Below are 72,089 nucleotides of genomic sequence, written 5' to 3'. Positions count from 1 at the left end.
GAGCAAGGGTTGCTACGAGTGGATATGGTATGGCGCCATTCCTAGGGTTTCTTGGGTCCCACATGGCTCGTGGCATGTTGTGGGGACCAAAGTGGCGTAATTTGGGCCACAACTGGAAATTAGGGTTTTGGTTAATGCGTACGAAGCAAAGTCGTGCTTCTGACTAGAAAACCCTAATTTAAGCACATCACGGCGTTGGCCACGAACAAGAGGTAGGTTGGCACGTAGGCGCGCTATTTACGACACGTTTGGCATGCTACTGCGGCAAAGTGGCACGTTTGGCATGTTTGGCTTGCCGATTAGTGCATTGACGCGACGGGGCAAGTTTGGCATCCATTAGCATTTGGCATGCACGTTTGGCATTTTGGCACGGTTTTTGGAAAACCAATTTGGCGTTGTGACCATCTGGCACAATTTTGTCTCTTTTAACACTATGGAAAGTTTAGAGCAACCTGATTGGTTAATATAAAATAAGCGGCCTAGCATGGGCGTGGACATACTTCTAGTGTGCGTGTGGCGGATTTAAAGCGACCTGATTGGTCGATGGGAAATATGGCCGGCAAGTATGGGCCCAGCCATAACTCATGTGCGTGTGGCGGGTTTAAGGCGACCTGATTGGTCGATGGGAAACAGGGACCGGTCGGGCAACATGGCGTGTGGCCACTTGCAAGTGGCGCCGGTTGGCCTATGGCATGGCCACAAATCCCTTTGTTGCTGCTCCTATTCCGCGGCTCCTTTATTCTTTGTTTTCTGATTTTGGATAGGATTTTGCACCTACTAATCCATGGAGGATTAATTGCCTAGTTCGCCTAAGCTTAATTTCGACCGGCGGGGTCTAATATACTGCGCAGGGCGCAAAAACCCTAGTTTTTGCAAATTAGTCAGGGTAATATCTGAATCTTGTGAATTATCACAAAATTGATTGAATTATATGTGTTGACACAGTGTTCTTTAAGTTTATTTCCAGAGAGTAGTATGCTTTCCGACTGAGTACTTTTATATAAGGACTTAACCTTGATACTTGGAAATTCGTGCTACTCTGCTGCGAGTGAACACAAATTGTCATGTCATATCAATATTAAGTGTTCAGCCGGGAAACATAGCACAAGATGAATATTCGGCAGGCTCCGGCATTAGTGAGTAATGCAGCTAGGATCTAAATACTCATTAGGCTCTATACTAGTGAACAATTAATTTAGGAGCTTGAGTTTCAATATAATATGAAGAGAGACATAGGCACTCATTAGATTCTGATATATTCTCCAAATTCCCTACGGAATATAGATATATCAAGGTCTACTACTTCTGATGCCGGGTCAGGTAGACAGACTTTTACGGTTTTCGCCCTAAGCTAAAAACCACCACTAAAAAAAAGGTGTTTAATATTTTGCTTGACAGAAAAAAACCCTATGAAGGTGCAAAATATTAATTTGCATAATATGTTAGGTTATTTGAAATGATGCGGAATGCTGATCTGCTAATAATGATATGATGATGAAGATCGTGTCGACGATAATTTTATGATGATGATGGTGATGATGATGGCAAAAAAAAACTAAAGATGTTGTTGATTTATGATAATGATGATGGTGATAAATAATTAAACGTGTTGCACATTTTGAAGATGGTCGTTATGAAGATATTTTGAATTACGGAAGGATGTTGGAAATAATTCAAAATACGCTAGTCAATTATGTTAAATATATTTTTGTTTAGATTTGTTTATTCATGAATTTTGTCAATAGGAAAATTAAGAGTTAATCCTAATAATTAGGAGCTAGTAGACGTGCTATATTTTGGGCGTGTGAAAGTGGTTAGTCTGGTCCAACTATTTAGGAGTAATTAGACGTGTTTTAATGTGGAGAATAATGGCTAAAAATTAGGAATTTATTGTTAGTGGATTAGTGAATGGGTTAGTTTTCTGTTTTATGTAAATCCTATTTAAGGATGATTTTTTATAAGACAGACGTTCCTGTGGAGATGGCAATTAATGGTACGCTTCTTGTTGCTGCCAAGAATTTGCAATGAGTGGAGTGGACCTTAATTAGATTGACCAAACCCTCTTGTTCCAAATTTCTCTATAATAGTAATTTGGTACCATTGTTTCTTTGTTATGCCCGCAAACTTTAATTTGGTATCAGAGCTTCTTTGCCCCTGCTCAAACAAAATGGTTAAAGTTAGGATTTTATGCATTCTGTTGTTTTGTTATTAGGGTTTATGTTGTACGTAATTCTGTCACTTCCTCTATTGAGTAAAATTTAATGTGTTTTTATGCTAAAAAAAATAAAAATGAAAAATAAATATCATGTGAGAATTCCCAACATAGCACAGAGAGGAATGAGAGATAGATTGGACACTAAAAAAGATCAGAACTACATTGCTAAAAAATTTCTGTACATATTTTCATTCATAAAAAAAATCATCGTTAAATAGGATTTACATAAAACAGAAACACTAACCCATTCACTAATCCCCTAACAATAAATTCCTAATAATAATATAACATAATACATAAAATAGAGTAACAAAAGGGTGAACTAACATCATATATAACCTAGCAAACAACATAATCGAGATCATACCCACAATGAGTACAATAACCGAAGCAATTAACAGAAGATAGAGGGGAAATACATTTTTGTTGCTGATTAGCACGCCGACACACCACAAAGGAAGTTTGAATATGAACAAAACCATATATATATGCCCTCCGTAGAATTTCTTCTCTTGGATCGTTACAACTTTGCGACACCAATCTACAATGCTTTTACAGGTGACTGCCATTTTTGCTCTGAGATGAACAAGGAGGAAGAGCAGAGAAGATATGAGTTTTCTCTGTGAGCAAGGATAGAGAGCAAGAAGATCTATATGGGTTTATATTACATGTTTTAGCATTTGTCCTCTTATATGGTTCATTGAGTTTGAGCAGCTAGTGATTCTAAATGTCAGTGGGAATGGAAATAATAATCAGGAAGTGGTTATAAATTTTGGCGAGCATGGAAATAATGATCAGGAAATGGCTGGAAATGGTGGGGGTGGGCAAGGAAATGAGGATGAGGAAGGGGTTGGAAATGGTGGTGGCTATGTGGTTGGAAATAATGCTGACTGAGAAGGGGCGTAAATGGTAGTGAAGAACAATTTAAGGTTGTTTTGAAAGTTAGGGTTTCTGTGTTGGTTTTATGTATCATGTTTTTTTTATTATTAGGGTTTAGGTTGTACGTGATTCTGTCACTTCGTCTATTGAGTAAAATTTAATGTGTTTTTATGCTAAAAAAAATGTGGGAATTTCCCAACATAGCACGGAGAGGAGTGAGAGAGAGATTGAACACTAAAAAAATCAGAACTACATCGCTAAAAATCTTCTGTATATTTTCATTCATAAAAAAATCATCCTTCAATAGGATTTACATAAAACAGAAACACTAACACATTCACTGATCCACCAACAATAAGTTCCTAATTTTTAACCATTATTCTTCACATTAAAACACGTCTAATTACTCCTAAATAGTTGGATCAGACTAACCACTTTCACACGTCCAAAATATAGCACGTCTACTAGCTCCTAATTATTAGGAATAACTCTTAATATTCCTATTGACAAAATTCATGAATAAACAAATCTAACCAAAAATATATTTAACATAATTGACTAGCGTATTTTGAATTATTTCCAACATCCTTCCATAATTGAAAATATCTTCATAACGACCATCTTGAAAATCTGCAACACGTTTAATTATTTATCACCATCATCATTATCATAAATCAGCAACATCTTTGGTTTGTTGTTGCCATCATCATCGTCATCATAAAATCATCGTCGTCACGATCTTCATCATCATATCATTATTAGCAGATTAGTATTCCCCATCATTTCAACTAACCTAACATATTATATAAATTAAATATTTTGCACGTCCATAGGTTTTTTTCTGTCAAGCAAAATATTAAACACCCTTTTTTTCTTTTTTGGTAAATCCAAATTGTATTAATAAATAGCTTATATACAAAGAGTCATGAGTATGTAAGAAAAGAGGTCAGAAAACCCCAAAAAACTTACAACTCATTTAAACCGAAAATAATAACATTTGGATACTCAACAAAAATTAAAAATTTCGGTCTTCCAACATAGTGTCTCCCCTCCTCATTTGGAAGATCACACCCTTTTTTAGCCATCTTGTCAGCTGCAAAGTTTGTCTCTCTATAAGCCATATTTTTTAAACACATGCTAGACAAAAAATATCAAAGCCATATTTTTTGAACAAAATTTCAGAAACCTTCTACATATCTTAAACAAAAAATCTTCATAATAATCTTCCATAATCAAAATCATATTTATTTTTTTCATTCATTTTTTTTTCTCATAAAAAATTTCCTTCCTCACTCATAAACAAAACAAACATCAAATAAATTAAAACATTTTTTTTAAAACTTTTTTCTTGGTAACTCTCGCAAATCACCTCTCTGTCCCAGCTCTGATAGCATGCGAAAATTTCCCAACATAGTACAGAGAAGAGTGAGAGAGAGATTGCACACTAAAAACATTAGAACTACATTGCTAAAAATCTTATGTATATTTCCATTCATAAAAAAAATCATCCTTAAATAGGATTTACATAAAACAGAAACACTAACCCATTCACTAATCCACTAACAATAAATTCCTAATTTTTACCCATTATTCTTCACATTAAAACACGTCTAATTACTCTTAAATAGTTTGATCAGACTAACCACTTTCACACGTCCAAAATATAGCACGTTTACTAGCTCCTGATTAACTCCTAATTTTCCTATTGACAAAATTCATGAATAAACAAATGAAACCAAAAATATATTTCCATAATTGACTAGCGTATTTGAATTATTTCCACATTCCATAAACATGTTTAACTCCTCCTTCATATTAGGATCAGATCCATATACCACCAGTTCCACTTTTCGCACGTCCTTTGTGGAGCACGTCCAACATTACCTAAATACTAGATTAGTTCCAGTATTTTCCAAAAACCAAATCAATGAACAGTTTTAACACAAAATATTTTGAATTAATATTTCCAAGATCCTCCCAAATTCTTTTTTTTTTTGCCTCAGTTTTTTTTTAAACCAATCGACTGTGAATTGAGAGGCCCTAACATTAACCAAGTTGATTTGACGGTAGCTGATAGCCCATATAGGGCTATGTGTTTTGCTTGCACTAGCAGCAATCACACAAGCGTCTCAACCATTCATTATTTTTTTGGTTGCTGATAGTCCTTGTGGGACTATGAGTATGAGCATTCAATTCACAGCCGATTGGCCACATTGTTAGAGCATAACTCGGTTGAACCCACCAAGCGTGGGTATGTCAAGTTTGGTTGTCATATTTTAGTGAATCAAAACTCATTTTTAAAGAGTCGCTTGATTATGTACTAGAGTCAACTTCGTATAGATTAGCTTGAAAGTATTAGGATATGAGACATTACAAGTATTACATGAAGACTCGAAGAAGTGAATAAGTAAGGAGCTACAACGACAACATCATCATTCCACTTGAGGTTAGAAATATTTGACTTGAACTGTTTCATTCCCTAATGTATCTTTCAAGTCGTGCATATTGAAAACATAACTACGAAGCATGAATGATTATACTCTAGTTAGACGTAGTATTAAGGAATACAATACGGAGTATAACGCTTATCTTTTGAACTTCGTATATAAGACATCGACATAATCGTTTGAATGCTATTGCGATTATGTATGGGTATGAGGTGAAGGTTTAATCCTAGGAAACTATGTTTTACATTCGTTTAAATGAAGTAAATTCATGAACTTGTTTCGTGAATCGAAAGGGAAATCGCTAGGCTTATTGGTATTGTTATTCATTGCATATCTTTTTAACTACCAATATGTGTGATTAGTATAACCGCTCATGACTTGTTTATGTTCTTGGTAAAACTATTCACAAGGCCTGAATTTTGTATTGGTATGACTTTTATTAGTGAAACCGATCTTAAGTAATCACCCGAGATGGTATGATCGATTTGTTGTAATTGGTATGACCAACTCTAGGCAAAGGGGAACCGATCCTCGTAAGAGGTGCAACCGATCACAAAGGGGAATCGATCCTTGTATGAGGTGCAACAAGTTTCTAAATATTGGGAACCGATCCTATGAACATGTGCAACATGTTTTTAGATATTGGGAATCGATCCTATGCACATGTGCAAAAAATACAAGTTAGATACCATATATATGTGGGAACCGATCCTAGTACCTAGTCAACCGAATTTTGGAAAGCTAGTGTGACTAATTCCAATACCCACATGGAGGTAGAACCGAAACTTGTTTTGGTAGAACTGTGAAACCCATGTTTGGTGATTGAGTGTTCTTAATCAATCACATAGTTCTTGGAAGTCAGATGAACCAAATCTAAACTTGTTTGGAAGTGTGGCAAATCGATTCCAAGATTGTATGTATGAAAGAGGACTTACAAAGTAAAGATGTCGACATACTTTGAACATGTGCAGTAAAGCTTATCATTTATTGTTCAAAGATATTCCTTAATAGCTAAAGGAAAATCCCGGATCGAAAATAAATTGTGAATCTTTTAATTAAGGTTTTTAATTTTATTTTTGGAAAATAAAAATTAGTAATGTGCATTTACTAGTTGGAGATTTTCTAAGAGATTTTCGGTCAATATTTGGACAAAGCATTTCCAGGAATTATGGAAACTGAATTTGGAAATATATTGCATATCTTGAGAATATTTTCGGTTTTGGAAATTCCTTGGTATCGAAACTTTCCTGGTCTATAAATACCAAAGTTTGCATTTCGAGCAAACTAATCCTCGGAGCCAACAAAACTACCTAGTTGTGTTGTTACTAGTGGAGTCGCCTATTCGGAGAGGAAAGTAACCTAATCAGGCGAAATCTCTTACGGCCGCTTGGTTTAAATACTTTTTTGGGCTTGAGAAGCTCTATTAGTACCGTTGGTGGAAAAATAAATAATTGCGGTTCATTATTAGTTTTCGATTGATTTGATGGACTAACAGTTGTTGAACTTTGATTGCACCTAGTTTGTTTATTCTTGACAATCTTGTCTTCTGATATAAGATTCACTCAAACTAGATCGAAGTTTCGACAATGATCTTTAGGTTGTTTGTAGATCTAAAGACGTCTTGTGATAATCCATTGTTAACAGACTCCGTTCTGTGTGTGATTGATCACAAGAGATTCAAGTTGATTGTGTGCATGTATTTATTGAAGATCTAAGAAGATTTGAAGACAAAGAAGACTTTGAAGATTTCTGATTTGGATTCATAAACTTTGGTGTGCACAATACTTGTTTCGGTGAAAGAGGATCCAACTATAATCGGTTTATCCTTGTGGTAGATTGGATTGATTAGTTGAGTAGATCGGTATCAATACAATTCTTTTTGATTCAAAGTATTGATTGCAAAATCTTGACAATTACTTTAGTAGTTGTTATTAGATAGATCTAAGGACCTGACAAAGGAGTTTATTGGGATAAACGGAAGAGCCTTTTGTCAAACTCACATCACTTGGTTGAAAAAAGTTGCTACCAAACAGATTTTTTGTTCCTTTACTGTTTGAAATACGAACCAAAGGAATTGTTCCAAGTACGTGACTTATTACAAGTTGGAGGCTTGGGAATACAAAAGGAACTAGGTGAACTATAGGTTTAGTTGCTTGGTCTCAACTACAGGAAGTTGCTTTGATTTTGTATAGCGGCTTAATCCTGAGAGTATTCAATTCTGGACAAGGTCCTGGGGTTTTTATGCATTTGCGGTTTCCTCGTTAACAAAATATTGTTGTGTCATTTACTTTTATTTTCCGTAATTATAATTGTTGCTATTATAATTTAAATCAAATTACACAAACGTTAATTCCTATTTACTTGATAGTAATCCTATTGTGTGTTGGCTAAGTCCGAACCCTTTATCAAGTAAACATACTTCGTTGTTGTATTATCTCAATCTTGTATCCATAGTCAATCATGCAAGTTATCTTGTTATCATACAGTCTCGATCTTGTATCCATATACACGAAGTGTGAACCGGATAGTTGTATTGTCTCGACTCAGTCCATAGACAATCACTTTCGGAGAAAGGACTTATAGGTGGAAAAGTTTTAGATTGAGGTATATTTGGTACCCTTGTCTTTTCAATTGGTATCAGAGCAGAAAAACACGAAAATATCTAACAATCTGTATTTGATGCGATCCAACCTATAAGAATTGAATCTATGTGTGATTCCGTTAATGTAACAGCAGGATTTGACTACTTCAAAAGATCGTGGTGGAAGACACGAATGAAGTATGTAATACTCTTATTCCTAAATGTTCTAGGAATTGGAATTATGTCTATGTATGTCTTGAGTGACTTACATAATCCTTTGGATCCGATAGAGTTGTATATCATTGTGTTTGTTACTAATGATACAATTCTATATGAGACAGGATGTATCTTGAAAATGCATAAGATTCCACTCAAAAAATTTCATTACTATATGAAGCATGTCTTTTGTGTTCTTGAAAAATTTGGAATCTTAAGTATGTTTTGGAAGGACTACCAAAGTATATATATGTACATTTTCAGAACAAAGACTGTCAATGTGGCTATCTAGGATACGATTTTGGAAACCGTGTAACATTACAAGGAATGTTTTTTCAGTTAATAACTCTATTAACAATGGATTGCTTCGTACACCTCACAACTGTTTTAATAAAGCAAGTGATTTTTTGAAATATTACAGGGTTTATGATTCCATTGGTATTTTTAACAAATATCATATTTTGTTCAAACTTATTTCTGCATACTCTAGTAGAAATTATTTGAGTGAATTTCAAGTGATGTTATCAATTTTTGATAATAAAAGAGTAAACAGATTTTTGGACAAAAACATGGAATCAATCCAAGATAAAGATCCAGACCATGAAAAACCGATTTTCCAAAAGAAATACCTAGATAAAAAATCGGAATTGTTTCCCCACAAGCCTTGGTTTCCGATTTTGGCAGATTTTCCTAAAGCTAGTTATTTCCGGTTTTTTATATCTATTCTTCCTATAAAAGATAATCTCTTGCTATGTTTTCAAACATATTGGGGAATATTGATCGAAACTGTAACTAGGGTTTTTCATATTTTTGAAAATATGAGAAAAAGGAAATCACGGGAAGAAAACTTTGAAACAGATAAACTGGTTTTAAACCCTTTTATTCCGCTTGGAGATATTGAGAAAATCAAGTATCCTCACTTGATCAAAGACAAACATGATCGTACAATCTTCGTGGATAGTACATGTTTTGAAAGATATCAAGCTTTGAAGGGAGCAAAATTCACTACTGAGAAAAGGTTTGATCCAGATGTTTCAGAAACTAATTATGTGAAGTTTGTTCAAGACCGAATCTGGGGAAATATGTTCGGGTTTGAAAAATATTCACCTGATATAGTAAGAATTTTTAATGTTAATATTCACAATATTAATCATGAAAAACTTACTTTTAGTACATTGCTTGGAAGTATTGTTCATCATGTCGACAGGAAGGTGATATCTAAAATCATCAATTACAATGTGAAAGGGAATCATATGACTATCGGTTCTTGAAAATGCGAGGGGTACAACAACCTCACCCAATATTTCTATTAGAAATTTGTATGGACTAACTCCAATATACTTTCTAGAGAATCAACTAGACAGTCGGACTCAATAGAGAAAAGTATATCGAGGAGTTAATATCTCAATCTCTTGATTTGATCTTTACTCAAAGAAATAGAAATCTGCAAGTCTTTATCAAATACAAGGATAAAAACATGGATGGTACCAAAGACCAATATCCAAGGATCAATCAATTTTCAATCAATAACCAAAGGTTGGATTTCACAATTGATCGATACAATGCATAACCTGTGATATTTCAATTTTATAACAAAATATAATGCGGAATAGAAATAACATAGACACCGGAAGTTTTGTTAATGAGGAAACCGCAAATGCATAAAAACCCCGAGACCTAGTCCAGATTGAACACCACACTGTATTAAGCCGCTACAGACACTATGCTACTACAAACTAACTTCGGTCTGGACTGTAGTTGAACCCTAATCAATCTCACACTGATTCAAGGTACAGTTGCGCTCCTTACATCTCTGATCCCAGCAGGATACTACGCACTTGATTCCCTTATTTGATCTCACCCACAACTAAGAGTTGCTACGACCCAAAGTCGAAGACTTGATAAACAAATCTGTCTCACACGGAAAAGTCTATAGAATTGAATAAACCTGTCTCCCACAGAAATACCCAAGAGTTTTTGTTCCGTCTTTTGATAAATAAAGGTGAACAGGAACTAATTGATAAACCAGACTTATATTCCCGAAGAACGGCCTAGTATTAACAATCACCTTACAATAATCTAAATCGTATGGTAGCGAAACTATATATTGTGGAATCACAAACGATGATACAAAGATGTTTGTAATTTATTTTTATCTTGCCCTAACGGAAATATAATCTCAAGCCAATTATTCAATTGAACTCGTACGATAGAAAATGGCAAGATCAGATCGCTCAACTACAAGAAAAGTAGTTTCGTCTGGCTTCACAATCCCAATGAAGTCTTTCAGTCGTTAACCTACAGGGTCTCGAGAAGAAACCTAAGGTTAAAGGAGAATCGACTCTAGCAAACCAACTAGTATCACACAGGAGGTGTGGGGATTAGTTTTTCCAGATGCTAGATGTCTCCTTTATATAGTTTTCAAATCGGGGTTTGCAATCTAAGTTACCTTGGTAACAAAGCATTCAATATTCTTTGTTAGATGAAAAACCTGATTCAACCAAGCTAATATCTTTCAACTGTTAGATCGAAACTTAGCTTGTCACACATACAAATGAAATGTATTCATTTAGGTTTGAGTAATCATCCTTAAACGTGTACACTTAGTTGGTTCACAAATAGTTAACCAATGGTTAGCCATATGAGCACTTTCATATTAACCGTATTCATTTTTATCATAACTAGTTCAAATGACTCATAAAAACTAGTTCCAGAGTTGTTCAATTACTTAGGTCTTTATTCTTAGACACAATTGAAACAAATCGGTTTGATTCACTTGAATTAATTCATGAAAAATATAGCCTGGATTTGCAAAGATTGCATTCCTTATAATTTATTGTTTTAAGTTCATGAACTACCGATTTGAGATATCACCAGCTTGAGTACGCGTACCTTAGCTACCGGATTTGAGTTTACAAACTCAGCAGAACTTTTCGGTTCGAAAACTTCTGTGAGTACGCGTACCTAAGGTGACCGGTTTACTAATTTGCAAACTTACAAACTCCATATGAAATTTTCGGTATGAAAACTTCCGTGAGTACGCGTACTCAACCTGTCTCCTTCACCAATACCGCATGCACACATATGCACGCACTTGGCTTCCGGCACATGGATTTATACACAAATGTGCGAACACACTATATATGCTTATATACATAGATAGTAATCTCAACTCTACATTTCAATCATTGAAACATTCTTCTATAATGTTATAACAATCGTTATTCACGACTATCATTATCAAAGCTATTTTCAAGATTGAAACGTCATCATGACTTTCATCATGGGAAAAGATGAAAATGGTTAAAGTGAAAGCTTACCGACACATATTTCGAAAAAAGATAGGCGAGTAAACTCGGCTCGAAATAACAAATGTGTATGTATGAAAACTTTCATACTTATACGACTTTGTCTCAAGAGTAGGATATAGAATAGACTTTTGAGTGATAGATAAGTTCAAGTCTCCACATACCTTTTAGTCGAATGAAGTTTCACCGGTTCCTTGAGTAGTTTTTCGTCTTCGTAAGATGATTACCATGGAGTCTGGAGCTTCAACTACATTTGACTATCCTAGACCGAGACTTAGTCATAAGTAAACTAGAAATCAAGACATATAGTTTTGATCACTAATATTGACAAACATGCTTGAGATAGCAACACATGCGAGTTCGACCGAGCAATGCTCTAACAATCTCCCCCTTTGTCAATTTTAGTGGAAAAACTATCAATACATACAGATTACAAAAAAGATAAAACTTTGTAACTTCTCTTCCACATGCTTGATCTCCTTGGTGCTTCAACATTACTCGAAATCTTCGTCACTTCCATGTATTCCAATGATTCCAAAGGTTGTAAGTTTAGCATCATCGTTGTTGAAGTTTCGTAGCCATAACAATGAGAAAACAAAAGCTCTCGATCATTGTTATACAATGTCATAGTTTTATTACACAACATCAAAGTTCTCATATCACAACTTCGACAACAATACTATGGTAATATGTATCGCTCCCCCTTAGTCAATACTTCGTCTCAACAAGAAAACTACTCCCCCTTACATAATGATCTGAAAACCATATGTATTTGTAGCGTGACCTACATATTAATTCTCCCCCTTTTTGTCAATAAAATTGGCAAAGGTACGAAAACGGGATCCTAATGAAATTCTCATGGAGACACTTCAAGACCAAAGAAAAGTACATATCAACTTTGTTTTGATGCAATCATAAAGCCGGATCTAAATGCATTCATCACGGAGTTTATAAAGATACAAGATAACTCCTCAAATATTCCACAGCCGCACTCCCCACAAAGATATGGAAATTAAGCGCAAGTTCAAAAGAACTCTCCCCAATTTGATGCCATTCTCGAAAGAACTACAAGAGCGACCTTACTTTTACAAGAAAAGAAGGATTTCTTTGGACACCAACAACCAAAAAATGATTTTGTTATCCAAAAATTCGCAATCAAATTAACCACAAGAGAACCCATGATTAATCTAATCGGAATACACAACCAAATTAATCACAAACGAGTCTATGATTAGTTTAGTTGGAAATGCTCACACAAGAAGACTTATGGAGCCACACAGTATATACATAAAATATGGATCAGGGAAGATCAATGCTGCGGAATATACAAGGATTCATTATATTTCCCATCACTATTTGCATAACGACATATAATAGACATAATCCTTGTAAACAAAAGATTTTAACTTATCTTTCATCAAAGAATTGACATAATAGGCTTAACTTTTGCTTGTCAAAAGTTCATTCATTCTTGTATCAATACATGCATATCGACATATAAACGAGATAACTTTTGACATCGTATGGGACAATAATAGTTCACGGACGCAAACACACATATCCCATAGCATATTCCAATATATAAAACCATAAAGATTAATACTGCAATCATTATCTTCCAAAATAATTTTTTAGAATATAAACAAATAAACCTAAAAACATGAAGATGAAATCGTTGGACATAGCTATGTGTACTCACAATAATGGCTATTGCAAACTCTAGTTATTCTTCTAAACAAAACAAGAATAAAATTCTCATAAGAAGATTTACTAGACATTATGGAGCTTTCTCAGAGCATCCACAGAGAATTCCTTATTATTATTGAAGAATCTATTGATAATGAGATCATTTAATACCTCTAGATCTTCAGAAATGTCAGTTAACTCACTAAGTTCTCTTTTCAGTTCACACAAGGTGTTCTTGGTTAGAGACAACATTTGTTCATAGTGAGTTATCTTTTCTAAAGAGGAAATGATTTGAGATTTTAAATCATTTCTCTTGTTGATGAAATCTTTCACCAACAGAGAAGAGACAGTTAGAGGAAGAACCTTCTTCATTGATTGTCGACTTCACTTTCTTTACTCTTGAGGAAGAGATTACTTAACAAAGATACACATTAACTGCTTCGATTGCATCTCGTCTTGTGATCCCTCTACAGGAGCCATGGGAATGTATCTTTTCATAAGGAAGGAGAAAAGAAGGACACAGAATTACATATACGGATTTGTAAACTCAAAACCCTAAAAAGACATTGAATGAGTCTTTCAGAATTTATTATCCGCCTTCCATCTTCTTAGGAGAATATTTTCTTAACAGTTATAAGAAAAATATTTACAAACACAAGGACTTAAGCCACTGTTTAGTGCAAACCTCATTTTTCCCAAGCTAAAAATGAGGATGCGGACGTCACCAGCATTAGTTGGTGACCGAGTGAGCCATATGCGCACACCTCTTATTTTTTTGTGGCTTTTCACTGTTTGTTGTGTAGATAGATTTCTTACCTCGTCTAGATCTGGAATTTTTTAAAATAGCTTGGTTATCTAGACCCAGATTCATTTTCTGCATGTTCTAATGAAGTTTGGTGATTCTCTTATTGCTCTTTCTGAATCTCCAACAGGTGCTTTGTTCATGCTTCTAATGTCCACAAAAAGAAGAAATCAATGAGGATTTCTCGTCTTTATGTGATTTTTCCTGTTTAACACAACAATCAACAAACGTTGTTCCTTGATTAGCTGGAACGCACAGCTTTGAGCTTTGAGTTTTTCTTTTGAATCCTAAACCATTAGTGTTTCCAAAGGATCTCTGAACAAATAACATTGCTGCAATTTTGTCAGAGCTTCCAGATAACCTTTTTGCAGGTCATACTTGAGAGTGTTAATCTCTTCTTCCTTTAGACACATGGTTGTGACGAACTTGTCATTAAGATGTTGTATCTCAATGTTTTTCTCCTGGAGTGATGATTCAACTCTCTTCAAGGAGGCCATCAAGTAAAGGTTTTCTTGAAGAATCTCTTTATTCAAGAGTTCAAGAAACTCTGTGTCATATTCAAGTTCTGAACCAGAAGTTGAAGAGGATAGAGACTTTGTAGTAGACTCATCTGAGACATCCAGAGTAGTTTTGTCTTCTATTGAATCACAGAAGCATTAACTAAAGACGGATATTCATCACATATGTTTTTCCTCTTTATCAAATCCTCGACCTTTCTGATTAATAGTGAATTATCACATTCATCAGCCCAAGACAAGTGAGAGGATACACCTGTTTTGGTTACAACATTAAGCGTGAACGTTCTGCTTGTGTCAAGAATTTTTAACTTTCCTATTAGAGTGTTTCTGGAAGGTGTACCAAGGTTATTTCCCTCAACGTTGGCATGCTTTTTAGAGTCATATCTAGATGGCAGAGATCTGAGAATTTTCATCACAATGTCCTTTTCAGGAATATTTTTACCCAATGCAAAAGATGCATTAACAATTTCAGACACTTTGTGGTTAAACTCATCAAATGAATCTTCATATGCCATACGAAGGTTTTCCCAATCAGAATTAAGGTTTTGAATCCTAACTTCCTTTTCACTGGTATTACCTTCGAATACGGTTTCTAAGATATTCCACGCATATTTAGACCTAGTGCAGTTTGACACATGGTGCTGAAGATTTTGGATAATGGCATGTATGATGGCATTCAAACCGTCGTAGTTTTGCTTTGCAGCAAGTATCTCAGCAGCATCGTATTCGCCAATATTTTTTGGAACATTAACATTACCTACTGCAACAACGGGAGCATCATAACTATTAATAACATATACCCATGATTGAAAATCACGCACTTGAAGAAAAGCTCGCATAGAAATTTTCCACCATAAGTAATTAGAGCCATCTAAGACTGGTGGTACGTTAATAGAGATAGCACCTCTGTCCATAGAGTCAGATCGTTACAAACACATACTTTTGAGGTCTTGAACATGTTTGCTTGCTCTGATACCAATTGAAAATGCGGGGGTACAACAACCTCACCCAATATTTCGATTAGCAATATGTATGGACTAACTCCAATATACTTTCTAGAGAATCAACTAGACAGTCAGACTCAATATAGAGAAAAGTATATCGAGGAGTTAATATCTCAATCTCTTGATTTGATCTTTACTCAAGCAAATAGAAATCTGCAATTCTTTATCAAATACAAGGATAAAAACTTGGAAGGTACCAAAGACCAATATCCAAGGATCAATCAATTTCCAATCAACAACCAAAGGTTGGATTTCACAATTGATCGATACAACGCACAACCTGTGATATTTCAATTATATAACACAATATAATGCGGAATAGAAATAACACAGACACCAGAAGTTTTGTTAACGAGGAAACCGCAAGTGCAGAAAAACCCCGAGACCTAGTCCAGATTGAACACCACACTGTATTAAGCCGCTACAGACACTAGCCTACTACAAACTAACTTCGGTCTGAACTTTAGTTGAACCCTAATCAATCTCACACTGATTCAAGGCACAGTTGCGCTCCTTACGTCTCTGATCCCAGCAGAATACTACGCACTTGATTCCCTTAGATGATCTCACCAACAACTAAGAGTTGTTACGACCCAAAGTCGAAGACTTGATAAACAAATCTGTCTCACTCAGAAAAGTCTGTAGAATTGAATAAATCTGTCTCCTACAGAAATACCCAAGATTTTTTGTTCCGTCTTTTGATAAATCAAGGTGAACAGGAACTAATTGATAAACCAGACTTATATTCTCGAAGAACAGCCTAGTATTATCAATCACCTCACAATAATCTAAATCGTATGGTAGTGAAACTAGATATTGTGGAATCACAAACGATGAGACGAAGATGTTTGTGATTCTTTTTATCTTGCCCTGTCGGAGATATAATCTCAAGCCAATTACTAAATTGAACTCGTACGATAGAAAATGGCAATATCAACTACAAGAAAAGTAGTTTCGTCTGGCTTCACAATCCTAATAAAGTCTTTCAGTCGTTAACCTACAGGGTCTCGAGAAGAAACCTAAGGTTAAAGGAGAATCGACTCTAGCAAACCAACCCGTATCACACAGGAGGTGTGGGGATTAGTTTTTCCAGATGCTATATGTCTCCTTTATATATTTTTCAAATCAGGGTTTGCAATTCTAAGTTACCTTGGTAACAAAGCATTCAATATTCACCGTCAGATGAAAAACCTGATTCAACCAAGATAATATATTTCAACTGTTTGATCGAAATTTAGCTTGTCACACACACAAATGAAATGTATTCATTTAGGTTTGAGTAACCGTACCTAAAGGTGTACACTTAGTTGGTTCACAAATAGTTAACCAATGGTTAGCCATAAGAGCACTTTCATATTAACCATATTCATCTTTCTCATAACTAGTTCAAATGACTCATAAGAACTAGTTCAAGAGTTTTTCAATTGCTTAGGTCTTTATTCATAGACACAATTGAAACAAAATCGGTTTGATTCACTTGAATTAATTCATGAACAATATAGCCACGATTTGCAAAGATTGCATTCCTTATAATTTATTGTTTTAAGTTTATGAACTACCGATTCGAGATATCACCAGCTTGAGTACGCGTACCTTAGCTACCGGATTAGAGTTTACAAACTCAGCAGAATTTTCGGTTCAAAAACTTCCGTGAGTACGCGTACCTAAGGTGACTGGTTTACTAGTTTGCAAACTTACAAACTCCGGCAAAAAATTTCGGTATGAAAACTTCCGTGGGTACGCGTAATCAAACTGTCTCCTTCACCAATACCTCATGCACACATATGCACGCACTTGGATTCCGACACATGAATTTATACACTAATGTAGGAACACACTATATATGCTTATATCCATAGATGGTAATCTCAACTCTACATTTCAATCATTGAAACATTCTTCTATAATGTTATAATAATCGTTATTCATGACTATCATCGTCATCAAAGCTATTTTTAAGATTGAAACGTCATCATGACTTTCGTCACGGGTAAAGATGAAAATGGTTAAAGCGAAAGCTTACCAACACATATTTCGAGAAAAAAATAGGCGAGTAAACTCGGCTCGAAATAGCAAATGTGTATGTATGAAAACTATCATACTTATACGACTTTGTCTCAAGAGTAGGAGATAGAATATACTTTTGAGTGATAGATAAGTTCAAGTCTCCACATACCTTTTAGTCGGATGAAGTTACACCGGTTCCTCGAGTAGTTCTTCGTCTTCGTAAGATGATCGCCATGGAGTCTGGAGCTTCAACTACACTTGACTATCCTAGACCGAGACTTCGTCATAAGTAAACTATAAATTAAGACATATAGTTTTGATCACTAATATTGACAAACATTCTTGAGATATCAACGCATGCGAGTTCGACGGAGCAATGCTCTAACACTTCTGAAATTGAGCACGATAACATTTCAAAACTTATCACTGGTAAAACTGTCGAATGGAAAAAGGGAAAGATGATAACCAAAGATGTACCTTTCTACTTAAGGATTTTTGGTCAACTTGTCGTAGAAACTCTTTTTGCGTGTACAAGAGATTCTTCACAATGGAGTAGAGAATTTGCTGAATTTATATACTACCTTCTAGAAGGAAAAAAAGCAAATTGATATTTGTGGAATAATTATCAATCAAATGACTAAAATCATTGAATCTCTCAATACCACAGGATTTCATAGAAATCTTGGATATCCATGTCTCATCACCAAGCTGTATGAAAAAGCAACGGGGAACAACTTTGGAGATGAAAAAGATACTAAAATTGTGTCACATGTAATTATCAATCGGATGAGTGGAACTCAAAAGGGATCTAGCATCTCATATGATCAAATCTATAACAATGGAGATCTCATGTTCCATATTTTATGTCTTGGGAGACAATTGGACTGTATTCAGAAACAGTTGGCATTTGCCTATAGAAATGATCCGGAAACCCTTGAAGGAATCCTAACGATCAATAACGAGTTTCTAAAAGGAGAACAAGAAGAAGACTCTGAAGAAGATTCTGATGAGAAAATAAATGAAGATTGATTTGTCTTCAAGAAAATAAACTAGACAATAGTTTTTGATTTCCTTCAATAAAATCTATTATGAATAAAACTATCTTATTTATGAATAAAATTATTGGTTTATAATTTTTCTTGTGATAGTTTTTGGTTTACGTAGCCTGTACTTGAATGCTTTATCTCATTGCCATGTATGTTTATGGGATGTTTGATTTCGGTTTTCTAACCTTAATATTCGATCTCATATGTTGTGAACCCTTATGGTTTGGGTGACTTTTTGGTTTAGCAGGATTAAGTTTTAGCCCATGTTGGTAGGCTGATAGACACATTTTTGTGTCTAATTTGTCCTCAATGTCCGTATTGTTGGCACTCGATTTTGTACTAATTTTGTTATTTTATGTATTTGTAGGTATTTTTTGGAAATAAATATTTTAAGAAAATTCGGCTCGAAAAGTTGATTTTGGCACCCGGAGGACAAGTGTTATTCGGACTCTCGCTTTTGGATAAGGGGCGACCACTGGATAAGGGGCGACCTTCTTTCAAAATTCAAAATTTGTTTTGGCGGGAAAATTCTTTCCTTTACTAGCAGATTTTCAATTCGACATTTGAAGGTGTTTTAACGAGATTAAAGAGCTGAGACTTAATGGGTATATGTGATATGAGTATATGAAGATATTATGGTGGTTGGGATCGATCAAATTTGTCCAGAAAATCAATTCCCAATCAAAACAGAGAAAAGAATATCGTCTCATTTTTGGAAAGAAAATCACGTAAAAGATGTTGCATGTTTGTGTAGTTAAGCCCAGATATTCTCCTAGGATGCGTATCAATCAGTTTATGAAGATTTCCAAGACAATTAACGTACACAGAGGAAGAAATAAGAAATTATTCTCAAAAATATTTTTCTTCATTGTGAAGATTTTTGAGGAGTTATGGCGAGATTCAATGAGGCTTAGGTGTATAAATAGGTTGCTACTATCACAGGGAAGGGCTGTCGAGAGTTGGGAGTCGAAAGGAGGGCCAGAGGAGCAGAAATCAGAGTTTTCAGAACTCTGTTGCTGCTGCTGCTGCTGCCCGTGAAGAACAAGGAATCGGCCACGGTTCCTTCATCCATTTGCAACTGTTTCTTCAACTGCTCTGCAACGTTTATCTTCATCGCAACAGTTTCTTCATCATATTTTGCAACAGAGAAGTAAACCACAGCATTTAATTTTCCGTCACCTTTTGTTTCTCTGTAACAGTCCAACATCGTCTTCGCAACAGGAACTGCTGTTGCGATTTCTCTGTTGCATTGTTTACTCAATTGTAATCAACTTTGGAGCAATAATAAAACATTTTGAGATTATGATTAATATGAGGAGCTAAACCCAACATTGGGACGACGGAGGGAGTCTATTTTCTTCATTGTGGTAAATTTAATTTATTCTTTTTATGACTTTTGCACTGATTAAAAATTGAAAAATGATTTTAATTAATTAGTTATCATTTTATTTGATGCGGCATGCTTGCTTAAATGTTTGATGTCCCATGCTTACGATTTATAACTAATATTCTGAGAATCTATTTTGGCAAAATAAGAGTCCATATATTTATGTTTTGAGCAGTAATTGTTAAGAATAAATAAAATATACCACATGCATGAAGAATTGGCCAAGTCCTTAGTCCCAATACCTCTCGAACATCTTGTGACAAATTTGTACATATATTTTCGTTTTAAAATCTATTCAAGTCCGAGCAACGAACTTTTACTTACCACTTTCAAACCTATAACATAGGCTTTATCAAAGGATCATGAGGGGTTCTGATTGAAACAATATGTGAAAAAATCACAATATGTTGAATCGTTTGGTTTAGCATAAAAGCATATGTGTTTCGGGGTTTTCAGCTTTTGCTTGCAATAGTTAAAAACCGGTTTTCAACTTTTCTCTGGTAAAGGTTGGTTGTTGTTATTCTTTTTGTTTTGCATAAGGATGACAACGTAACGATATTTCGATATCAATTCTCCCTGGAAAGAAGATGCAAACATATTGGAGAAGAGGATGCAAAATTTGAAGTAACGACTTTGTTAGTTAATCGTTTTCTTGTTTAAGAAAAGCATGATTTTATTGCATATTTTTATTGCTTTTTCTTAACAAAATTTTGGTACAATTGATGTTTTATTCCATTATTTGTGTAAGGATGTGTGTGTGATTCAATTGTTTCCGGTTAAGAAAAACTATTGTTATCTTGATTTATTGTTTGGTATCAATCGTTTAGGCTTACAAAATTCTGGTGCAATTGTCGTGCTTTAATGTCTATGTTGTTTCAATTGCTTCCGGTCGAGGTAAATAATTATGCAAGTTGATTTATTTGGTTTGTATGAATGTTTTATGGATTAACAAAAGAAAAGGTTTTCGGGATGAACCTTTAGTCCATTTCGATTCCGGATAAGAGAAACTAAGTTAATTCTGATCTTAGTTAGACTTATCAAAGTGGAGGTTTCGGTTATTCAAGTCTAATCGAATGCCTTAACAAGAAATGCTAGTTAACTAACCTAGTACTTGTCTTGTTTAAAAGTGAAAGGTCTAAGTTATATGGATAATTAGAACCTGATGAGAAAAATAGAGTTATCTTTATTTTGGTCTTATCCAATAAGCAATTATATTTGTACAGTCGGTTTAGCAAAGGAACTGAGGTGCTTAGTCGATTTTTGGTTTGCTAAACTATTAGGAAAAATTGCTTCGGGAAATTGTTTCCTTGGTAACATATCAAAACAAAATTACTTTGTAGTTTCAATTTTGATATTGGTTATCAAAAATGGTGTGTGGAACCCTCGTGCTTAACTCTATAGGTTGCAAGTCTTGTGAGATCCTTTCGGTTTGTCTTTTATTTGCACGTACTTTTGTCATTTTGTGACAAAAAGGGGGAGAAATATATGGAGTAAACAAGTGATACTGGTATTCATTTATATTGATTGGTATCACTAAGGGAAAGGACATTGGAGCTTAAACGTTTTATCTAACGAAAGAGTAAAACATAGACTAAGGGGGAGTAGCATATCATATTGATACTTGTAGTTATATGGACTACAAAGGAATAACAAAGACGTGCAGATTGAAAATCTACATATCTTACCTTTACGGGGAGTATTAGCTTTGTTATTATAATGTCAACATAGGCATTTATGGATTGAATGTATACAGGTTATTGTGCTGTTGAATTTGGGAATCAAGCGTATGTGTAATGAATTCTTGTAATTTGTTTATCCATATGATGTAAGAGTTTTGTCACTAAAATTGACAAAGGGGTAGATTGTTAGAGCATAACTAGGTTGAACCCACCAAGCGTTGGTATGTCAAGTTTGGTTGTCATATTTTAGTGAACCAAAACTCATTTAAAGAGTCGCTTGATTATGTACTAGAATAACAATTTAGTGTGAGAATAAAGAGAAAATACTTTGAGAGTTCTAATAACTATCAAAATCACAAATTCATACGGATAGACAACAACAACAATTTAAAGCTCCACCAAGGATGTCAACTTCGTATAGGTTATCTTGAAAGTATTAGGATATGAGACATTACAAGTATTACGCGAAGACTTGAAGAAGTAAAGAAGTAAGGAGCTACAACGACAACATCATCCTTCCATTTGAGGTTAGTAATATTTGACTTGAACTGTTTCATTCCCTAACGTATCTTTCAAGTCGTGCATATTGTAAAAATATCCGCGAAGTATGAATGATTATACTCTAGTTAGACGTAGTATTAAGGAATACAATACGAAGTATAACACTTATATTTTGAACTTCGTATATAAGACATCGACAAAATCGTTTGAATGCTATTGTGATTATGTATGGGTATGAGGTGAAGATTTCATCCTAGGAAACAATGTTTTACATTCGTTTAAAGGAAGTAAATTCATGAACTTGTTTCGTGAATCGAAAGGGAAATCGCTAGGCTTATTGGTATTTTTTATTCATTGCTTATCTTTTGAACTACCAATATGTGTGATTCGTATAACCACTCATGACTTGTTTATGTTCTTGGTAAAACTATTCACAAGGCCTGACTTTTGTATTGGTATGACTTTTATTAGTGAAACCGATCTTAAGTAATCACCCGAGATGGTATGATCGATTTGTTGTAATTGGTATGACCAACTCTAGGCAAAGGGGAACCGATCCTCGTAAGAGGTGCAACCGATCACAAAGGGGAATCGATCCTTGTATGAGGTGCAAAAAGTTTCTAAATATTGGGAACCGATCCTATAAACATGTGCAACATGTTTTTAGATATTGGGAATCGATCCTATGCACATGTGCAACAAATACAAGTTAGATACCATATATATGTGGGAACCGATCCTAGTACCTAGTCAACCGGATTTTGGAAAGCTAGTGTGACTAATTCCCATACCCACAAGGAGGTAGAACCGAAACTTCTTTTGGTAGAATCGTGAAACCCATGTTTGGTGATTGAGTGTTCTTAATCAATTACATAGTTCTTGGAAGTCAGATGAACCAATTATAAACTTGTCTGGAAGTGTGGCAAATCGATTCCAAGATTGTAAGTATTAAAGAAGACTTACAAAGTAAAGATGTCGACATACTTTGAACACGTGCAGTAACACTTATCTTTTATTTTTCAAAGATATTCCTTAATAGTTAAAGGAAAATCCCGGATCGAAAATAAATTGAGAATCTTTTAATTAAGGTTTTTAATTTAATTTTTGTAAAATGAAAATTAGTAATGTGCATTTACTAGTTGGATATTTTCTAAGAGATTTTCGGTCAATATTTGGAGAAAGCATTTCCAGGAATTATGGAAACCGAATTTGGAAATATATTGCATATCTTGAGAATATTTTCGGTTTTGGAAATTCCTTGGTGTCAGAACTTCCTTGGTCTATAAATATCAAAGTTTGCATTTCGATCAAACTAATCCCCATAGCCAACAAAAATACCTAGTTATGTTGTTACTGGTGGAGCCGCCTATTCGGAGAGGAAAGTAACCTAATTAGGAGAAATGCCTTACGGTCGCTCGGTTTAAAGACTTCTTTGGGATTGAGAAGCTCTATTAGTACCATTGGTGGAAAACTAGATAATTGCGGTGTATTATTAGTTTTCGATTGATTTGATGGACTAATGGTTGTTGAACTTTGATTGCACCTAGTTTGTTTATGCTTGAGAATCTTCTCTTCTGATATAAGATTCACTCAAACTAGATCGAAGTTTCGACGAGGATCTTTAGACTGTTTGTAGATCTAAAGACGTCTTGTGATAATCCATTGTTCACGGACTCCGTTTTGTGTGTGATTTATCACAAGAGATTCAAGTTAATTGTGTGCAGGTATTTATTGAAGATCTAAGAATATTTGAACACAAAGAAGATTTTAAAGATTTCTGATTTGGGTTCAGAATCTTTGGTGTGCACAATACTTTTTTCGGTTACAGAGGATCCAACTATAATCGATTTATCCTTGTGGTAGATTGGATTTATTAGTTGAGTAGATCGGCATCAATACAATTATTTGTGATTCAAAGTATTGATTGCAAAATCTTGACAATTACTTTGGCAGTTGTTATTAGATAGATCTAAGGACCTGACAAAGGAGTTTATTGGGATAAACTGAAGAGCCTTTTGTCGAACTCGCACCACTTGGTTGAAAAGAGTTGTTACCAAACAGATTTGTTGTTCTTTTACTGTTTGGAATACGAACTAAAGGAATTATTCCAAGTACGTGACTTATTACAAGTTGGAGGCACGGAATACAAACGGAACTAGGTGAACTATAGGTTTAGTTGCTTGGTCTCATACCGGATTAAATATAACATTTCGCCAATAAAACACTTTAAAAACCAGAATCACAAAAAAGATACATGTGGTAGCATACGTTAATCCCTAATACTGTACTTGCAAGTATTTTGGTACTACGGTAATAAAATTACTCGGTGATGATACGAACGAGCAACTTGCAGTCGATACTCATCAGCATAATTTTAGGGGGAAAAAATGGTTCAGTCCATAACCGCCCCCAAAAATACAGATTAGTCCACCCCGATCCAACTAGGAACAGATTAGTCCAAAAAATGTATAAAGATGTTGCTGACCTACACACGTGTTTCATAAAGCACACATGCAGCGAATGGAATCAGTTTTGTAACTGACACAATGAACATGGTTGCGACACGTTTGCTCAAAAAAGAAACTAAATTAAAAATTCAAAACTGCGGCGTAACGGACAAAACATTAAATCCATTTTAGTTGTTTTGCAGACTAAAAGCAGAAGAATAAAATCTTGAAGAAATTTTACAGACAAACCCTAGAAATTCCTTCAAATTATTGAAAACATTTAATCAAAAACCCTAAAATCTTACTAATCAAAACACTTAGATGAGTGCAGTATCAGTAACATCATGTTGAAAGGAAAAGAACCAGTTTCAAAGACAAACACACCAATAATGGAAGATTCAACATCAACTGAAGAAGAAAATCCATCAGTTGCTGTAGAAGAAATTCAAAAATCAACACCACCAAGAACGAGATCAAAGTGAGCATTAAAAGATTCAATATCAATTTCATCCCCAACTCCATCAGTTTCAGTAGAAGAAATTCAAAAATCAACAGTTGCAAGGACGAGATCGAAGAGAGAATTACAAGATTCAACATCAATTTCGGTACCAGAAACTTCAAAAACATCACCACCTAAGAAGAAATCAAAGACTTCAAATCCTTCAAAGACTTGAAAGCCTTCAAAGACTTCAACATCTGTTAAAAGAAGAAAAAAAGGTAATAATTCAAGTTCAGTTCTGTCTATTTTTGAGCAATTTTTATTCAATTTCATGTATATGTGTACAGATCTGTACACCTCCATGCTGTTGCAGTGATTCATGTCTAGTTCTAGCTGTTTTTGAGCAATTTTTTGTGTGAATTGTTGTTGGTGTGTACATACTAGTACACCGCCATGATGTTGCAGTGATTCATGTCTAGCTCTATCTGTTTTTGAGAAATTTTTTGTGTGAATTGTTGTTAGTGTGTACATACTAGTACACCTCCATGCTGTTGCAGTGATTCATGTCTAGTTTTATCTGTTTTTGAGCAGTTTTTATGTGAATTGTTGTTGGTGTGTACATACTAATGCACCGCCATGCTATTGTAGTGATTCATATTTAGTTCTATCTATTTTTTAGCAGTTTTTGTGGGAATTTTTGCTGGTGTGTTTATACTAGTACACCGCCATGTTGTTGCAGTGATTCATGTCCAGTTCTATCTGTTTTTTAGCAATTTTTATGGGAATTGTTGCTGGTGTGTTCATACTAGTACACCAACATGTCCTGTTATGTGAGTTTGTGAGTGGTTTTATGGTTAATGGCATGTTATATGTGATTCATAGCATGTTATATGTGTTATGGAGTTGTTTCATTTTAGTTGTGTATACAGATTTTTACATAAGCATTCTATTGCAGTAATTCATGGTTGTGTGTGTTTTAAAGATGTTTCTGTAGGAGTGTACAGATTTTTACACCATCATGGCGTTATAGTGATATATGGCGTGTTGTATAGGAATTATTGTTGCTCTTGTTATATTTCTGTAGCAGTGTACTGGTTTGTATGCCAGCATTCTTGTATGAGTATTATGTGTTGTGCTTCTCTTTTCTTATTCCCATTTGTTTATTTTCGTAGATACAACTACAAACAAACCTTATAGGTCAGGTTTTTATGCAATCAATGAGTTTGTGAACAAGAACCTTGAGGAGGATGGATAAGTAAGGAAGAAGGATCCTAAAAAAGTCGGGATCACTGACTTTCAGTTAGAGAAGCAAAAGGAGAGCCCTTTTTGTCCTTTAGTAGACGTATTTGTTCACAAGAAAGCTGAAAAGAAAGAGAATAAAAAGTCAGAAAAGAAAAAGGAGAACAAGATAGATGTGTGGTTCAAGAATCCAGAATCGATCTTGAAGATTGTGAACCAGTTCCGCCATGATAATTTAGGGGGAAATGTTTTCGTTTTAAATACTGCCGAGGAGAAAAATTTTGTGGAGGTAGAAAGTATGCCAGAAGACTTGTTTTTAATTTTTGGATTACATATGTTGGCTGAAAAAGAGGGGTTCTAACAACACCACCCAATATTTCGCTTAGCAATTTGTATGGACAAACTCGAATATACTTTTAAGAGAATCAACAAGACTCAATCAATTAAAAGTATATCAACGAGTTTATATCTCTCTCTTGATTTGATTTGCTCAATAAGGAACTGCGAGTTCTAATCAAATACAAGGAATAACTTGGATGGTACCAAAGACCAATATCCAAGGATCAATCAATGACAATCAACAACCAAAGGTTGGATTATTCTAATTGATGATCTAAATGCACAACCTGTATTATTTCAATTATAAAGATAAAAATATATAATGCGGAAATTGAAATAACACAGACACCAGAAATTTTGTTAACGAAGAAACCGCAAATGCAGAAAAACCCCGGGACCTAGTCCAGATTGAACACACACTGTATTAAGCCGCTACAGACATTAGCCTACTCCAAGCTAACTTCGGACTGGACTGTAGTTGAACCCCAATCAGTCTCACACTGATCCAAGGTACAGTTGTACTCCCTACACCTCTGATCCCAGCAGGATACTACGCACTTGATTCCCTTAGATGATCTCACCCACAACTAAGAGTTGCTACGACCCAAAGTCGAAGACTTAACAATAAACAAATCTGTCTCACACAGACAAGTCTATCAAAGGATCAATCTGTCTCCCACATATAAAATCTAAAAGGTTTTGTTCCGTCTTTTGATAATAATCAAGGTGAACAGGAACCAATTCATAATCCGGTCTTATATTCCCGAAGAACATCTTAGAGTTATCAATCACCTCACAACAATCTTAATCGTATGGTAACGAAACAAGATGTTGCGAAATCACAAACAATGAGACCAAGATGTTTGTGATTACTTTTTATATCTTGCCTATCAGAGATATCAATCTCAAGCCAATCAATCTGATTGTACTTGTACTATAGAAGATGCAATATCAGATCACACAACTATGATAAAAGTAGTATCGGTCTGGCTTCACAATCCTAATGAATTCTTTAAGTCGTTAACCTGGTTTTAGAAGAAGAAAACCAAAGGTTAAAGGATAACCGACTCTAGTATGCAAACTAGTATCACACGTGAGGTGTGGGGATTAGTTTTTCACAGATACTAGAGTTCCCCTTATATAGTCTTTCAAATCAGGGTTTGCAATTAAGTTACCTTGGTAACAACGCAATCAATATCCATCGTTAGATGAAAACCTGATTTAGATTCAAGCTAATATTTCTCAACTGTTAGATCGAAAGCTTAGCTTGTTACACACACTTGACAATGCACGCTTCTTGGTTTGTTAACCGTACCCAAACGTATGCACTTGCTGGTTCAACAATAGTTAACCAAAAGGTTATCCATATGAGCATTCCATATCAACCACGTTCTTCTTCACCATAACTAGTTCAAATGATTTCAAATGAACTAGTTAGAGAGTTGTTCAATTGCAAGGAAATCTCATGTACTACACAAGACACAATTGAAGAAAAGATGATTTGATTCACTCGAATCGGTTCATGAACTTTTATGGCCACGGTTTTCAAATTGCATTCCTTAGTCTTTTTAAGTTTAAGTTCATAAATCATCTTCAGATATATAACCGTCTCAAGTTCGCAGACTTAAGTTACTGGGCAGAGTTTACAAACTCCAGCAAAAATTCTCGGGTATGAGAACTTCGTCGGTTCGCGGACTTAGCTTCTCACAAGTAGTTTGTCAACTCCAGCATAAATTCTCGGTTTTGAGAACTTCGGCAGTTCACGTACTGAGTTCGCGGACTTGGCTCACGCCAGTCTTCCGGTTCTCTTGATCAACAAAGTTCGCAAACTTAGGTTCACGGAATATGACTTATACGTAAATGTGTTTCCACAACAATGCTTATGTCCATCATTGGTTATGCAATCTAAACTCTCATTTCAATCATTGAAACATTCTTAGAGGACGTTATATAGTTGTTACACTATTTCTCGTCAAAGCAATTTTCAAGATGATTGAAACATATCATGACTTTCGTCACATGGTAAAGATAAACTTGGTTAAAGCGAAAAGCTTACCAACTCATATTTCGAGATATAGATAGGTAAGGTATACTCGGCTCGAAATACCAAATGTGTATAATCAAAGTCTATATATATAGCATACGACTTCTTGTCTCAAAGAGTATGATATAGAGTATATAGACTTTTGAGTGATAGATAAGTTCAAGTCTTCACATACCTTTTTGTCGAGAAGTTCCATCGGTTCCTTGAGTAGTTCTTCTACTTGTATGATGAATCGCCATGAAGTCCTTGAGCTCAATTACACTTTCTATCCTAGTCCAAGACTTAGCTATAATAGGCTATAAATCAAGACTTATAGTTTTGATCACTAACATTGACAAACATGCTTGAGATAGCAACGCATGCGAGTTCGACCCAGCAATGCTCTAACAATCTCCCTCTATGTCAATTTTAGTGACAAAACTATCAATACACATGGAATACAAAAAAGATAAAGAAACTTTAGTAGCTCCTATTCCACATGTATAATCTTCAACATTCCTAGAAATCTTCGTCACTTCCAAGTACTCCAATGATCCCAAAGGTTGTAAGTTTAGTATCACCGCTGTTGAAGATCCGTAGCTATAACAATGAGAAAACATAGTTCTCGATCGTTACAGTGTCATGGTATTATTACACAGCGTCAAATTTCAATTGTATCATAACTTCAACAATAATACTATGGTGATATGTATCACTCCCCCTTAGTCAATACTCCATCTCACATGGAAACCACTCCCCCTTACACAATGATCCAAAAACCATATGTATCTGTAGTGTGAACTACATATTAATTCTCCCCTTTTTTGTTAATAAAATTGGCAAAGGTACAAGAACGGGATCATAATGAAATTTCCGAGAGAGATATTTCATGACAAAGGGAAAAAATACATACCAACTAATTTAGATGCAATCATGAAGACGAAGCTAAATGCATTCATCAAGGAGTTTAAAGATACTAGATAACCCCTCTAAAATCCCACAGCCGCACACCTCTCAAAATATGACCATTAAGCGCAAGTTCAAAAGAACTCTCCCACATTTGATGTCATTCCCGAAGGAACAACAATAGCGACCTTAATTTCGAAAGAAAAGAAGGATTTTTATTGGACACAAAAAATCATGAGAATGATTTTCTATATCCAAAAACTCAATCAAATTAATCACAAGTAAACCCATGATTAATTTAACCGGAATACGCAATCAAATTAAACACAAAAAGTGAACAATTCAATTGATTATGCTCAACATAAGAGAACTTATGGAGACAAGAAAATACTCAACTAGATTAATTACAAAAGAACCCATAATTAATCTAATCGGATTACACAACCAAACTAATCACAAAAGTAATCAATTTAATTTTCATCTGTTTTGCTCGACATAAGAAAACTTATGGAGCAATAACTAAATAACCAAACAAGATGGTTAATTTAGTTCAATATGCTCGACATAACATATCTCACGGAACAACAACTAAGCTAAAAAATCAACTTGGTTGTATATTGCTCAACATAAGATACATTACAGAGCCTCACAGTAATATGGATTAGGCATGATCAATACTGCGGAATACAAAAGGATTCATTCTATTTTCCATCACTATTTGCATAACGATATTTAATAGACATAATCCTTGAAAAACAAAAGATTTTAACCTATCTTCCATCAAATATTTGACAATATAGGCTTAATTTGTATTTGTCAAAAGTCCATTCATTCTTTTATCAATACGTGAATACCAATCACGAACGACTTTACTTTTGACAGAGTATGGGAAAAACATAGTTCACGGTCGTAAACCCCAATATCCCATAACAAATTGCAATATAACAAATCATAAAGATTAATACTGCAACAACATCATCCTCCAAAAAGTTTTTAGAGTTTAAACCAATAAACCTAAAAAAGAACAAGAAGATGAAAAATAATAGCTATGTGTAGTCACAATTATTGCTATTCAAAGCACTAGTTTCCAACTACATCAAAAAGAAGACATACTAGGAAAATAAACAAAACTCAGTTTTCCTTGATGATTTCATACCTCTGGAATGGTCAATCGAAATAAGAATCACTGATATCCTTGATCTTGTTGACCGTAGAGACCCCATGTCCAAGAGTGAGAACATTAGTTTTTCGATCAATAATGCGAGCAAAATGTCGAGCCTTAGTGCAGTCAAGGATAACTCTCTTTTGACTCCTAATCAAGATGTTCTGAGTACCAAGGATTTTTGCTTGTCCATCAATAAGATGGTTCATCAGCAGTTGAAGGTTAGCAAGTTCGTTTTTTACTTCATTCTGAACGAGAATTAAATCCTTGACAAATTCTCCAATACAAGAGTTATACTCTTTACTTTCAAGCATCTTCTTCAGAATAAACTCTTGAGCAGGATCACTTCCTTTGAGATCATCCTTTACAGTAGGGTTAACTTCTTCTTTGGGAACAGTTTCCATCGAGTTCTTTTTTGAAGATTAATGAACGCATATATGAGATATATATATGTTCAAGTGTACACCCTAGATAGAAACTCGGGAGCTCCTTGAGGAGATATGGACGTTTGTGGACTAAGCCATACGCAAAAAAATAATGGACCCAACCAGGAAAACTGCATACTGTGTCACTTTCAAAATTTCTCCAGCCCTAAAAAGAAAGGTCACGGGGATGAAAGAAAGAAATACTAAAAACTCATATCATAAGATATCAAAAATACAAACCGATGAAAATCATCTAATTACTTGAGAATCTCTCAAACATCATCCTTGTATCTCTAAAGTCAGATACAAGAACGGAACATTCTGCTACTAGGTAGCAGAGGGAGACACAGTATAACCATAGGTTTTGAGAAAGTAGTTGTGATTTCCACCAGGATATATGACCTCAGCATTTCTTGTTTTCCCTTAGAAGTTTCCAAATATAGGAAAATTTCTCACAACCCTTCCCGAAGGTTCAAGAAAAGAGGCTTTCTGATTACTGAGTCTAGGACCTCTAGGGATCGGTTTTAGAGGATTTTCCGAAATGGGTCTCCATACTCTAGACTTAGATTTAACAGAGTTGTTCTTATAAGCACATGACATGCTTTCATTAGCAACACACGGATTTATGCCACTAGGATGCACAAGCGTCCTGTAATGATTTCTAGGGAAGAGATCATTTTTATAAGATGTCTGGTTTTCTGTGTACATAAGGTTCACTGCTGTAGTCGACTGACTGTTTATTCCATTGACAGTGAAAACAAAGCAAATTGTGAAGTTTAGCTATTTTTTTCCTCCTGGAAAAACAACCGATAGCATAGTGATTCCTTTTTCCACAGAAAGTACAGGTTCGTGGAGGAGAAGCAAAACATAGCATCTGTTTTAACTTCACAGCCCTGTAAGAAGATGGTAAGTTATGAAAGATTTTCTCGACACACAATCTTCTCCTGGAGAGTATTTATTCATGTATTGTATGTCAGGAACAGTTTGAACAGAAGAATTTCTCCTTAGGACAGAGTTATCCTTTTCCAAGGAATTGCACTGTTCATGGGCTAGTGAAAGGGATGCTTCTAGTTTCTCTTTTTCAACATGAAGTCTGTCAAGATCAGATGAATGCGTCTTGATCAAACGTTTCTCTCTGATTGAGTTTTCTTTGACCATCTTTTCGAGAACACTAATTTTTTCACGCTGTAAAATAGTTTCTTGAAGGAGTTTTTCAATATCCTTAGAGAAGGACTCAATAATGTTATAGAGTACACGTTCTCGATCAATTGACTTTTCAAATTCATCGATGAGTTGATCATGGTTCTGAAGATCAACAAACTCAGTAGAATTTCTTGCAATTCTGGTGAGCTCCATTTCAGCTTTTTCCTTGTGTCCAATGTCTCATTGGAGGAAGAGTGGTCAACACCAGATGAAACAATCTTCCTACCTCGGGATTCAGAAGAATCAACTAAGGAGCAATATTTTGAGGTATTCCCAAGACAATTGTCATAGTTGAAAGATTTAGGAGGCATCTTGGTATGCGTAGGAGATTCTGTCCTCGGACTCAGATTGCTACAAACACAGACTTGTAAGGTATTGAACGTGCTTTCCTGATCTGATACCAATTAAAAAGGCGGGGGTCTAACAACACCACCCAATATTTTGCTTAGCAATCTGTATGGACAAACTCGAATATACTTTTAAGAGAATCAACAAGACTCAATCAATTAAAAGTATATCAACGAGTTTATATCTCTCCCTTGATTTGATTTACTTAAGCAGGAACTGCGAGTTCTAATAAAATACTAGGAATAACTTGGATGGTACCAAAGACCAATATCCAAGGATCAATCAATGACAATCAACAACCAAAGGTTGGATTATTCTAATTGATGATCTAAACGCACGACCTGTATTATTTCAATTGTAAAGATAAAACAATATAATGCGGAAATTGAAATAACACAGACACCATAAATTTTGTTAACGAGGAAACCGCAAATGCAGAAAAACCTCGGGACCTAGTCCAGATTGAACGCACACTGTATTAAGCCGCTACAGACACTAGCCTATTCCAAGCTAACTTCGGACTGGACTTTAGTTGAACCCCAATCGGTCTCCCACTGATCCAAGGTACAGTTGTACTCCTTACGCCTCTGATACCAGCAGGATACTGCGCACTTGTTCCCTTAGCTGATCTCACCCACAACTAAGAGTTGCTAGGACCCAAAGTCGAAGACTTAACAATAAACAAATCTGTCTCACACAGACAAGTCTATGAAAGGATCAATCTGTCTCCCACAGATAAACCTTAAAAGGTTTTGTTCCGTCTTTTGATAATAATCAAGGTGAAAAGGAACCAATTGATAATCCGGTCTTATATTCTCGAAGAACAGCCTAGAGTTATCAATCACCTCACAACAATCTTAATCGTATGGTAGCGAAACAAGATGTTGCGGAATCACAAACAATGAGACAAAGATGTTTGTGATTAATTTTTATATCTTGCCTATCGGAGATATCAATCTCAAGCCAATCAATATGATTGTACTCGTACGATAGAAGATGCAAGATCAGATCACACAACTACGATAAAAGTAGTATCGGTCTGGCTTCACAATCTCAATGATGTCTTTAAGTCGTTAACCTAGTTTTAGAAGAAGAAAACCAAAGGTTAAAGGAGAACCGACTCTAGTATGCAAACTAGTATCACACGTGAGGTGTGGGGATTAGTTTTGCACAGATACTAGAGTTCCATTTATATAGTCTTTCAAATCAGGGTTTGCAATTAAGTTACCTTAGTAACAACGCAATCAATATCCATCTTTAGATGAAAACCTGATTTAGATTCAAGCTAATATTTCTCAACCGTTAGATCGAAAACTTAGCTTGTTACACACACTTGACAACACACGCTTCTAGGTTTGTTAACCGTACCCAAACGTATGCACTTATTGGTTCAATAATAGTTAACCAAAAGGTTAGCCATATGAGCATTCCATATCAACCACGTTCTTCTTCACCATAACTAGTTCAAATGATTTCAAATGAACTAGTTAGAGAGTTGTTCAATTGCAAAGAAATCTCATGTACTACACAAGACACAATTGAAGCAAAGATGATTTGATTCACTCGAATCGGTTCATGAACTTTTATAGCCACGGTTTACCAACTGCATTCCTTAGTCTTTTTAAGTTTAAGTTCAGAAATCATCTTCAGATATATAACCTTCTCAAGTTCGCAGACTAGGTTCGCGGACTTAAGTTACTGGGCAGAGTTCACAAACTCCAGCAGAAATTCTCGGGTATGAGAACTTTGCCGGTTCGCGGACTGAGTTCGCGGACTTAGCTTCACGCAAGTAGTTTGTCTACTCCAGCAGAAATTCTCGGGTTTGAGAACTTCGGCAGTTCGCGGACTTAGCTCACGCCATTCTTCTTGTTCTCTTGATCAACAAAGTTCGCAAACTTTGTTTCAAGGAATAGGAATTACACATAAATGTGTTTCCACAACAATGCTTATGTACATCATTAGTTATGTAATCTAAACTCTCATTTCAATCATTGAAACATTCTTAGAGGATGTTATATAGTTGTTACACCATTTCTCGTCAAAGAAATTTTCAAGATGATTGAAACATATCATGACTTTCGTCACATGGTAAAGATAAACTTGGTTAAAGCGAAAATCTTACAAACTCATATTTCGAGATATAGATAGGCGAGGTATACTCGGCTCGAAATACCAAATGTGTATAATCAAAGTTTATATATATAGCATACGACTTCTTGTCTCAAAGAGTAGGAGATATAGTAGATAGACTTTTGAGTGATAGATAAGCTCAAGTCTTCACATACATTTTTGTCGAGAAGTTCCACCGGTTCCTTGAGTAGTTCGTCTACCTGTATGATGAATCGCCATGAAGTCCTTGAGCTCAACTACAGTTTCTATCCTAGTCCGAGACTTAGCTATAATATACTAGAAATCAAGACTTATAATTTTGATCACTAACATTGACAAACATGCTTGAGATAGCAACGCATGCGAGTACGACCAAGCAATGCTCTAACAGTGGCATCAGAACCTATAGAAGGAGAATGTACCAAAACTAGAGCTGAGATGAGATATTTTTCACTGATAACCCGAATGAAACCGAAGGATCCAACTATGTTGGGGTAACTAGATGCGAAGAATGAAATCTTGCGTATAATGAAGTTAAAACCAAAGTTGGATAGAGAGATTGAAAGAAATGCTGAGGACTTGGTAGTGTTTTTTGGGATGTACCTGTGCATCACTGTTTTTTTTACCACAGCAAATAGAAGCGCGTTTACCAAGAGCCAATTTCTCACTACTTTGAATAATTGGATTGAATGAAAAAACCAACTGGCCAGTTCATATACATAAATATCTAATGGATAGCATTAGGAAACATATCGACTTACCACTTAAATTTAATGGTTGTATCGTACACCTGTGGGTGAGTTTACATGTGTATATTGTTTTACACCAGTTTTAAGTTGTACCAATTTACATGTTTTGGTTCTTTGTATTTGTTGGGTCCTAACATTTCTAACTCTTCACCTGTTTGTTAATGCAGTATTGGTTTGCTGAACACAACAACAACATGACGGCAAGCAATGAACAAGGTTTCCCAAGGTTTCTAAGGTGGGTAATAAGTGACATCAGTATAACAATCAAGAAAGACATTAATGAAACTATGAAAAAGGTAACTCGATAACTTTCTTACGATAGTGATTTCTTCCTACATGTGTACATTAATATACACCTTGATAAGGTGTACAAAATGGTGAATTTTTTTTGAATTTTGTCATGTGTACAACAGTATACACCTATAACACATGTGTAAAAAGATGTACACCTGTGATCCATATTGATATTTTGGCATGTTTTCAGATGCAACCCGGATGGGTAAAAGCTTGCAGTGATGAAAAACAACAGATTTTGGATGAGTACAGAAAAAATAGGCAAGAAAATAACATTGATGCACTGAAAGAAAATTTGTACAAAGCAGTACAGCAAAGAGATGAAGTAATGGAAGAGCTTTCTGACTTGCAGGTTAAACATGAAAAGCTTGTTAGCTTCATTGAAGAAAAAAGCAAAAAAATTCATGCAGCTGATCTGAGTAATGTGCAAAATGATAAGGATCTTGTTGATTTAGTTGTTGACACCTTTCAAGAAATCATTTCATTTAACAAAGCATTAAAAAGTGAGGATGAACGTGATGATGATGAGCAGGAGGAGGAGGAAAGTGAGAAAGGTGAGAAAAGTGGCAAAGGTGAGGAAAGTGAGAAAGGTGGTGATGTGGATGATAGTGATGATGATGATAGTAATGATGATGATGAGGAGGAAGAAGGTGAGAAAGGTAAGAAAGGTGGGAAATGTGGTGATCTGGATGATTATGATGATAATAGTGATGATTATGAGGAGGAGGAGGAGGAGGAGGAAGGTGAGAAAGGTAAGAAAGGTGGTGATCTACATGATGATAGAGATGATGATGATGATGATGAGGAGAATAATGATGATGATGATGAGGAGGAGGAGGAGGGTGGAAAAGGTAGTGATCTGCATGATGATGACAGTGACAAAGAGGGTAGCAAAGGTGGTGATGAAGAGGATAGAACTGAATCCCAATAGAATGAAGTTCCATCTGAAACTCCTAAAAAGCCGAGGTATAACATCACTTTTATTAAATCTGGCAGTCATTTATTTTTATATTCTTTATGTGTGTACATAGTTGTACACCAGTGTGCTAAAACTCATACCTTTTTATCAAAACTTGTATCTTTTAGCTCTCATTCATTAAAGACCAATGAGGGAAATGAAGAAAAGGATATGGAGGATGGAAGTGAATATGACAAAGGAGTTGAGTCTGAAACTGCTAACAAGCTGAGGTATGATGATCTAAGCTCGCATTTCTTTTTCATTTTTTTTGTATATGTAGATACTTGTACACCACTGATAAAAATCAAATAAAATTGTATTTCTCAGCAGGCCTCTGTCAAAGTCCAATGAAGAAGAGGATGGCAAGGATGGAACAAGCCTAGGAGTTGAGTCTGAAACTGCTAACAAGCCGAGGTATAAAGAAAATGATCTCAGCTCGCATTTCATTTCATTTTTTGTATATGTGTACCAAGATGTACACCTTAGTGATTTCTTATGTGTGTGTACAATAGTGTACAACTTTGTACAACCTAACAAAATTGCATTTTTTTTGAGCAGTTCTCTGCCAAAGACAAATGACGATCAACAAGACGAGATGGACCTTGATAACCAGGATGTGAGGAATACCACTCAAACTGCTGAAATTGATGAAGCTACGACAAGCTATATCTCAGCTGGACCTTAAAGGCATGTTATCGGTTGAAGAAGATGTCTTTTTACTCACACAAGGAGAAGAGATAGAGAATGATACTTATACATCAATTGAGGACCTTCTAGATAACTTGTCTAAAACTGTGTTCGTAAAGCTTGAAAAAGGTTGTTACAGAACAAAAACATATGAAGTGAAGGAAAAGATGGCAACCCTGATCCGCCACGATTGTCCAAGCTTTCAATTGTTGAGCCAAGAAGATCCAAAGAAGAATTGTCAAAAAAATTATTATCCAATGAAGATGTACGAGAAAGGATCGTTGCTGAAGCAGTGCAGTTCATCCAACAACATGAAGATGAATTTTTTAGCATTCAAGAGCAGAAGACACCACCAACAAAGACAAGAGCATGGAAGATGAAGGAAGCAGAGATGTTGAAGACAAAGGCGGCTAGCAAGTTGTCTAAGAAACCACAAAAGAGAGTTGCAAAGCAAAAATTAGATCCTGATTTCACTACCGAGGGTAAAACCAGACAAGTTAGGATGAAAGTGGATCACAAAGGCAAGGGTTTAAAGAGGGAGAAGAACCAGGCTAAACTGCACCAATAAAGAGAAAGGAAAATGAGTACCATCCTTGTCGCCCACTGCCATATATTCGTCAATCACCACTATACCATGCCATGGAACCAGGACAGGACAAAAGAAGGGTACATAAATTCTTCGACTATGCAAAACTGATGTAAGTTCACAAAACAATACCTCGCACTATATGAATGATTGAATCTTATTGAAAAATAGGTATGTGTACCACTATGTACACCATGCTAACATTTCCTTTATGATTCTGCAGCTCTGTAGCTTGGGAACTAACAAAACTCGAAGATCCAACAGTCATGGAACAAATTCTGATTGTGGGAAAAGTACTTCGTGAACTGATGTTCAACAAGTATCTGGACCAAGAGGTACTGGAGTTCTACGTCCATCGACGTTGCACAAAAATGCTCAGAGATAGCTTTCGTCATCCAGATGATCAAAAGTACATGAGATGTGAAATATGAGTCCTACTGCATGTGTAAGTTTCTCAAAAACAAATCAAAAATGTCATATATAAATACTTTAATGATGTGTACATATTAGTACACCTGATTGACATGGCGTGTTTTATGGGTTTGTAGATTTCTTTAGGAGTGGACATAGATATACACCAGCATGCCATATGATTGACACATGCTATGTTAAGTGTTTGCATGAATGCTTGATTGTTAGATTTTATATAGGTGTGTACATAGTTGTACACCTGTATAATACATCATGAATACATCTATATCATACATATGTTTGATATATAGTAGTGTACATGCTTGTTAGTTTTCTGGTCTGATTTAGGTGTACCTAATTCATTTTATTTTCCAAAAAATTATTGATTGTAGTACTATGTGAAGAACAATATCATCAGCGAGGTACAAAAGCTTGTGGATGATTTCATACAGGACATGCCTGGAAATCTGGAAGTTCTTATAGTCCACATCAATCACTCTACAGTACAATTGGCAGTAGGAGTTCACTGGTCGCTTTTAAAGTTTGATTTTGAAGCTGAAGAGTGGAAGTGGTACAACTCGTTGCACTCAAATGAGGACTATAAAGATGATGCACAACATTTGGCAAATGTGGTGCAATTGGAACTCAACAAGAAGAGAGCGTTAAAGGGTGATGCACCTATAGAACCGCATGAAATAAACATCATGCAATGCCCTGCACAAGGAATCAATCCAGACCGCCTCCTGTACACTTGTTATTTTATGAAACGAAGTATGAAGAAGAGAAAGAGTATCGAAAGAGATCAGCAGAGGGCCGAAGACATTTGTCAGGAAATGAGAGCAAAATTGGTGGCCAATATGCTGAAAAAAGTCGGTATGTATGAATAGGTGTGGGATATAGCAAAGGATGAACAACACAAGGAGTGACGCCCGAGTATGGAAAATAAACCATCGAAGAGGAAGAAGAGTTTTTAAGCTCATTATACAAGATCACTTTCTGAATTGCTTCTAAACGTTTTTTATCTTCAGATAATCAATCTTTTTATTAGTATACTTTTCAAATTTCAGTTTTCAATACCATAAATACCTTAAACTAATCTTTTTATTAGTTTCAATTTAAGACTTATGACTACTAAAAATACCTTGAATTAATCTTTTTATTAGTTTCAATATGGACGTGTTGAAAGTATACTTGTGTCAGTACTAAGGTGTATATTACTGGTTAGTAGTGTACATGATTGTGCACATTTACTGACAGAGCAGAGATTTATAATTGTACAGTAAGGTATAATGGTACACATGTATTGACAGATTTCTATAATTATTCAAGCCTGCAGAACTGAAAACATAGAACTGAAACACTAAACATATAATTGAACAGGCATTAGCAAAATAAAACATAGAATATTATACATCACTAAAACATAGAATATTACTAAAGAAAATAAACAAGTAGCATCCATTGTACATCAAGGTGTACATAATGGTGCACATGTAAAAAAGACAAGTAAGAAAACTAAAGTGCACAGGAAGGTGTACATAATGGTACACATGTCCTGGCACTAATTATCCATGCCAAATAAAAATGAAAAGACATTACCAAAAGTAAAAACCAAACATAGAAAAAAGCATCAAATCGTGGGACATGTAGCTCTGTTGTGGTGACCAAAGTTGAAGCACTTTGTGCACATCATAGGCCTCTTTTTCTTCTCCCAAAGTATTCTTGAAATGTTGTGCTCTTCGTCTACCAGGTAGAGGAACAGGAATAGGAACAATAACCCTATCACTAGGATCATAATACTGCGGCTTGTCATAATTGGGGATTGGCAAGATGATCTCCTGGTATGTATTGTTGTACCATTCAGTGTTGAAGTATGGATCAACAAATGAATAAATATCCTCCCTCGTAGCTTGAATGGCAGCACAAGCATGTGCACAAGGAAAACCATTTACTCGCCACCTGTGACACGTACAAGTTCTCTCCAATAGATCTACAGAATGAGACCGAGGAGACTTGACTTCATACAATCTTTCCATGGATTCAACAACAGTCCAAGTACGACCTATGTCGATGTTTTCCTTTAGTATAGCCTCGTATACGGGAGTGAGCCTAGTGTTGAAATTTTCAAGACCTTCTACCATTCTCTCAGAATTCTTCTTCATAACATTTAAACTAAGATAATAAAAACACAAAACATAAAATCAAAACATGATATAGAAGAAAAGCAGATAAAACATGTGTACAAAAATGTACACATTAAGGAAATCCATGTGTACAACAATTTCCTTATATCAGAATCACAAATATAACATGTGTACAAGTATGTACACATCAAGCAAATCCATGTGTGCGACAATAAAAAATAAAACTCACCGTATCGCATCGAGAAGAGCAAAAGTAGACAACTTTTTGAACTCAAAAATCCAGTTATTGAATGACTCGGAAAGAGTTGAAGAGTGAGCAACATATCTGCATATAGGGAAAAATGCATTTTCCCATTTCTCGTTTGGAATAGTCCTGAGATACTTATCTAATTGCATGCATTCCCCGCAAATCTTCTTCAAAGTTAGCTGCCGTGTAAGAGTAACCAACTTTGTAAAACAAATCAATTACGACCTTGAAATTCGCATCACCTGATCCAATAGGGAGATTGTACTTGATGTGGTAAAAGCAATAGCTGTGATATGAATCAGGAAATGATTTTGGAATGCCCTGCGAAAGTCCTTCGTGACGATCTCTAAGGAAAAAAATCGGACGACGATCGACCACTTGTTTAAGATTATCCAGAAACCAAAACCAATTATCTTTGTTTTCAGCAGACACAAGAGCAAAGGCAAATGGGTAAAGACCATCATTTCCATTGATACATGTTGCAACCATCAAAGTACCCCTGAATCTACCAGTAAGGAAAGTAGCGTCCAAGTAAATCATGGGCCTGAGATACCTATATCCATGCTTGCAAGCACCGAAAAAAATGAAAATCCGCTGAAATCTTCTGGTTTCTTGGTCAACTTCAAATTTCACCAAGCTATCATGATTAGTTTGCTCAATGGTTTTGACATACCAAGTTAAATTGAGATACGACTTCTCGTCATCACCAAATTGTTTTTCAAATACGGCTTCTTTCCCTCTACGGGCATGGTGATACTTAATATTGGACCCATAAGTCTTCTTAAAAGGTGACATGATCTGTCTGGGTTTTAAAGTGGGATCACCCTGTATATTGTCGGTGATCAAATGCTTAACTAACTTGGTTGTCACTGCAGGACTCTTCAGCCTCAAACCAACACCACAACTAAAAAAAAAAAAAACTGGAATAAGTAATATGCACCACAATGTACACCTAATAAGATCTCAAAATCAACAACACATATGCAAAAGAAAGCACAGACCAAGCAAGAATATGTAATATACACCACAATGTGCCACCTAAAAAGCCTACAACAAGTAATGTGCACCACAAAGTAAACCTAAAACAATCCCACATATTAAAACCTAAAAATAAATAACGTGGATCACAAAAACAAGAATCAGTAATGTGGACTAATATGAGCACTACTAACCTGTGAATAACATTAGAATCTTTCAGCACAAACCGAGAAATGTCACCATTCACAGGCCCAAAGTGAATCCTCCAACCATAATCATCTTCTTCGAACTTTGCAGTAAAACGAGTCTTGTCGTTTTTAAGAAATAACAATCTTGTGACCAGTAGCCATCTTGTACTTATCAACAGCAAGCGTAACAGTTTTAACACCACCCATAAATTCTCTACCAATCTTGTCAAAAATATAAACTCATTCATCGATAATCAGAGGCTTGGCCTTGTCCGCATCATGATCGACCACTCTTAGAAGCTTAGGACTTTCACTTACACAAGAATTTGCAGTACTAGAACCAGAACTAGTACTACACCCAGAATTAGAACGAGAAGTATTCTTCGGAATCACATCGACATTCAAATAGATATCTTCATTGTTCATAAGAATAACAAAACCAATTAAACTTTGCAGTTGTATATCGCCTTGTACAACAACTACTTGATTAGTATCCATATAGCTCAAACATATACTCCCGGGAGAAAAAGTCTTCCATTGCTTACATGCAAAATGCTTCACTTCATCTACTGTGCTCGAAGTATTAACACGAAAAGCAGCATAATGCTCACCACGATACAAAACAACATGAATAAACTTCTCAGACATATTTGATACCCCTACATATTACAAAAGAAATAATAATAAACATTTGAATCTTAAAATCAAAATTTCAGATTTGAATAACCTAAAACTTAAACAGTGCACAAGAAAGTACACATTTAATCGAAGCCAAAAAATCAAATAACCGAAAACCTAAATCAAAAATACTCCATCGATTAATCGAAGATATAAGCTTCAAAATCTTACTAGAACACATAATTGAATAAACCGGAAGCCTACAATCTAATATTAGTTTGATTTCATATCATGCATCGTAACACCAAAATCAAAAAACAGTAATCAAAATCATTTAATGAAAATCAAAAGCTAAAATATAACAAAAATCAAATCAAGAACATACAAACAACAGATCGAATTCATATCAACAACTCATAAAATAAAAAAAAAGTAAATATCAGAAATAAAATTCAACGATGAAGAAAAAAGAAAACTAACCTGAATTCATGTTCTGCTGCAGAAACGATCAAATCCAACCTAACCTTTATGAATCTGTTAAATCACCTCTGAAACTTATATCTGGATCGATCTATCTCTGAATCTATCGTAAATTCAAATCTGAGATAAAAAAAATCAATTTCAAAACACTTCAATAGTAACCTAAAGTCGAATTATGTTGAAGAAACGATTAATTAGAACAAATTCTCTCTGAAACTGCTGTTAAATCGCCTCCAAAATTCTTCTCTGACCGGATCCCTGTCTTGAATTCATGTTTGAGATCCAAAAAAATCGATTTCAAATCCTAATTATATATATGGAATCGGCTCAAGGGTAGTTAGGGGATATTGGAAGTACAGAAAATCGGAATCGTTTCTGCTTTTGGACTAACTCGTCCATATTTGGACTAAAATGTTGGACGCGGGGCTTTTCTGGACTAGAGAGTACTAGGCCTGAGATGAGCGGACTGTAGCGTCCCAAGCCCGGTAACTTTGGGACTAAACGTCAATTTCTACTAATTTTAGTGGGTGATGATTAGGGGTGAGCATGGACCGGTATGGACCAGTTTTCACCTCATCCGCGTCCAATTCAATATACTACGGATTTAAAATTTGGCATCCGCATCCAATCCATCATCCAATGGATGCGCGGATGAACGGATTGGGTGCGGATAATCCAATGGATTTGTGTTAGTTAAAATTATAATGAAAAAATAAAGCCTATATAGATGACTTCTTATAGAACCTACACATTTTATATATGTATATAAATATAGGAGTGTCATAAAACTATCCATATATTTTCTAGAAATTATATAAATGCCCTTAATCTAAAGGGTATGAATGTCCAACGTATTTTCAAGGTTACATCCGAGTCCATTCCGTAACCTGTTGGATTTCGAAAATTTCATCCGCGTCTACCCCATTACCTATAGATCCTATTATAGTGCTCTTAGTTGGTGGCAGGTCCACCCACTAAAGCCCAATAACCAGAGGTCCATAATTAAAAAAAAGAAGAAAAATGGACCCAATTTTTTATCACTTGGTCATGTACACGTGCGAAACTAGGAAAATATTTTCGATAAATGTCTGGATTACCCTTCATACATAATAACGATAAGACTAAATCAGTCACAGAGATTTTCATTTTTATTTTCATTTTCTCTTTCCACGACTCCAGCTCTGCGTTGAAGATCGAAGAAACTCCATTTGAAAGCATCACCGACGAGTTTTATTGAATGAATCATCAATAAAATCCAACAAACAAGATAAGTTTCATCTATTTTGATTGTTTAATTCGGTCGTAATCCTTGATTTATCAGTTTGGATAAGAATGTACAGAAAAATCTATGGTTTCAAAAACCCTAATAGCACTAAATTCACTTTGAATTCCTAACTCGATTCACAATTAGTTTTTAGATCTGTAATCTCATTTCCTTTCTCGGTGATTTTAGCTAAAGATTGGTTGTATAAATCTGAGTTGTTGATGTTCGATTGTAGATCCGTGGTTGCAGGATCCGGTAGTACATATATGTCGTACTGATGGTATTATAATTGTTGTATATGTTTAAGATGTGTAAAATCCATCTCTTTGTTTTGAATTTTTCTTGTTTATGAATCTGTTTTTGTAATTGATATTATTTTGATTGGGTGGATTGTCAATTTGAGATAATTTTCCGTTTTTGGTAGATTATTTTTTTTCCCAGTTAAAATCATACTTTTTCTTGTTGTTTTAATTTCATAATCAGGAGTACATATGTGATGTACTGAATATAATACGGTCGTTGTATGTCTATAAAATGTGTAACATCTAAATTTTGTGTATACGTGTGTGCTTTGTGTAAAAAAAAAGTATCAGTTTGATAATATAATGAATCAGCATTGGTATATGTCTTTCTTTTAATTTGGTGCAGGCCTTTGTGGTTGGATTCATGCTCTGTTCTTATTCGGATCTAGAGACTAACATAATTCAGGTAGGTAGCTCTTAAGTTTTTTATTATGATTATTCTTTTATAGTTGATTCTATTTTCAGTTGATTTTGGGTGTGATCCAGCAGTGCATATATGATGTACTGTTTATATCAGTATGTTATATATGTAGTGCTGCAAAAGAATCCAGCAGTGCATATATGGCGTACTGAAAAAGAATTGTTTTGCTTTTGTTATATTCATTACTTGTTTTGATATGCAATTGATTTTTAGTTTTTGAATCCGCCTAGTGGATATAGGTCGAAGAAGAACGATTTGTCTGTTGGTAGTTTAGTTCGGGTTAGGCGTAGGAATGGATCGTGGTGGCCGTGGCATATAATGGGATTTCCTGAATTTCCTGATGGTTGCGTCCTTTTTCTGAAGGATCAAACTCCGGTGAAGTTCTTGGGACGATATAATGCAAACATGTAAGTGTTTCGATATTCTTGTTTATGTAATCTTGTTTAGTATGAAGTGTGTTTTAATGGGTGTGCATAATGTATGTACTGCATTCTCATGTATTTTTAGTGTGTTTTGATGAGAGTGTGTAATGCATGTATTGCATTCTCATGCATTTTTAGTGAGTTTGATGGAGTCCATAATGAATGTACTGTATTATTCCCAGATAAGTATTGTAGAAGGTTTTTGCAGCTTCATTTGGTATAATTTGGCAGTGCATATATGCTGCACTGCTGAAAATTCAGTTTATATACGCTATACTGACGAGAAATCAGTGTATAAATGTTGCACTCTGTAAAAATCACAGTCTACACTTCATAGAACATTATAGATTTACAGTAGCTGCTGGTTTTTTGCTCCATAAATATTATTCTGTGCTAAGCATAACCAAGTAATCCGCTTGGAGTTTTTATACATTTTTTGATCATCTCAGTTGGTCACTTAGCAGGGGGCTCAACAAGACGTGCTAGTTGATATGGTTGCATAAAGTCATTCTTACAAGCAGAGATTGGTACACCTTATCAACACAACTACGTAAGACTCTTGCTTAAGTTTCTTTTTTCGCATAGAGGAATACCAAAAAAAAAACTAATAAACAGTTTATCTCCTTGCTATACCTTTTTCTCTTAGTATACCAGCACAGTCGTCTATCCGCTGGACAACCCATAACGATTTTAGTTTCAATTTTTAAGTATATTCACTCTATAATTACCCAAGTTGGACTAAGTGAAGTATTGTTCATTATGGGGACATTGATAGGATCCTGTACATATTTTTCTTAACATTAAATCCGTGTTATTATGTTTAAAATCCACTGAAAATATGAGTGCATCCAATATGTACTGATAGTTGTGAAACGAAGACTTGCCTTTCCTAGCATTACACATATGTTTAGATAGAATTAGTTGTTTTTTGTAACGCGATCACTGTCATGGTGTGAACGGAAGAATTTTGTTTCTTAACATTATCCATTGGTTATATGATCTTTTTGGGTTGGTAATGGAATTGGCTTATTAAGCAGTTTATGTGTCGGTTCGAGAACGATTTTTTTTTTTTTGGATTATACAGTATGAATTGAGTTTATTCAAGGATGATTTTTGTAGATGTAAAACATGAACTGAGTGTAGGTATACTGTCAATAAATTGGGTGTATAAGTACTGTCAAGAAATAGTTATTTGTTGCCTTTGAAAAAGAAAGGACCGAATAAATTGAGTGCAGATGTACTGTCAAGAAATTGAGTACATCATTTATAGACTGGAAAACATTTTGCAGGATTATTACTCTTCGTTAGTTGGTATGGTTTGCTAAACGCCTACACGTCTTAAGAGTTTTCATTGGTAATGGGTGATAAGTGCCTTAAATAAATCTTTTGAATGTCAATTTTTTATGCTTTTCTTAGTTATTTCTCTTGTATTTTTGTATATTACGTTTGTTTTATTTTGCAGGCATTTTGGAGTCATGTTACATGAAAGAAGAGGAGAAGAGGCATAATTCATCATTTTGGCTACGCTAGGTGCTAATGGATTTGAAGCCAAGGCAGTCACACTTATTAATCGGGGTATCCACCTGCTGTGATAAGGGCCAGTCTTATACGCAGCAACAACAAAGCTAGGTCCTAATACACTCGACCAGTTCCGCTCATTTCATCTCAGTCTACAACCAAAATACGAAGAGTTGCTGCCAAGAGTTCACCGTTGTCCAACAATGTCGACCAGCAGCTAGTCACGGTTCTTGTGGTCATGTTTGAGGAGGAAAGGCGTGATCCAGAAGCTCAGAACAACACGACAGAGTGAGAGATTAATACCGAGAAACCAGTTGGGAAAGAGTTGTTGTCTGTCATTGATTGGAATGAAGATCAAGGGAGATCAGGACTGGGATCTCGAAGCTGAGAAGGAAATAAAGATTGGGTATTCAATTTTGGAGAGTTTGGTTTGATTTTGAAGTCGTTTTGCTGCCAAGAGAAGGCAGTGAAGAGAAGACAAGTTGCTTCCGTTATGATGATAAGTGATGATAAGTGTTTCTGATTTTTGAATGAATTAGAAATGTCGATGCTTGTGTAATTTAATTATTATCGCAGGGAAGGAGATTGAAAGAGCTTAGGATTCAACATCAAGCTCAGAACTGTATATAAGCAAACTGCACACAGGTTGTTTGTAGAAAGGCCGGAAAGAGCATTTCTTCACAGTTTCAAGATCAGCTGCGACCAGCTTAGTATGTCAGATGTAGGAGATGTTAAAAATGCAGACAAGGGATTGTGCAACCAGTATTCACAAATCCAAGTAAGTCTTTTGCAGTTATCAGCCATGGTTACATTGGTTGTACAAGGGTTCGACCAGACTTTCGACAAGAGTTTGAGGCGAGTAATCAGTGAAGAGGGCAACAGTTCTGCCCAAGTATTGTGTAGCTGCTAGTCTTGGCTCGAGGCTGTGCACAAGGGCTGTCTGGCAAAGGCAAAAGCTTGATTTAGAACTTGAGATAAACATGGAAACATTGGTCGAATATTCAAAGATTGGGTTTGTAAAACTTGGACGAAAAACCAGTTAAGAGAGTGAAGCTTCTTGCCGTTGATTTTGATAGTTAACAGTGCAGAAGATATGTACTCGAATTTATAAGTATATAAGCTGTGTACTTAAATTTATAAGCAGCGCAGCGGATATGTACTCAATATAATAAGGGTGTAGACACGCACACGTTTGGTAGTAGAGGGTATTATGGTCATTTCAATGTTTTCAATTAATTTTGGATTTCCAGATAAAAAAAATTCCGGTTAGACCCTACTATAAATAATTATATGGGCCCAGGACCAACCAACAAATTTTCCTTCGCACAAATACCGTTGGTCTCTGTTAAATCAACGGATTACGGATAGAATGTTCACCCTATATTGACGAGGTCGTGAACCAAAACTCGTCAGCATACTGATGGGATTCAAAAAAAAAAAACAAAAAATACCTATGGCCCCACAACCACGCCAACGCGTGCCGCATTTCAACAAGGAACCTTGAAACTTCAAAATTCTTATTCGAGTAAACCTGTAAACGGCTAGAGGAGAGAGAAAAAGGAGGAGAGAAAAAATGCCGCTGCAACCAATGGGTCCCTGAGAAAGGTCAAAGAAGTAGCAGAAGAAAGAAGAGAGAAGGGGAAGAATCAGAAGAAGTTCAGAGAGGTAAAATTACAGAAGAAGTCCAAGGTACCGTTTGTTAGTTCTTTTCTGGTATTTGCGTTTCTCTTTTAATTTCACCATGTTTACGGAGAAGGATCTCTCATCAAATGGTTTTATTCATGGAACTGAAAGTTCAAGAAGCAAAATTAATAATAACCATGTATCTGTGAAAAGTAACGGAAACCCAGATTCAAAACATGATTTAAGTGAAAAGAGTACTAGTTTATTGAGAGAATCAGAGATGAGTCATGATGGGTTTCACCTGAAACCCTTGAAAATCGGAAATTTAGGTTCTCAAGAACTCACTTTAAGTTATCTCTGTGATAATTCTAAAATGGGTTTCCATGATAAGGAGATACCTGGGAATAGTTTTTTGAGTTCACTCGAGAAAATTAGGTATAAGGGTAAAGAGATTGCTTTGGATTCTATAAATGCACATGTAGAAGAAAAATTGGTAGAGAGGGATTTCTTGCAATTAAATGGAATTAGTGAACGTGCTTCTTCGAAAAGAGAGGTCATTGATGAGGAACAAATTGAAAGAGAGAATGGAGAAAAGAAACCAAAACTGGAAACCCTTAATCTCACTTTATCTCTAACTGATCAGGCTCCTGTGATTCCAAGGCCTAGTAGGAGCACCCATTCTATGATGCCTTCAAACAATAATACCCGAACTGGGAGTTCTGATGATTTTACAGCAGCATCACTTTCTTATTCATATTCACACCAATTCTCGCACAACCCTAGCTGCTCTCTCACCCGAAATTCAACAGAGAACTACGAGTACTCTGGGAGCCACAGGAGAGAGAATGACCAGATTTGGTATGGTGGTGAGGGGACTAACGGGTCAGTTCATAGTCGGTTTAAACCAGTCGGAGATGGGGTTAGTTTGTCAAACCACGGTGGTTTTGGATACACCTCGATGCAGAGTAACCCTAATCCACTGATCATTAAGGAATCTTCCAACAGTCTTTACAGACCAACTGGGTCCGAGAACAATTCATTTTTTCCATCCGAATTGCCCGCTAGACCAAAGAAAGATACTCAATCAGGTGATTCAAGAGGAAGACCGTCCGAGCAAAAGAGGGTTTTTGAGCATTCAGATGGTGTGAGGCCACGCAAATTAACAAGCCCTGAGAGACTTCTACGCGAATTAGTTTCTGAGTCTATCCCTGTCATGTCACAGATATTTCAAGAGCTTCCAGATGAAACAATTAAATCTACTAAGGAGCATTTGAAGAGTCTCATTGGGATGCTTGATAAGAGAGAGGAACTAGTGGGTCTTCAGAACCGTCTAGAAAGAAGGTCTGATCTCACGTTCGAAATGCTTTCTAAATCCAACAAAGCGCAACTTGATATCTTAGTTGCCATAAAGACAGGCCTTGCAAGTTACTTAACCGGGAAGAATCATTTACCTACTTCAGAACTTGTTGAGATCTTTTTGCTCATGAGGTGTCAGAATGTGAATTGTAAATCTTTATTGCCCGTCGAGGATTGTGAGTGCCAGATATGTTCATCTAAGAAGGGGTTTTGCAATGCCTGCATGTGCCCTGTTTGTTTTAACTTTGATTCAGCCAATAACACTTGTAGCTGGGTTGGCTGTGATGCATGTTCACATTGGTGCCACACTGTCTGTGGCATCCAAAGGAAACTTATCAAGCCAAGTCCCCGTTTAGGAGGACCGTCAGGGACTACAGATATGCAATATCATTGCCTTGGATGTGCACATGCTTCTGATATGTTTGGATTCGTTAAGGATGTTTTCGCACAGTGTGCAAAAGATTGGGGGCTTGAGAATCTAAAAGCAGAACTTGATTGTGTCAAGAAGATCTTCAGGGGTAGTGAGGATCCGAAGGGAAAGGAACTGCAAATGAAAGCTGAGGAAGTGCTCTCTAAGCTTGAAAATAATCTCATTTCTTCAACGGATGCTTGTAATCATATCCTTCAGTTTTTCATATGTAAGTCATGCAACTTTGACCCTCTTCTTTTTACATATACCTCAGTTATTATCTTAACAAACTTCAGTGTTCATTAGTTTCTTTAATTCAGTTGGTGATAGAATTGCATTAGTTTCTCTCCCTGAAATTTTTGGCATGTTCTGCTTATGGTTTTGGTGTCTGGGCTATTAGAATGAGCGTGCTATTTGCTTATGGCACTTGGATAACTTGAATTATATGATTATCATATCGTACATAGGGATGGTTTTTCACTTGGTGATGTTGGATAATATTCCTTTTTTTTATTGCTTGAGGTTTTTTCGTAAGTTTCAAATTACGCAAAAATATATCACTGCATATCTTTGTGAGCTTGATTCACCACTTTTCTCTTGTTTGCTCTTAGTGCGCGTCAAAGTTCCTTTTAACTTCCACCATCTTTGTAATTTCTACATAGCAGAAGTAAAAGCTGACTTTTGAATTACTTTTCACTGCCCCATTATAACTACTTGGATTGCTCCAGTTTCCTTCCTCCCTTCTTGCAAAATATTTGTTGTTATTAGTTGTTCTATATTATGAAAAGTATCAATAAACAGTTCGAGAAACTCTAATATCCCTGCGTCAATGTTAATGATTTCATGTCATAAAAAGAGATCTTAGACCGAATAGTTTATAAATGTACAAAGAGTGAAGTCACTGAAGCTACCCAGCCACATCAATCACTCAGTATTGTTGTTTAAAGTCTTCTGTACAAGAACTAATGCCCATAGCTTGTACGCTATAACTATATAATAGTGCCTTTATGGTAGTTTCGGTTTCATTTTTAATGTCGTGATTCCTAGAAGGGGTTACCAGGAAAATCCTTTTGACATGAGGGTGGAGGTAAATGTGTAAACTCCAAACAGTGTTGATCTTAGGCATCCTTGAATGCATGAAGGATGATACCTAGTTAAATTCGCCCTTGCGTGTACGTTTTTGAGGCTTCATTGAGAGCTTTTGCATGGATTTTTAGTAGTAGGTACAGACGATACAAGGTCCATTTTTTGACTATTATTCGGAAGGATATAACATGAATTTAGCTACTAACAAATAGAAACGGAATGCTCTCTTGCTCTCACAAGCATTTCGAACCAACAACTGTAGATCTAGATTGTCTGTGTACTTTTTGTAACATGTCACATAGAGATTGAAATTGATCTTGCTAAAGTTACCTAGGTCATCCTGGTAAAAACTTGCTAAGGCTCTATTGGTTCCTCGTAACGTTAAGTTAGGTATTTGGTTGGATCCGTCTTCCATGTGCCTGAGTTACTATTCCACTGTTACAATATTTTATTTGGATTCTGAACTACATTGACGTCTCTTTGATTTGTTTTTCAAAATATACAAAAAAGAGAACTTGTTTCTTAGTTTACTTTAATTGCATATCTACTCCTGATTGCTTGTTTGTGACTGTTTGGCTTTGATCTGCTCCATGTGGTAATATAGGTTTTCCTTTCCCTAATAGGGCTTGTCCTTTACTTTCAATAAAGATAGAACTGCGTAAACTTCTGCTCATATTGCTGATCACTACTATGATGCTTAAAAACGCAGATGGTGGCAGCAGTTCAGACTTATCTGGTTCATGTGTTAGTTTATCAAAAAGCTTGTCGGCATCAGTTAACATAGGCCAACAGGTAGATTTGGGTTCTAGCCCGCCATCTAATTTTGTGGCCCCTAAATCTTCTGCACCTTACAACAATAATTCATCTACACTACGGAGGGATTTGCCAACTCATAGAGAGGATAGTTGTCAAAATGACCTTAAAACCCTCATGAGCGGCAATGCTGTTAAAAAGGTGTTGCAGTCCAGTATTTTGTCAGAGGATGGGTTTGAAAGCTTGGAAAGCGTTGTACGAATTAAGGAAGCAGAGGCAAGGATGTTCCAAACCAGAGCTGATGATGCAAGGCGGGAGGCAGAAGGGTATCGAAGAATGGCTTGTTCAAGAAATGAGAAGTTGGAAGAAGAATATGCCAACAAACTTTCCGAGTTGTGTTTGCAGGAAACAGAGGAAAAGCGAAGAAAGAAACTTGAGGAACTCAAGGCTTTGGAAAACTCGCATCGTGATTATTACAACATGAAGATCAGAATGCAAGCTGAAATCGCAAGCTTGTTGGAGAGAATGGAAGCTACAAAGCAGCAATGGGTGTAGTAAATCTCTTCGTCTCCTCTCTTCATATGAAGATCAGAATGCAAGCTGAAAAATGGAAGCTACAAAGCAGCAACGGGTGTAGTAAATCTCTTCGTCTCCTCTCTTCATGTGAAGGTGATGGGGATAAAGGTTGTTGGAAGGTGATGGGGATAAAGGTTGTTGGGTAAAGGTAATGTAAATTGCTTATGTTGCTGTTGTTATTTTGATTTTGTCGTCATGGATTTTGTGTAATTTGGATCTGTGTTATTAAAAATGAAAAGAAAAATTGGTTTGGTATCTGGAGATTTTGTCTGATTAGATTCGGGGTTCTCATCTTTCGGTTTTTTGAATTGGTACTATCGCAAGTGACAGGTCACAACTGCTGTAACTATTAGGTACATTATCAGCAGATTGACTTCATAGCGATTCATTGATTGGATCCCAAAATCGTTGTTGTTCAGTACGGAGATAAATCAGCTCATAAGTCATCGTTTCTGTGGTCTCTGATTTATATATCTTTTGGAAGGGATAATAACAGAATTCGATGAAGTGGCACCTAGAATGTGCATCGCTTAGCTCCCACGTAACTTCTTCCGTACAACACAGCCCTAACGTCATGGCATGTAGAATACCTCCTCAAATATCTATTGATGTCCACTGCGTGTACACCATCGGAATCCTGGCAGGAAAGAAAATTTGGAGTGGATTTGGTGGAAAACTTTGGTGTATTGGATTAGGCTAGGGGTGCACATACCTTATCCATATCGGCCAATCCTACCCTACCCGCCAATGTTTTAACCGTATCCTATCCTACCCATTATTTGACGGGTAGGGTAGCGGTTAGAGATTTCTTACCCGTCGTTAAATGGGTAGGATGACGGGTAAAGCAAGAAATTATCCTATCCTACCCGTTACCCGTTTAATATCGAAAAGACAAGTTAATCCTTCTATAATTTTTTTCTCCTGCCCATCTTTTCGTTATTTTAAAACTTACCAAGGACAAACTAGAAACTTGTTTTCTCATACCTATATGGCTATCTCTTTTCTCTTCTTTCTTATTCCCCTCAAATCGAACACAGAAGACATAACCCATCGCCTTTCCCAGTTCAAACCCTACACCTTACTCCTCTCGATCTTTCAAGGTCTCGGTTAAAACCTTTTACTCAAACAAGATTTATAAAGGGGGATACCAATCATACTAAGTGTTGATATCATTTCATCGATCCAACGACCAGGATCGGTAGGATCTTTTTGTCCTATATGAAACGGTATCAGCACTTAGTAGAACTGGTATCCCCCTTTATAAATCATGTTTTACTCAGTTGGTTACTTTACACCCTAATAATCTAATTCCGACAAATCTGATGGAGAAGTTTTGAATTGACGTCCAATCTTAGGTAATTCCATAATAATCACATAATTATCATATTTTTTTCAATGACATCTGAAGTATGTTGTATTGCCTGGTGTTTCATTTGTATTTGAAAAAATTATTTGAAATCAGTTGAGTAATATGATTGTCATTGTGGGAAATTAACATGCATGTTAACTAATCGATGAAATTTCTCATAGGAATTTAATTTGATCTGGATGGAGGATGAGTTTCAATGGGATTCTCACAGAAACTTTGGTTTATTATTGGCTTTGTTGTTTATTTTGTTCTAATTTGGACAACTGTTGATTTCGGGATAAGGATTCTTCACCAAAAAAAAAAAGATTAGAGTCTTAATTTTCTTTTTATTACTGTAACTGATTTTGAAATTTTTATGAAAAACCCTATACTACTGAAATAGACCCTACTAAGGAATTGTCTTCTCTCATCGAATGATACTACCACCGGTGGGTGGTTAGGTTTAGAGACTGTGTACTATGCAGTAGCAGTACAGACTCACAATAGCAATAGCAGTAGGTAGAATTAAAGGGTAAGACGTGATGTGAAGTGTAATTCGTAGAGTTCAGTTTGGAGTGTCGTTTTCCTAGACTGAATTTAATTGAATGCACATGTGCCGCATAAACATGAGTGCGCACGTTGATTTGATTCACGCATCTCATATTGACGTTTTATAGAAGGGGGCAACTGCAAATGTGTCGCATCTGGAGCAAATAGGAACCTTGCGCACCAACTGCTCAAGGGCCACGCACTCTTAAGTTTCTGACAATTTTGCATCAGTATGTTATATCTTCAGAGTCTAACCTAACACTACACTTTGGAGCTTAAATTAAACATTTTATGGTGGTTTTAGCTTTTTATTCTTTTACTATTTTTTTTTTCAAGTTATAGTACTCTTTAAATGGGGAACAAAAATTTGGAGTCACATTTCCAGTAACTATAATGTGGACATTTATGTAATGCGTGCCTTGATTTGATGTTATACCTTCCGGGAAAACATTACACAGATAACCAAAATATAACACTTGGGTTTTTAGAAAAATGGGAGGACTTGTGGGTAAAATGCAAGTGTTATCTGTTTTTGCCTAGTTGAATTGAGTGTCCTGTATCACCTAAAATTACTTCAGTGGTGGTTCCTATGTTTTGGTAAAGCTATCGTTATAGGAGAAACCATGAAAATCTAATGTATTGTTGGAATTGCTGTTTTTGATTGTTTGTTGTGAATTTTAATTTGGTACCTAACATCATATCTCGTTTATATCTAGTCTCCAGAATCGTTTATAACTTTCCAGATAGAAACTGAAAATGTTTCAACTTCTCCTGGGGCCTTGCTGTAAAGAAAATCTCAAACAAGAGCTGCTTGATGATTATTGTTGTGCTTTTTATTTACTGACACTTAATGTGTGCTTGCATATCACAATATAGTTGCATGGACCAAGTTGGAAGCACTGTATTTTGTGTTAAAACCGATTGAAACCTGTTGATTTTCTCGGTGGAATTACTGAAGTGCCTTACTTTTTGGATATTTTGTTGAAGCCTACTGCAAGAATGCAATGTTGCATTACTAACACTTCACAACTGGTAGCATAATAGACCCAAAATATTGCATTAATCAGAGTATAATCATAGCAATCATGTTAAAGGGGCGGCATGTTACATTAAAGGAGCGGTAAGAGTGATAACAATGTCCTTCTAGTTGGTTAGGGGATGTCCTATAGGGGGTGTAAATTGACTAGATTACACTTTTCACCTTAAATGGACTAATTAACCTAATGGAATCAAATCTCTTCTCTTCTCCTCCTCCATTAAAATTGAAATTTTCATCATCCTCGATTTGAAAAATTGATAATCGTTGATTGAAAACTATATTTCGAAAAACCTAGTTAGGGTTTAGTTTACCGTGTATGATTTAAGTTAGTTTTGTATCAAAAATTAGGGTTTTGGATCAAAATTGAAATTGAAATTTCTGTGTTGCATGTGAGTTGCGGTTGGTAATAACTCCAATTGGAACCTTAACTATAGATTTGGTTGATGTTACGGTTCATTTAACACAAATACCAACCGTAAGTTCTTGATTTTGAGATAAAATGTACAGTTACGATTTTTTTTTTGCAACCGTAAATTACTTACGGTTGGTCTCGTTACTTAAGTTACGAACCGTAATTTGTCCTGGATGTTTCATTTTATTTTTACGGTTTATAATTGCATCACTGTTATCAACCATATTTGAGTTACGACTTGTAACTCAAATAACCTTACCAACCGTAGGTTAGTTACGGTTGATCCCGATTCATTATTTACCAACCGTAATTTGTTACGGTTGTTAAATGTTGTCATTCTACCAACCGTAACTGGTATTACGATTGGTTTTCCCCAAATTGAACCAGTTACGGTTAGTATTCGAAACTTTTGGAACCGTAACTGCGAGTTACGGTTGGTAACAAGCTAAATTGCAACCGTAAGTTCTTCTGAAATTTTAAAAGTTTCGATTTTTTTACGTATTTTAGATAATTTTGAGCGACAAAAAGCTAATGAGAACTAATTTAGAGATTTACCCATCTCAAATTTGTCACTGGAATCACTCATTTTGGTTGAGTGAATCAAAATCTAGGGTTTCACAAATATCACAAAAGTTTTTCTTTTCTTCTCCTCTAAACTTTTTTTGAACTCTAAAAATATGATTTTGATTTGTTTTAGAATTAATATAAATGAAATTTGATTATCAAAACTAAACTAGATTATCAACACTAAACTATGTAAGGGTTAATTAGTCATTTTCAGTGTTTTTTTATAAGGGGCACTTCAAATTACCGTGTAGTGACCTCTTTTTGTCTTATTCACCGCCGCTCCTCTAATGGAATCCGCCGCCCATTTAACAGGATTGAATCATAGACATCCCAAAATATTGAATTGGTTTGTGGTTGTATATGCTGTCCACAAATTTAAAGTGTTTCATGATAATTCATACAAGGGATCACCGAGTGAATGGGATTACTTTCCCCGGTACGTAGCATGCAGACTAAGTCTTAAATGTGTGATTTGTAGATAGGATGTGCATTTCGTATGAAGCACTTTAAATTGCCAAGTGGTCTTTATTTTGATGTTGATTGGCTTTATCTGTTGTTATGCAGTTTTATTTGGTGATCTTAGTACGTATTCCATCATGGTAGATGATGATTGAAGAAGAAGGTCATATGAAGAACTTTTGATGCTGATACTCTTATATGAAGAACATAGAATTATGCTGGGATTCATCGTCGATTTTTAAAAGTATAGAACTTTTGTTTCTTGAGACTATAAATGGCTTTGTGCCTAGTATGATGTTTTTGTTTGTTCATTTTTCCCTTGTTAGATTGACAGTGCCATTAGATAGGCTGGCTCTTATTTGTTATGTTGTTGCAAGATTTCTTTTTGTTTTTTGGGAAGCATTTTCTGTATATAGAGAAGGTACTAGTAACCAGAAACACAGAAAACTCAAAAAAAAAAAAAAACGGTTATATCCGCCACCCTATCCTACCCGACCCGTCAATTAATTGGTCGGGTAGGATCTTACCCGTTTAATGGCGGGTAGGGTGATGGGTAAAAACATTCTTACCCGCCAGTCAGCGGGTAGGGTGGAGAAATAGGCCATATCCTACCCACCCTACCCGTTGTGCAGCCCTAGATTAGGCATCACCAAGTCGTGTATCGGATTGGGCATCACCTAGTCATTGGTGTATTGCACTCGTCTTTCCTTAGACAACCACACGCTCATTCAATGGTTTAAATATTTACATTCAAGTGTTGAAGACTCGGTGTCCTGCTACTAGGAAACAAAGTTGTTATCCCTAACTCGTTTTCTTTCTTCCTAAAATTCAGATTAATATTACGAGTTTCTTGTTATTATTATTATTTTTATTTTTTAAAAATACGTCGCAGAAAGCTTATATTAGAAAAGCAAATAAAGTCCGATTTTACAAAGAGTTTGTTGGTATCCTAGCAACAAGCTGAGCACCAACATCTTTCTGAATAATAATACCTATACGTTGAAAAAGAGAACCTCCTATTTTGGAATTAGCATCTTGACTAGCAAGACAATTCTTCGACCTTCTCAAAAATACATAAGTATCTTCTCCCAATTCACCAAGTGTTGGAAAAGCCAAAACACCAAACTGATATCCATGTGTTAGGCATTTGTCTAGGTATTTAATACATTTGCGAGTAACAACCGCAGAAATAGCATGTCCGTCCTGGGGTAAAGGAAGTAGTATTAGCACTAGTGAATTACGAGACACCCGTAATATCAAAGCACATATCCCGACCGTTTCCCTAATTGTAGACGAGTAAATCCGCCGGTCTTAAGGCATGGGCGGTTTCTGACAAGGAACCCATAGGAACGTCCTTGTGAGAAGCCACACCGTCTTAGTAACAAATATCTACCCAAACATCACGAAACAAGTCGTGTCGAAATTTGAGGCCAACTGCACTGGCGTAATGTATAACATGGTCACCAAACCTATCCATAGCACAATTACAACCTGAATATAAACTATCTTCCTCAAACATTGATATACCCAACCTGTAGTTAAGAACTTCTCGAAACTGACGGGGTCCAACTGCTTGATTAAGCCCACGAGTGGGAACAACTTTTAGAAAATCCATAGCATGATTCGTTCTGTTACACCAAAGAACAATATCCCTCGCAAATAGTGAGAATTTGGTGGGCAATTCGGTCTTAATCGCATCCAAGTATCGAGCCGCCAGTAATTTCATAAAATGGGGGGCAACAACGTTAATTTTAAAAGCAGACAGAGAGACACCACGTGATTGCGTATATACCTGGAAGGCATTGCTGATACCGCGGACTGGAATCAAAAGTAATTTTTTTTATGAAACTCGAAGAATGCATTCATTAAAATTTAGTGTTACAATAGTTGCATCTTTCTGTAGTTGATCCAAGATACAACGAGAAGGAGGTAAATACCAAACACTACTTAATCCGTCAATTCTTGCTAACTTTGACAGGATATCTGCCACCTTAATATTCTCTTCTGACAACATAGTTACATTGCCTCGTTTAATTGGGGGTCTCAAAAACTAATTTGGGGCCCTAAATTCCCATTCCCACCCATGGGAGGTGGATAATGGTGACTAAATCTAACCAAAAGACTGGATTACCCTAACCCCTAGGATTGTGACACGTGTCATCCTATTTATATATTTTTTTTATTATTTAATTAACTATTTTTAAAAGAATTTTATTTTTTATTTTGGAATCCAAAATTATATTTTATAATATAAAAACATATGACATACTTATACAAAGCTTTTTGTTGGTAGCCTAGCAACAACTTGGGCTCCAACTCCTCTTTGAATAGCAATGCATAATCTATGAAAAATAAAACTACCAAAACCACTATCAGCGTCGTTGCTAACTAGACAATTCTTCAGACGCTTGAAAAAATACAAAGTATCTTCACCTAGTTTCCCAATAGTAGAAAAAGCTAGGACACCCAGACCATATCCAAGTGAAGCACACTTGTCCAAATATTTAGTATGTTTTCGTGAAACCGCATTAGAAATATCTTTACCTGGGACAAAAGAGCAAATACCTTCACCAGTGAAGGGCGAGACACCTGTGACATCCATGCAAACATCTTGACCATTTTCCCAGTTGAGAACAAGAATATCAGCAGGCCTCAAGTCCTTGTCATCATCTGACAGAATACCAAGAGAGACTTCCTTGCGCGCAGGCACGCCAGCTTTATAACAAATATCAGCTATAACATCACAAACAAGATCATGTCGAAATTTACTTCCAACATATTTAGCACAATTAAGCGTGTGGTCCCCAAAAATGTCCATAGATTTGTTACAACTTGCGCATAAGCCATTCTCAACAAACAGTGGGATTCCAAGGCGATAGCAAAGCACAGATCTGAACTGTCTAGGCCTGAGGCACTGATTAAGCCCATTGATAGGGACAACTAATAAATAATCCTAAGCATGCTTGACACGGTTACACTGCCACAAGATGGAATCTCTTGCAGACATAGAAAATTGGTTTGGGATTTGCTTCTTAACGACATCAAAATAAGTGACTTCCAGGGAGTGCATGAAAGGGGGGCCAGTATCATCGACACAATAAGAAGGAGGTAATCCACATATCTGGATAAAATTCTGAAGAGCCAACTGATAAGTAGAACCTTTGTTCTTTGAGAATAAATTACCAAGAATTATTTTTTGCACCGAAGCTGTCTGACTCTGAGAAGCAAGGTAACAGTAGGCACGGGTGTCAGCCATGGTGTAAATGCCAAGGCCACCATCTTTGATAGGCAAGGTAGCTAATCTCTGCTGTAAAGGGCCAAAACCTGAACCATCACCAGTGATTAGTAGTCTCAAATACTTAAGTAAATGGTCATCAAAAAGATCAGTGGCTGGTTGCAGGACTGCTGGATTGGTAGTTCGCATTGCAAAATATAATCTAGACACACCGGTACAATTGCAAAGTAATAGCATCTCACTTTGAGAGTCTTTGAGTTTTTTGGTTGCAAACATTAGTTGAACAGTCTTATTCACACTGTTCACCATCATATCACTAATAAAATTAAGATCCAAACTCACTGGTACCCCTAAAAGTTTAACGCCATTGGTAGATCTACCAATATCGAGGGGAAATACACCGTCAGCAGTGCTTCTGGAATCAATCGAAGCCCAAAAGACCTTTGTCTTCTTGATATTGAGATGTAAACCCCTACTTGGTCCTTCTTCAAGTGTATCACCAATAATCGTACCATCATCAAACTTTTTTATTTTCTAATTTTAATTTTTAAATTTTTTTTAATAAACTTTTTATTTATACTTTTTTTTGCAGTCGTCATGGTGATCCATCATGACCATGAAGACCCCCTTAAATTATGGATAAAAAAATTGAGTCGTCAAAATTCTAACTTTTAACAATGACGATTCTTGTAAATTTAAAACTGATATTAACCATAAAAATTGTGACGGTTCAAATTTATAGACCATAACGATTCAACCAAATCGTCATAATGTAAATCTATAGACCATAACGACTCTTGCCAATTTTGAGACAAAAATGGACTTTTATAAATGTTGTTACAGTCATCATAATTCTATATTTTAATTATAATAGAAGTTGATCATGAAAAATTCGTCAATTTCCTTATTTATAGACCAAAACGACTCCGTCAAGTCATCATGGTACAAAGATATCGACCTTGACAACTCTATTTTGTCATGGTCTTAAATTTCAACCATAACGATTCTTCCCAATTTTATCCAGGATGATTATTTAATTTAAAACAAAAATTAACCATGAAAAGTCGTCAATGTTTGATTTATAGAGGCTGGCGACTCTCTAAAGCCATCACTGTATGAATTTAAATATTGATGAGTTTTTATAATAATTTATTGACATGATGAAAAGTCGTCATGGTCGTAATTCAATATCCTAACGACACTTCATGTTAATCGGGTTAAAAAAAGTATTTTTTTTCAAAAAATATATATTTTTTTAGAAAAAGTTTCATAAATATTTTTTTTATTAAACTCTAATTAATTTAGATTAACACTAATTAAGTAAAATTATCCCTAACGAGAGAAGGAAAGATTAGCCATTAGATAAAATATTTGGTTAAGGGATTTTAGAAATCAGGTTTGGGTGACCTTTTTTGTCCTCTAGCGGAAGGCCCCAGATTAACTTTTGAGACCCCCAATTAGGCGAGGTTACTTTGCCAAGAGCTAAAAGTACCGAATAAAATTTTGATGTCTAACACCATATTACGAAATCTCCAATCTATGTTGATGGACTCTTTATTAACTGCATTTACCACTATTCTCGAGTCCAGTTCAAACTTCACTCTGTCAAAATTTAGCTCATTAACCCATTGAGTTGTTTCCCATATACCTTGACACTCAGCCTGCTCCGGACCCCACACATGAGTTAGATGGATGTATTTTGCTCCATGTTACGAACATGCAGGATCACGTAATATTACACCAACCCCGCATGTATTATTAATCTTAATTAGGGAACCATCTGGATTAATTTTAAAGTTATCTCTCGTTGGAAGGATAAATTTGATGCATTTCCAGATAAATTAAAATTCTTGGAATATGAGGAAGTTTCTACAATTTTCTAAATAGACTTTGCATTCTCTGACCAACAGAATATTGTTTCCATCATTTTCCTATAAGTTGATTTTACTGAAAAACTTCCATTTTTCTCAAGAGTCTAGACTAATCTATCTTCATGATTATGATTAATTTTGGTTCTTTGTATAAGTCTTGTTGTTGAGGCTTCAAATAAAGGGAAGATAAAATTGATGACGAACATAAGTGAAGTCTACATGATGGCTTGCACCAGTTTTTGAGGAAGGTGGTATGTCCAATTATTCAATCCATCTGTATTTCCATATTATTATGATTCTATAATCCTTTCTTTGATTTTTTTTGTGATCTTGTATGATCCCGTTTTCAATTTTTATGAATCCCTAAAGTAGATCTAGTGATTAACATCTACTGGAAAAAGTTCTTTTCGCCTGTTTCTCACCAAATCCCTTTTGTAGATTATCTTATTTTTAGTTTTTTTTATGGCTAACTAATTTCTTTTTTGTTTCTTCCTTCTTCTTCTTTTTTCTCAAAAATGCTTTATCAACTTATAACGCTTGCAGTTATCTCAGTTGTGGTTATGGCGTTTGCTCTCAGAATTCATGTATTTTACAGGTTTTGATGATCTTCATTGGTTAGTTGTACTCATAACTGAGTTTTCTTAAAACCGAGTCATATAACTTGGTGGATGGGATTGTCCGCTCTTTTCAAAATTCAAATTGCAGTTTCGAAAAAAGAACTATTCTTCATTTCCTATTTTGGTGTACATTTCAAAGTTCATTCTCCAATTAGTCAAAAGAAAAATTCTCGCAAATTATATCTCTAATTCATCTCAAATAAGGTATGATATCAATCTTCCTCAATTACAATATCCTCATAAATGTTTTTCTATATGATCTAATCCTCCAAGAGTTGATATATATTCCCATCATAACAACTACTTCCAATCACTCAACATACAATATTTTTCTTTCAATCTCATAACAGTGTCTACTCAAAATACTATTCCTCAAGCTTCTAAAATAAGTGAAGTCTCACATATCACGACCCGACTCAATAATGCAAATCTGGTTCAAGGAAACATAACTATTGAAGAAATGAATAAATTGTTTGATGGTACCGCTGAAGGTGAATAAGAAATGAAATAATGTCTTTTGGGGAAAATGATCATCGAAGGAAGAATGTCGGAGAAGTCTGTTATAAAGAGCATAAAACTCACCTAGCCTTTAAAATATGAAGAAAAACTCAAGGTACTGGAAGTAGAACCCAACTTAATGATTTTTACTTTTAAGGATTGAATTATACTCGATAAGTTTTGATAAGAACGTCCATGGAGTGTCGATGGTAATCTTATGGTCCTTTATTATTATTTTCCTTCAATTGTCTACAAAGATTTGTATTGGGATAATTATGTATTTTGGACTGATTTATGTATCTCTTGCTAGAACATATGAATCAAAAGTCCGTTCTAGAAAGGGAAGCAGCCCAAGAGAGTGCAACAATTCTAAAACTTGTTAGGATCCAGACAGTTGAAATCAATAGGCTGAAACACAAGGTCAATATAATGGTTGGTATGGTAAAAGATCGTGATTCCGAATTAAGGTTTCTTCGTGAGGAAAATGTTGTAGTATGTTCTTCCCGAATCTTACTTGAGGCTAAACTTAAAGAAGATGCCCGAGAAATAGAATGACTATTAAGTAATCTCTCTATTCAAGATAAAGGTTGTTCTGAGAAGTCTGTCATACCAATTACTTCTTACACTGTTGTGATATTAGAAAATGTGACTAGTTATGATCATGTTTATCTAATGAAATGAGCTTCAAAAGCTAAACTGCAAACGCTTCTATCGCTAAAGAGGTGTTTGGATCTTCTACTAATCAAGGACCATATCTCATGGAAGGAAGAAATCTTCTAACGATGTTACTAATGCTACGCACTCTAATCACTCCGGTGATCAGAAAGTATGTCTTTTTTGTGATTCAAAAGGACATGTTCAACGGAAGAGCAAACTGAAGTTGAATGACAATTACCTTGTGTTAGAACACTTCTCGGTCGAAATCGCATGCGTTGCTATCTCAAGCATGTTTGTTAATATTAGTGATCAAAACTATAAATCTTTATTTCTAGTCTACTTATAGATGTCTCGGACTAGGACATAGATTGTGTAGTTGATCCTTAGACTTCACGGCGTTCATCATTTAAAGACGAAGAACTACTAAGGAGAGCTTGTGGAACTTCATCAACAAAAGGTATGTGGACATTGAAACTCATATATCACTTGGAAAGTCTATTTCTACTCTATCTCCTATATTGGCACATAAATCGTGTTACGATATAGTTTTCTATTATACACATTTGAGATTTCGAGCTGAGTTTTACTCGCTTACATATTTCTCGGAATATGTGTTGTAAAGATTTCGCTTCGACCAAGTTCATATTATATTCTTGACACAAGTCAAAATATGATCATGTGAAAATTTCTGAGTAACATCTTACATGGTTTGTGTGATACAATCATTTGGTGTAGACCTGGAATGTTTCGTTATGATTATTTCAATAACTTGAAAATTGCTTTGATGCTAATAGCGTGTGAAAACGGCTATTGCCATCCTCTAAGAAAGTTTCAATACTTGAAATAAGAGTATAGAACACTTAACCATTATTGCATATGACATGTTGTGTACTCTTGCACATATGTAATCCATGTCCGGGAACCATAGTATGCGTACCCGTACGTGTACCTGTTGGCTTGAGAAATCCGGGAACCTAAGCATGCGTACCCGTTCACGTACTGGCGTAAGGTTCATGTCCGAATATTTCTACTAGGATTGGAAGTATGCGTACCCGTTTGCGTACTGGAGAAACCCAATCTTGGTCCGGGTATTTCAAGTATGCATACCCGTTTGCATACTTGAAGTTTAAAGTTCTAAAATCGGTTATGTTCATGAACTTAAGCATTTATAAAATAAGGAATGCAATCTTTGCAAACCGTGGCTATAATGTTCATGAATTGATTCGAGTGAATCAAACCGATTTTGCTTCAATTGTGTTGTCGTATACTTCTATGAGAATATAGAAATTGAACAACTCTTTAACTAATTTCATTTGAGTCATTTGAACTAGTTATGATTAAGATGAACAAGGTTGAAATGAGAGTGATCATATGGCTAACTTTGGTTAACTATTTTTGAACCAACATGGTGTAAACATTTAGGTACGGTTACATAAACTAAATGAGGGTACATTTCATTTGTGTGTAACAAGATAAGTTCGATATAACGTTTGAATGATATTAGCTTGGTTGAATCTGGTTTTTCATCTAATAGTGAATATCGAATGCTTTGTTACCAAGGTAACTTAGATTGCAAACCCTAATTTGAAAACTATATAAATGAGAACTTTAGCAACTGGGAAACATAATCCTCACACTTCTGTGTGTTACTAGTTGCATAAACTAGAGTCGATTCTCCTTTAACCTTAGGTTTCTCTCGAGACCCTGTAGGTTAACGACTTGAAGACTTCATTGGGATTGTGAAGCCAGACCCAACTATTTTCTCTGTAGTTGCGTGATCTGATCTTGTTGTTTCTATCGTGTTGAGTACAATTGAAATAATTGGCTCGAGATTAATATTTCCGATAGGCAAGATAGAAAAGTAATCACAAACACCTTCGTCTCATCGTTTGTAATTCCACAATATCTTGTTTCGCTAGTCGGTTAAGATCATTGTGAGGTGATTGCTAATACTAGGATGTTCTTCGGAATATAAGACCAGTTTATCAATTGGTTCTTGTTCACCTTGATTTATCAAAAGACGGAATAAAAACTCATAGGTATTTCTGTGGGAGACAGATTTGTTTACCAAGTCTTCGACTTTGGGTCGTAAAAACTCTTGGTTGTGGGTGAGATCAGCTAAGGGAATCAAGTGCATAGTATCCTGATGGGATCAGAGACGTAAGGAACGCAACTGTACCTTGAATCGGTGTGAGATTGATTAGGGTTCTACTACAGTCCAGTCTGAAGTTCATTGGTATTAGGCTAGTGTCTGTAGCGGCTTAATACAGTGTGGTGTTCAAAGCTGGACTAGGTCCCGGGGGTTTTCTGCATTTGCAGTTTTCCTCGTTAACAAAATTCTGGTGTCTGTGTTATTTCTTTTCCGCATTATATTTTTTTATATAATTTAAATATGATAGGTTGTGCGTTGTATCGATCAATTAGAAAATCCAAACTTTGGTTGTTGATTGAAATTGATTGATCCTTGAACATTGGTCTTTTGTACCGTTCAAGTTACTACTCTTGTATTCAATCGGGCTCACAAATTTCTATTTGATGATTGCAGATTGAATTGAGAGTTAGAGATATAAACTCTTATATATACTTTTCTCTAGATTGAGTATGACTGTCTAGTTGATTCTCTAGAAAGTATATTGGAGTAAGTCCTCTCAGATTGCCAAACGAATTGTTGGGTGTGGTTGTTGTACCCTGCATTTTCAATTGGTATCAGAGCATGCAAACACATTAAAGACCTTATAAGTCTATCTTTGTAGCGATCTGATATGGACATAAGTGTTATCTCTGATAAACGCATTGCCACAAATAAAAGCTCTGTTTCTATGAAATTTATCAAAGAGAAAGATTTTTCAATCTCGAATATAGATGAACCCAGTGTTCCAGTGAAACAAACAGACATTGAAAAGTGTTACCCTGACTAACTAACTGACGAGTCTGACTCTGAAGTTGAAAGGAATACAACCAAGGAGAGTGCAGTTATTCTAAAACTTGTTAGAATCCAGGCTGATGATGTCAATTGGTTGAAACACAAAGTCAAAGTTCTTGCTGGTATGGTAAATGAATGTCACTCTCTTCTAAAAATCATAGGTGAGGAAAATTCCTCTGTCTGTCCTTCACAGACCCTACATGAGGGAAAATCCAAAGAGGATGCTTTGGAAACTGAACTTCTTTTGAGTAAAATCTTTATTCAAGAATATTCCAAAGAGTCCACTATACCAACTTCTTCTGATTTAACTGAAAAAATTTCTGGTTCAGAAGCAAAATCGAAATCCCTTTCTATTAAAAAGAATGTGCCTGTGTCTTCCTCTAATCAAGGAATATTCACATCTCTTGGAAAGAAGAAGTCTCCCAACGATGGTGTTAAGACTGTTCTGTCTAATCACTTAGGTGATCAGAAAGTGTGTCTCTTTTGTGATTCAAAAGGACATGTTGAACAGAAAGGGAATTCTAGGTTGAATGACAATTCTTTTATTCGTCTTCAACACACCTTAGATTTGATTCTCAAAGGTGTAACTGACATTTGTATTTCTAAACCAATTGGTTTTAGTACTCACCTTGTGTACCCCACCAGGAAGGTCAGTTCAATGTGTTCCTCAAATGTTCAAATGCTACACAGTCTTCCTAAACCATTTCAATGAAGAAGAACTCATGGATATTCTTCAATTAATAAGGGAGATTATGTTGTTCATGATGTGAAAAAGGTACCATAAGAAGGAAGCAATGAAGAGATGGAAGGCAACCTAAAAAGGATAATTGAAGGATATAAAGATATTATCAACAAGCTGACATTTCCCTCTGGTCAAAATTATTCAGGTAAGAATCAACACTATGCGTCATATTTTGATGATAGTAAATTTTAGGATAACTTTTCACATCATAACGGTTTTCCTCCGAAGATCAAGAAAAAGAGGTTTAACCAGAAACACCGTTCATTTAATGAGATCAAGGCTCATACTTGTGCTAGTTAATCACAAGGTTGAAATCTCACTCACTCACAAAAAAAAAAAACTGGTTGAGTGAGATATGATCAGGTATACTTGAAAGTGTTTTCTGATCTCTCATCTACTTTCTTATCGTTCTTAGCCGGTATATCACTTAGAAACATTTTTGCACGAGTATTTGTGTGTTCTGTTTTGTTGTCAATTTCTCAAAAATGCCAAAGATTGGAATGTTCTAAATTTTTCTCTTGTGAGAACGAATTTATCTGAGAGTCGAGTTTCTGTGAATTTATTCACCAAGCAAATATTTGCTAAACTTGTTTTTGTATTATTTTGTTTTTTGTATTTTCACCAATGAGGGTAAGTCTATGTACTTGCATGTACCTACTTTATATGGCACAGATCAAACTTGGTCCGTTTCTTGTGAAACGTTATAATTGCCAAACCTTTTATGAGAGTACGCATACTCTAGTTTTGTTTTTTAAGGATGGGGTCTCCTCCAAATTCTTGGGATTTGCCAGCCGATTCAATTGATGATTCTGTTTATTTGGAGTTTGTTTTAAAGAAGAAAAGAACCCTTGTTAAAACTGATGAACTCGAATCATGTGCCTCATGCTATTATCTCATCAAGATCGATAAAATGCTGAGATGGTCTCTGCTGAAGTGGTTCATGGTTTTCTCACTGATCTCGGGAAGACTCAACTGAAGCTTGAGAACTATGTAAAGGATCTTAACATGCTACGAACTGAGTTGAAAAAGGTTAACTCTGATCTTGTTCTCATGAAGTCACATGTTAAGGATCTTCTCAATGAGGATATCTTCTCTAAAGATGTAGTTGATACCGTCAGTCACAAGCCTGAAAGTCCTGGATCGCCTAATGCTTATGAACTCTGATTTTTTGGCTTGTGTTTGTTTCTTGTTTTTAGAGTTGTTTTTGTTTTTGTATAGGAAAAACTTCTTATGAGAATTTTATTCTTGTGTTTTTAAGAATGATAACTAGGGTTTGGAATAGCCATTATTGTGAGTACACATAGCTATGTCCAACGTTTTCATCTCCAATGTTTCTAGATTTATTTATTTAAATTCTAAGCTATTTGGAAGATGATTTTTGCAGTATTAATCTTTATGGTTTCATATATTGCAAATTGTTATGGGATATGTTGTTTACGTCCGTGAACCTTGACTATCCCATACTTTTTCAAAATTTAGCTCTATTGTGTCAGTATGAAAGTATTGATAAAAGATAGAATGGACTTTTGAATACAAAAGTTAAGCCTTTTATGTCATTTTTTGATGGAAGAGAGGATGAACTTTTGTTTACAAAGATTAAGTCTATTATATGTCATTGTGCAAATAGTGATGAAATATAGAATGAATCTTTGTTTAGTCCGCAGTATTGGTCTTTCCATGATCCACATCTTTGTTGTGTTGCTCCGTAAGTTCTCTTATGTTGAGCATGGACAATTGAATTGATCATTTTTGTGGCTAATTCAATTGTGATTTTTGGATACAAATTCATGTTCTCATGTGATTTGATTATGTCCAAAGAAAATCCTTCTTTCCTCGTAAAAGTAAGGTCTCTCTTGTTGTTCTTTCGGGAATGACATTTTATGGGGAAGATTTCTTTTTGAACTTGTGCTTAAGTACCAAATCTTTGTGGGGAGTGCGGCAATGGAATATTGTAGGAGTTATCTTGTATTTTTATAAACTCCTTGATGAATGCATTTAGCTTTGGCTATATGATTGCATCTAAATAAGTTGGTATGTTATTCTCTTTTGGTCATGAAGTATCTCTACGAAAATTTCATGAGGATCCCACTAGTTTTGGTACCTTTGCCAATTTATATTGACCAAAAGGGGTAGAATTAATGTGTAGTTTCATACTACAAACACATATGGTTTACGGATCATTATGTAAGGGGGAGTGGTTTTCATGTCGAGATGAAGTATTGACTAAGGGGGAGTGATACATATCACCATAATATTATTGTCAAAGTTGTGATACAATTGAACTATGATGTTCTGTAATAATACTATGAAACTTTATAACAATGATTGAGAGCATTTGTTTTCTCATTGTTATCGCTACGGATCTTGAACAACTATGATGCTGCGTTGAACACGTTTAGAATCATGGAGTACTTGGAAGTGACGAAGATTTCGAGTCGTGTTGAAGATGCCAAGGAGATCAAGCATTTGGATGAGAAGCTAAAAAGTTTTATTTATTTTATAATCCATACGTATTGATAGTTTTGTCACTAAAATTGACAAAGAGGGATATTGTTAGAGCACTGCTCGGTCGAACTCGCATACGTTACTATCTCAAGTATGTTTGTCAATGTTAGTGATCAAAACTATAAGTCTTGATTTCTAGTCTACTTATAGATGTCTCGGGCTAGGACATAGATTGTGTAATTGAGACTTAAACTTCACGGCGTTCATCATTTGAAGACGAAGAACTACTAAGGAGATCTTGTGGAACTTCATCAACAAAATATATATGGAGACTGAAACTCATCTATCAATTGGAAAGTCTATCTCTACTCTATCTCCTATATTGAGACATAAGTCGTGTTACAGTATAGCTTTCTATTATACACATTTGAGATTTCGAGCTGAGTTTAACTCGCATACATATTTCTCGGAATATGTATTGGAAAGCTTTCGCTTCGACCAAATTCATCTTATATTCTTGACGTAAGTCAAAAGATGATCATGTGAAAATTGCCGAGTAACATCTTACATGGTTTGTGTGATACAATCATTTGGTGTAGACTTGGAATGTTTCGTTATAATTATTTCAATAACTTGAAAATTGCTTTGATGCTAATAGTGTGTGAAAACAGCTATTGTCATCCTCTAAGAAAGCTTCAATGATTGAAATAAGAGTTTAAAACACTTAACCATTATTGGATATGACATGTTGTGTACTCTTGCACATATGTAATCCATGTCCTGGAACCATAGTATGCGTACCCGTACCTATTGTCTTGAGAAATCCAGGAACCTAAGTATGCGAACCCATTTGCATACTGGCGTAAGGTTCATGTCCGAATATATATGCTGGGATTGGAAGTATGCGTACCCTTTTGCATACTTGAAGGTTAAAGTTCTAAAGTAGGTTATGTTCATGAACTTAAACATTTATAAAATAAGGAAGAAACCTTTGCAAACCGTGGCTATAATGTTCATGAATTGATTCGAGCGAATCAAACCGATTTTTCTTCAATTGTGTTCTTGTATACATATATGAGAATATAGAAATTGAACAACTCTTTAACTAGTTTCATTTGAGTCATTTGAACTAGTTATGGTTAAGATGAACAAGGTTGATATGATCTTGATCATATGGATAACTTCGGTTTACTATTGTTGAGCCAACATGGTGTACACGTTTAGGTACGGTTACATAAACCTAAACAAGGGTACATTTCATTTTTGTGTAACAAGATAAGTTCGATATAACGGTTGAAAGATATTAGCTTGGTTGAATCAAGTTTTTCATCTAACAATGAATATTAAATACTTTGTTACCAAGGTAACTTAGATTGCAAACTCTGATTTGAAAACTATATAAAGGAGAAGTCTAGCAACTGGGAAACCTAATCCCCACATTTTTTTGTGTTACTAGTTGTATAAATTAGAGTCGGTTATCCTTTAACCTTAGGTTTCTCTCGAGACCCTGTAGGTTAACGACTTGAAGACTTCATTGGGATTGTGAAGCCAGACCCAACTATTTTCTCTGCAGTTGCATGATCTGATCTTGCTGTTTCCATCGTGTTGAGTACAATTGAAATAATTGGCTCGAGATTAATATCTCTGATATGCAAGATAGAAAAGTAATCACAAACACCTTCGTCTCATCATTTGTGATTCCACAATATCTTGTTTCGCTAGTCGATTAAGATTATTGTGA

The 72,089-nt window shown here is 35.5% G+C and overlaps 2 protein-coding genes and 1 long non-coding RNA gene across 4 annotated transcripts; 2 read left to right on the top strand and 1 right to left on the bottom strand.

Annotated features, from left to right (window-relative positions):
• Positions 1-40,196: 40,196 nt before the first annotated feature.
• On the bottom strand, positions 40,197-42,656 carry LOC113306071. Its single transcript, XM_026555059.1, has 6 exons — positions 42,477-42,656; positions 42,165-42,259; positions 41,994-42,071; positions 41,215-41,896; positions 40,975-41,171; positions 40,197-40,773 (listed from the first exon to the last, which is right to left on the bottom strand). The coding sequence occupies exons 1-6, from the start codon at positions 42,654-42,656 to the stop codon at positions 40,197-40,199; spliced, it is 1,809 nt and encodes a 602-aa protein (XP_026410844.1).
• A 2,951-nt stretch (positions 42,657-45,607) lies between these two features.
• On the top strand, positions 45,608-47,237 carry LOC113303201. The gene is made up of 3 exons (XR_003337349.1): positions 45,608-45,650; positions 46,115-46,215; positions 47,128-47,237. It is a non-coding gene; the product is annotated as an uncharacterized LOC113303201 (long non-coding RNA).
• Positions 47,238-48,720: 1,483 nt separating this feature from the next.
• Positions 48,721-53,247, top strand: LOC113303145 (protein OBERON 3-like). 2 transcript variants are annotated; one of them, XM_026552145.1, is made up of 3 exons: positions 48,721-50,800; positions 52,367-52,959; positions 53,042-53,247. In XM_026552145.1, exons 1-3 carry the CDS (start codon positions 48,925-48,927, stop codon positions 53,045-53,047), a joined length of 2,475 nt encoding a protein of 824 aa, XP_026407930.1. In that variant the 5' UTR covers positions 48,721-48,924; the 3' UTR covers positions 53,048-53,247. The 2 variants fall into 2 exon arrangements, with proteins under 2 accessions (XP_026407930.1, XP_026407929.1); XM_026552144.1 differs by having other exon boundaries at positions 52,367-53,247.
• Positions 53,248-72,089: the final 18,842 nt, after the last annotated feature.

The sequence above is a fragment of the Papaver somniferum genome, chromosome 8 (genome assembly GCF_003573695.1).
Source record: "Papaver somniferum cultivar HN1 chromosome 8, ASM357369v1, whole genome shotgun sequence".
NCBI classification, from domain to species: domain Eukaryota; kingdom Viridiplantae; phylum Streptophyta; class Magnoliopsida; order Ranunculales; family Papaveraceae; genus Papaver; species Papaver somniferum.
The sequence above is the reverse complement of the archived record's forward strand: the minus strand, read 5'-3'. Positions and strand labels throughout refer to the sequence as shown.

Bases quoted from the DNA above. Each gene is read 5' to 3' on its own strand.
- LOC113303145 (XM_026552145.1), top strand. From the start codon at position 48,925: ATGTTTACGGAGAAGGATCTCTCATCAAATGGTTTTATTCATGGAACT. The intron at 50,801-52,366 runs GTAAGTCATGCA...TTAAAAACGCAG, and splicing joins TATCCTTCAGTTTTTCATAT to ATGGTGGCAGCAGTTCAGAC.
- LOC113306071 (XM_026555059.1), bottom strand. From the start codon at position 42,656: ATGGATACTAATCAAGTAGTTGTTGTACAAGGCGATATACAACTGCAA. The intron at 42,260-42,476 runs GTAAGTGAAAGT...TTTACTGCAAAG, and splicing joins CTAGTACTGCAAATTCTTGT to TTCGAAGAAGATGATTATGG. The intron at 41,897-41,993 runs GTCTGTGCTTTC...TTTTTTTTTTAG, and splicing joins ATATTACATATTCTTGCTTG to TTGTGGTGTTGGTTTGAGGC.